The sequence below is a fragment of the Sturnira hondurensis genome, unplaced genomic scaffold (assembly GCF_014824575.4).
Source record: "Sturnira hondurensis isolate 20B ecotype Veracruz unplaced genomic scaffold, ASM1482457v3 Scaffold0009665, whole genome shotgun sequence".
Taxonomy (NCBI): Eukaryota; Metazoa; Chordata; class Mammalia; order Chiroptera; family Phyllostomidae; genus Sturnira; species Sturnira hondurensis.
In genome coordinates, this window is record NW_028082296.1 from 142,759 (window position 1) to 214,847 (window position 72,089).

Sequence of the window (72,089 nt, forward strand, 5' to 3'; positions counted from 1 at the left end):
TTAAATGTTTAGCAAATCAGCCAGGCCATCAAGGGCTATATATTCCTGGCTATTTTCCTGTTTCTAATCTAGAAGGATGCTTTCCACAATCATGTTCATTGCCAAGACTTAAACACATTCCATGTTATAACACCACCCACTTAGTGTCTGTGTCTTCTACTTCCTCTTATCTGTTCTTGCACCATTGCAAATCTTCAAAGAAAGGTGACAATTCAGACAGCTCCTGTTTTCTCTCAATGGCCCCTAACACATAGTTAGTACTCCTTTCCTTGAAATGACTTCAAGTTTCCTCAGGTTAATATTCCAACAAGGTGTGCAAGGTTTTTCATAATTTGCTCCTGTTTAACATATTTGGCTTTACATCTCACTTTGCAATTCTACAGCAGTATGATTACCTTCAGTTTCATAGACTTGTCATTCTCTTTTTCTACTTGGCCTTTGCTTATGATATTTTTTTGACTGAAGTATTCTTTATTAGCTCATCAGCTTTTTTAAATAGCTGTCATTTATGACATAATGCCCATTTTTTGAAAGTACTGTATATCACCTGCTTTTTAATAGTGAAGTTCATTAAAATTAATGTAATTTAGAGAATTTTTGGTATAGCCCTTGAGATAATTGGAAACAAATGAGATGGTTTCAATCTAGAATTCTACATACTAAAAAAATAAAAGAAGGCTAAGTCTACAGATTTCGTCCCCACAAAGAAAAATGAATTTGATATAAAGAACAAAATCATGTGTATAAATAGAAAAGTTTTCCTGAATATACCTTTTATTATATGTTAATTCCAGAAAGAAAGAAATACGTATTTATAAATAACTATGTTCTATTTTCAGCTCTATAATTTGCCATGTGGCATTGAATAAAATTTATATATTGTCTAAAGCAATTGCTATTGATAATTTAACATATTTAACAAAAAACAGCACAATTCTAGGCACATATAACTACTCAGTAAATCTTAGTTAAAGATAGTTTCTTGCCATATTCAGCCTCAAAATAAATGTCCTTACTAAGCTATCCAGTTTATTGTGTAAGTCTTTTTTTTTTAAATTCTCACTCAAGGATATGTTTTTTATTGGTTTTGTGCTTCAACTTGGGACTTAACCCACAGCCTAGTTATGTGCCGTGACCAAGAATTGAACCCATGACCTTTTGGTGTATGGGATAATGCTCCAACCAACTAAAGTACCCTGCCAGGGCTGTAAATGTCCTTTTTAGCAACCGTACTATAAGGTATTTAATAAGCTAAATCCCTGGTTTGTTAAACTATATCATTTGTCTTTCTTCATTTATTTATCTCAATCACTAGCCCAGTGCTTTACACTGAGTGAATGAACAATCAACATTACATTGCATGCATGTAAAATGAATGTCAAGCTCTGGCTGGTATGGCTTAGTGGGTTGAGTGCCTGCCTGCAAACCAAAGGGTCACTGGTTTGATTCCCAGTCAGGGCACATGCCTGTGATTCAGGCCAGGTCTCCCAGTATGGGGCACACAATAAACAAACACATATGGATGTTTCTCTTCCTCTCTTTCTCCCTCTCTTCCCCTCTCTCTAAAAGATAATAAAAAAATAAAAGTTTTAATAAAATAAAATGAATGTTTATCTGGTCATTTTATTAAAGATAAACCTAATGTTTTAATGTAACTTTAAATTTTTACAAGACACGTATATTTTATAAAAATATTAACAGGTACACATTTTACTGCTATTTTATTTCTAATAATTAGTACTATTTATAGATTAAAGTGATAAAAGTCAGATACAATTAAAGTAATATCTGACATGTGAATTAATTTGAAACATATTCGTTTAAACCTATATCCACAGACGAAAACATCTATTGTTATGTAGAGAAGCCTAAGCCATCTAGAAACTTTTGGGTAATTACAAAAATGTTTGCTATATCTTTTCTTTGATGATTTCTTTGCAAAGTACAATAGACCTCTGCATTGCACATTTGTATAACATGTGCATGGAGGATGCTTACTTACCTCTTTCAAAGAGCTCATTCAAGCCCTGGCTGGCATAGCTCAGTGGATTGAGCGCGGGCCTGCGAACCAGACGATCGCGGTTTGATTCCCAGTCAGGGCACATGGATGGGTTGCAGGCTGGTTCCTTGCAGGCTAACTACCAGCAGGGGATGCACAAAAGGCAACCATACATTGATGTTTCTCTCCCTCTCTCCTTCCCCTCTAAAGATAAATAAATAAATAAAATCTTTAAAAAAAAACTGGTAAAAGAGAGTCACTGAAATCATTTAAAAAAAAAAAGCTCATTCATGTAATACACACCAGGAAAGGATAGAGTCACAGGGAGGTCAAGGAAAGGAGACTAGTTATTAAAAGTAAGTTACATGAATTTAATACTTACCAAAAGAAGAAATTAGTTAGAGTTTAAAATGCATTTATAAAAATACTGTTACATTTTCAGCCCTGGCTGGCGTAGCTCAGTGGATTGAGCACGGGCCTGCGAACCACACAATCGCGGTTCAATTCCCAGTCAGGGCACATGCCTGGGTTGCGGGCCAGTTCCCGGCAGGGGACACACCAGAGGCAACCATACATTGATATTTCTCTCTCTCTCTCTCCTTCCTTTCCCCTCTAAAGATAAATAAATAAAATCTAGAAAATATTTTTTAAAAAAGTTAAAAAAAATACTGTTACATTTTCATAGCATTTCAGGTACTGAGAATAATACAAGTAATAATATGCAATAGTAATACAAATTATAATGGAATTTTCCCACAAGTCCTCTATAATTTCTACTTAAAATTAAGTGTGATACTACAAAATGTGTACAGTTGTATTGTATCAATTCTTCTTTTAATATGTACTTAAAAACCATTTGCATCTATTTTTCTGTTACCATTCAGAATGCTCCATAGAATTCAGTTATGATGTTAGACTTTATGGGAAACCATCAAAACTTATTTAGTTAATTCAGAGGATGTTCCAATACAGTAAAAATCCCAAAATGGAGCCACCAATTATTGAACCTATCTCATGCTGCTTGTAATGCATTTGGTACATGCCCTTCATATACTTCTTATGTATATGAAGTCAAGCTTCTTATGTATATATTTGCTCTCTCAAAATTTAAAATACATTTTAATTTCACTATTAGGTAGAAACTGCATTTTCATGGACAGTTATTACAATTTTTAGTTGTTGTCATTATAATTCAATGCTTTGAATCAAGGCATCCCTTCATTACATTTTAAAAATCAGCTCACTGATAGAGAATCAGTAGTAATTATGAACTTAGATTATTGATTTCTTACAGCATTTATATAAGAAATTATCCACGAGTGTATTCAAAGTATAATCGGACATATTTAATCACATAAAATTATATTTCCTTTAATTTCTGCCAAATGAAACATTAATTACTACTGGATCATGAGTAAGTAGACAGTAAACGTGTGAAGGTGGCAAAGGAATCCTACCAAAAGGAGAAGGACAAAGGGAAGCTGGACTAACTGCATTTAGTTGGGCCAATCTCTGACCAATATTTCACTTCAAAAGTCAACTGACGTTTGAAAGAGTAAGAAGGTTGACTTTATTACGAAAACAACAGGCAACTTATCAATTACAGTACCTATAAAAGAGGAAGATTCAAGATCAGAGGCACAGGAACATTTTAGAAAAAAATATTTCTCTTTCAACATTAGTGTGAAAACATTTTTATCTTGTAGCAGAAGGACTTAAGCACTATGCCAGTTCCTGATTTTGTCAAATACATGAATGAATGAGCGAGCTAAGAAAGAGACTCAATAATGTGATTAACATATAGAGAAGAAGAAGACACCAATATCTCAGGATTGGATTCACATTTCGTCTACTTTCATTAACATGAATGTATTATGCTTATGAAATTGGATTCATACTATAAAATTATTAGATCTATGCTATATACACTAAACTATACATCTAATCTAAAGGATATCCTAGAGTTTTTCTGGCTTTGCTTGGAATGAAACGTAAATATCATATTAAAGAAAAAATAAAAGTCAACTAGAGTCTGAATCTCTTGTGGACTGGCCTCTCCCTCTTAGGAAAACTCTCCTTTACTTAGTTAGTTATTAGATTTTTACATTGAATTTACTGGGGTGACATTGGTTAATAAAATTACATAGGTTTCAGGTATACAATTCTACACTATATCATCTGTATATCGTATTGTGTTTACTACATCTCCTCCCATCACCATTTATCCTCCTTTTACTCTTTTATGCTTCCTCCCATTCCCACCTTCCCTCTGGTAATCACCATACTATAGTTTGTGTCCATATGTCTTTTTTTTTCTTTGCTGGATCACTTTGCCCTTCTCACTAAGCCCCCAACTCCTTCCATTCTGACAGCTGTCAATTTCTTGTACCCATGAGTCTGTCTCAACTTTGTTGAGACAAAGACTTGAAAAAATATATTAATAAAAATATTTTGGGGGTCAGAATTTGTTTTTAAATTAATTCCTGACTAATGTGAAGAAAATAACAATATGACATTAGAAATACCTTAAACATAGCTTTGGTAAGAGAGAATACGTTATCTAAGATTTCTTAGTGGAATTCCTTTGCTTATTAATGTACTCAAGTAACAAGAGGGGTAGGCTTACTTCATGACTTTCTAATACTGAAATCATAGACTCTTGAATTTTCTGTATTGTCTTAAAAGACCAGTTGAAAGGCAATATGTGAAGAATGATATAGGGTCAAATTTGAGTTTAAACATGGGCATGTTGGTTCAAATATTCTAGTAGGAAGTTGAATGTTAAAGTCAAACCAGAGACCAAGTATGAGACTACATCTTTGCGTAACTGTTAATTGCATTCCTTGTGTGTCAATATATCTATGTATGCTTTCCCCATTTTCCTGACAATGGGTTCCAGTGAATATATTTGCTTAAGCTATTCAGGGTTTATTATTAATTACATTCTTAGGCCCCAGAGCTTTCTGAAATTTCCTAAAATCATAATGTGACATCTGAATTATGTGAAGATTCAATCTTTGCATGTGCCAGTGAGAATGAAATAGCGAAAAGTGTTCTTCTCTATTCTTAATACTAGTCAGTGACTAGAACCTTTTAAGTTCTTGGGTACCTTTCCCAGTGACACTCTTCACATCATGAATATTTTAAGATAAATATGAAATGACTAGAAAGAGTGCCTCTGAGAAAACAGAGGACTCAAAGACAAAATTATTACTCTGATTTATAAGGCCCTAAAAGAGCCGGCCCTCCATTATTTTTCTGTTTCTTTTATTCTTTCTGTTTGAGGCACAGTTGTCACTATGATTTTTGCCTGTGTTTATGTGTACATGTGAGCATTTTTCTGAGAAGGCAAGGCATGGTAACAAATCAGATTCTTTGTGATTGTCGTGCCTTCAGCTTCGGATGCCCGTTTCTCAGAGATCTTCAGAGTTCCCTCTCTCACGTCATTAGAAGTGCACAATAACACTACCTCAGCAGGAGGCTTTGTTGTCACCCTGCATAGAATTTCAGTGCCTTTTGCCCCAAATTTTATAGACTCTTCCCTGCTATATATTTTCTGGTTAGCACTTAATACCACCCAGAATGGGCAAAAGTAGATTCACAATTGTTTGTATGAAAAATAAGGCAATAATTAACAAATAATAGTAGAAGAATACACTCTGTATTTTGTGTACTCACAGCTGTAAAGCTAAATTTGTTCCACCCTACACACATATCACATAAAATCATTATGTGATTATTCGATAGTGTATGGAGTCTGTTTAAATCTTTTGTCTTTTTAAATAATTTTTATTGTTATGTTTTAAAATCATTCTTTATTGTTCCATGACAGTTGATATACAACGTTATATTAGTTTCAGGTGTACACCTCAGAGATTAAACATTATATAATTTACTAAGTGATCATCCCTATAAATCTCATGCCCATCTGACACCATACACAGTTACTAGAATATGATTGACTATATTCTCTATGCTCTACTTTATATTCCACAGGACTGTTTTGTAACTACCGATTTGTACTTCTTCATCCTTTCACCCATTTCACCCATCCCCCAAACTCCATCCCATCTGGCAGCTGTCAAATGTTCTCTGCATCTATCGTTCTATTTTTTTCTGCTTACTCATTATTTTGTTTGTTTTTATTTTAGATTCAATTGTTCATTTCTGTGCTGAATATGGAAAGAAACTATCTTTAACTAAGATTTACTGAGTAATTATGTGTATTTATTGCTATTTTGTTCATATTTTAATTTCTTCTTTTTCTGCCCCTTCTCTTTTTTTCTTTTTCTATTCCTTCTTCTTTTTCTCCTCCTTCTCTTTCTTGTCCTTCCTTCTCTTTCTTCTCCTCCTCCTCCTTGTTCTTGTCTTTCTCATTCTCCTCCTTCTTCTTCTTTCTTCTCCTTCAAGATGACCCTTTAACATGTCATATAATACTAGTTTGGTCATGGTGAATTCCTTTAGCTTTTTCTTTTCTGGGAAGCCCTTTGAATCTAAATGATAACCCCTCATCCTTCGAAACTAAATGATAACTTTGCTAGGTAGGGTAATTTGGTTGTAGGTCCTTGTTTTTTATTGCTCTGAATATTTTTTTGCCAGTCTCTTCTGGCCTGCAGTTTCCATTGAGAAATCAACTGGTAATCTTACGGGAATTCCCTTATAGTTAACTAACTTTTTTTAAATTGTGCTCCTCTTAAGAGTCTGTCTTTGTCTTTAACCTTCTGCATTTTAATTATGATGTGTCTTTGTGTGGGCATCTTTGAGTTCACTTTGTTCATCTTATGGGAACTCTCTGCATTTCCTGGATTTATATGTCTATTTCCTTTACCAGATTAGGAAAGTTTTCTGTCATTATTTTTTAAACAGGTTTTCAGTTTCTTAATCTCTCTCTTATCCTTCCAGAATTACAAGTTGTGAATCTTGATATACTTGCATTTATGTCTGTGGCTACTTACACTATTCTAATTTTTTGGACTACTCTTCTTTCTGCTGTTGTGATTGGGCATTTTTTGTTTCCAAATGCTTTTTGATTCTTGGCTTCATCTACTCTAGTGTTGATTTCCTTTTAATTATTATTAATTTCAGTTACTGTATCTTTTATTTTTGACTGGTTCTTTTTTATGGCTTCCACGTGCTAGTTTATGCTCTTGAAGCTCTCTCTAAGTTCATCCACTTTTTCTGTAAGTCCATTGAACATCCTTATAACCAGCGTTTTGCACTGCGTCACTGGTAGATTTCTTTGTCTCCATTTTGTTTAGTTCTTTTTCTGGAGTTTTCTTCTATTCTTTTATCTGGGGCATGTTTCTCTATCTCCTAATTTTGGCCACCTCCCTGTGCTCATTTCTGTGCACTAGGTTGAGTTGCTATGTTTGCCAGGCTTAGTTGAGTGGCCTAATGTAGTGTCCTGTAGGGTCACATTCATCTGAGCTGGGCATTCCAGGTGCACCCCACCCTATGTGGGCTGTGTGTAGCCTGTTTTAGTTGAGCCTTGATTGCTGTTGGCTTATCAGTTGAAAGGATTAACTCCCAGGCCAACCAGCTGCAACCTTGAAGGAGAATCAGATATGCAGAGGCACACACACAGAGCAGAACTTACTTCAGTGGGGCTTTGGTGCCTGCTGAGTCCTTCCAGTGAGTGTGTCACTTGTGGAGGTGGTTGAGTGGTGTTCCAATGTGGTCTGAAGCTGTCCACTGGGTGTGTTGACTCTGGGGCCTCCCAGAAGGTACAGGCCAAAGGTATATAGCAGCTATGTGCTGCCTGGGGCCACCCAACATGAACTACAAAGAAATCTGAAGATGCCTACTGCTTGTGTTGGGCCCAAGAGAGACCAAGCTGTGAACCAAGGCTGGCTGCCAATGGTGATGGGACTGAGGCCACTTAGTGAGAGGTATGGGGCATTCTGAGACCAGATGCTGCTTGTTTGAGAGATTTTAGGGAAATCTGAAATGTGATCCGAAACAGGGCATTTATATGGAGAAGCCACTAGAAATAGCTTGGGTGGGCCTGCAAGTTAGTGGGGTAAGGATCTAAGGGAATCGTCACAGTGGGATGAACAGTGATAGCCACATTGATGGAGACCAAATATGGTGCCATCCTGTCACCTCTGTGGGGGAAGGGCTCATTGAATGGACAATGGCCTCTGCCAGCATTTCTGTGTGAGAGAAACCTGCCCCTCCAGCTCTCACCCTGATGCCAGACGATTATTCAGTTCCTCCATACCTGTTCCTAGTGCCTTTAGAGCTGTTGCCCCAGGACTGGATCTTAGAAGGAGTGAGTCAAAGTAAGTACATGTGTGGGCCCTTTAAGAGTAAATTTCTTGGACTTCAGTAGCCTTCCATCTCATTCAGCCACAATCCCTGCTGATTTTTACATGCAGAAGTTATGGGGCTTTTTTTCCTAGCACTGGAAGCTTTGGCTAGGGGCCATGGATCCTCAGGGGGGCCTCTGCAGCCAAGGTAGCTCTCCTAGTTCTGATCTTTCACACATGGATGTAGAACCACCTTGTTCTGCATTCCTGCCCTTCCTAATATTCTTGATATTTTTTAAATCCATAGTAGTAGTATTTTGGTTCAGCTAGATTTCAGGTGGTTATGAATGATAGTTGTTCTATAGTTTTTGTATTTTTATGTGGTTATGGGAGGATGCATGCACCAAATGCATGACCTATACTGCAATCTTGACCCTTCTGTTACTATTATTATTACATTTTAATTACCTTATCTTAGTAACTCAAAAATATTCTAAATTGTAAGCTAAATTTATTTTGTGATACTTTGTAGAAATTCTGCCGACCAATGTCACATCACTGATGAAGTGTATATTCTGGTTTCAGAGATATTAACACGTACTATTTTTTTAGAAATTTAAAAAACATTTTTTATTTTTTTATTGTTGTTCAGGCACAGTTGTCTCTTTTTCCCCCACAACTCCCCCATACCCCACACATCCCCACCTCCCATCCTTGATCCTACCCCTGTTTAGCTTTATCCATGTGTCCTTTATACATGTTCCTTGGCAAATAGAATGAGGGTCCATGAAATGGAGTATTTATCATATCTTTTTTTCTCACTATAGTGAATGTTTTATAAGGTCAGAAAAATTTTAATACTTTTTTCACTGTTATCTACATTTATAGTACTTATTATCCCTGTGACATAACAGTAGGTATTCAATAAATATATTTTTAAAGATATTTTTTTTATTTATTTTTAGGAAGAGGGGAAGTGAGGGAGAAAGAGAAGGAGAGAAACATCAGTGTGTGGTTGCCTCTCACGTGCCCTCAACTGGAGACCTGGCCCACAACTCAGACATGTGCCCTGACTGAGAATTGAACCAATGACTCTTTGATTCTCAGGCCAGCACTCCATCCACTGAGCCACACCAGCCAGGGTTCAATAAATATTTCTGACTTAATAAATACTTGAATAGATTTTAGTAGTTTTTTAGTTAGTTATCCTATAACTAACTATAAATATTTGAAATGACTTAAAATTGTTGTAGCTCAATGTTTTATCTCTCTCTCTTGCAGTACTGGGAAAGCACGTAAGATATTTAAAAAGTATGTATTCATTGATTTGTATCAAATTGAGGACAAATCAATTTGATACATTGGAATTCATGGAGGTGGTGTGTGTGTATGTGTCTTTATGCATGCAACAATTTCAGAAGACATGGATTTTTGTGATTAATTAGGGTTAAATTTGTCTGCGAGTGACAAAATAGAGTAATTTAAAAGTAGAAGTAGGATGGGGAATTCTTGAGCTATTGTGGCACCTGATGGTGCCCGGGACACAAGTTTCATCTAACTTGTTGCCCTACCCTGCACAGCCTGCAGGTCAAAGATCAATTTATAGTCTAAGAGGACACTCCCAAGCTCCAGCGCTTTGTTCTCCAGCCAGCAGGAGGTAGAAGTACAAATGAGAAGGATGTATAGCCCTGCCACTTAAAGGAACTACCTGGAAATTGCTCCTAGCTTTTCTTCTTATGTCTTGTTAGCCAACGATGCCACGTGACCACGTATAGTTAAAAGAGAAAATGCAAAATTTCAAATCATTGGTCTGAATGGGCAATGTCCTATTACTTAGAAAGAAGTAATGAATCTTATGGAATAGTTATTCTTCACACTAAAATGTCTATGAAGATCTTTCTTACCACATTTAAAATATAGTATAGCTCCCCATGGAAGGCATCCCAGAGTCCTATTCAAGTTTTCTTCCAGCTCACAGGCCAAGGCTTTTCAGGGATATGCTGGATATAGGTCCTCATATTCTAATGGCCTATAAACTATGCCACAATTTAAAATCTTCTGAATATTCCCATTCCTATGACTCAAGTGTAGAGACAGAACAAATGCAATGAAACAAAAAATGAAAGGTGGAAAAAAATCACAGCAGTCACATCCTAAAGGGAAAGACTTGAAAAGATTTCCTTCTATGACAGAAGATCATTTCCTATAGGCTCCATCATCTGAGCTTTGCAGTGGTGAGTGCAACCCACATGATGGTGTCTGCTTCCCTTCTGGGTTTCCTGCTTGCCTGTGATTGGGCTTGCTGCTTCTTAATGGTGTAGGTAATTATAGGCATTTTCAGACAAGGCTTGTAGTTTTGACAGTATAATTTCCCTCAAAATTTAATAGTTTTTCCACTGATTTTTTTTGTGCTAGGACTCTGTGTGCAAAAATTGCAGCCAAATATATCATTAATATATATTAATTTAACTACTTTGAGAAAATTTGCAACATACATTTGGGTGGCAAAAGAAGCAACTGAGTTTTGTTTTTGCTAGAGAGAAAAAAATGAGTTTGAAATTGGCTTGGGGAGACAGTCTTACCATGTCAAAGTCTACGTTTGAGAGCCGCCATCAGTAACAGCTTTGGTTTGGTGTAACAACACATTTGTTTCTTCAGTCCTTGGAGTCCCCAAGTAATTGGATTTTCAGTCAATGAAAATTGCCCCCTGCGGGTCCAGAATGCTTTCATAAGAAAGATAGTAATCTTTTTCAACTCTAGTTTTTGGCTGGTAAATCTAGTCTCAGTTACACTCTCTATTAAGCATGTAGAAATAGCTAATGAATACCTACCTACATTTTGAAAAAGTTTTATTTAGTACTATGGCTTTCTTTAGCTTAGGTTCTGTTATTTTTAACATGATAATCCAGGTACCAAACTCTTCATTAGTTCAGTTTAGGTTTGGCTGGTGTAGAATACCCACACTAAAACTTATTGAAACAAAATTCTAATAGGAAGTCCTGGACTCCCCACTATGTTGTACCTATGGGTTCTTCTATCAGAAGGCAGTAGAATGTGACAGTTAAGAAGATGGTATCTGGGGTGATACTGCTTATGTTCAATTCTTACTTCACCACTTACTATCTGGATGACCCAGGACATGTAACTCCATCTCCATCCTTCATTTTTACAACTGTACAATCAAGATAATATTAAATGTCTCCGAGAGTTGTGAGAATTACGCATGTTAATACACATAGCTATTCAAAAGCTATCCCAAAACTAGTGTTTTAAAATATTAACTATTTCCATTGTTCATAATTCTTCAGATTAGCAGTTTGGACTACTTTGGGATGTGTGGCTAGTTTCTAGGTGGTGCTTCCCCATAAGTCTGTGGTCTGCTGGTAGGCCCACCAGACCCTGGGGCTGACTTGTTCATCACAAACTCATTGAGGAAGCCAGGAGTTGACTGGGCCTTCTATTGATGTATTTTGTCATCCTGCAGTGAGCCAGCTGGAGATTCTTCTGGTGGCAGTGGTGGCATGGATACTAAGAGTAACAAGAAAGGGTGAGTTCTAGTGTACAAACTTTTGTCTAAACCTAGGACTATATCCTGTTTGCTGTTGCCACACTGGCCAAAAGAAAGAGCTAGTTCATTCCATGTTCAAGGAGTGGAGACTCCATCTCTTGATGGGAGGAATTGTAAAGTCATACTACAAGGTGAGTATATTTATAGCATTATTTGCAATTGACTACCACTGTGATTATTCTCACTATTGTATTGAGCTTTGCCATAATGTCTTCATTCCCAAATTAACATCATAGTCTAGTTCTAAACATCAACATTTGCATTCTAAATATGAAGCAAAAATATCCACTTCCTTTAAAGGACATAATGGTGAAATGCGTCTCTTGTAGGCAGAGTAATAGACTACAAAGATGCCACTGGAAATTGAATTTGTTGTTTTATAACAAAGGAGAATTAAATTTACAATAGAATGTAGGTTGCTAATCCGCAAACCCTGATATGAAGAAGTCATCCTGATTGTCTATACAGGTCCAGTATAATCACAAGAGTCCCTAGAAGTGAAAAAAGGAAGCAGAAGGTTCAATGCCAGAGTCAGAAAGATGTTTGAAGATTTTACGGTGCTGGCTTTGAAGATGAAGAAAGAAGCCATGAACCAAGGAACGCAGGAGACCCCTATGAGTTAAGAAAGGCAAGGGATCAGATTTTTTTCTCAGAGCTTCTAGAAGGAATATGGCCCTATAGATACCTTGATTTTACCCCAGAGAGACCGGTTTTAGACTTCTGACCTCTAGAACTGCAAAATATTAAAGTCCTATAGTTTTAAGCCGCTAAAATTGTGGTAGTTCATTACAGCAGCAATAGTTCCACACTCTACTTTTGCTTAACTGCTAAAACTTGGTAGTATGGCCATGTATAACTGTAGAAAAAGTTAGGAAATATAGGACTTTTTCCCAGTGACTATGTGCTTAGATAATTTTATAAGTTTTATTTCTGTGGAAAAAAAGAGAGAACATACAGGCTCTTCACGGGTGTGGCCAGTAGGGTGATAATATGAGTGTCATAATGTATAGTTTTAATTTGAACATTTTGCCTAAAATATCACATGGTGTGCTTGAGTGTAATATCGTTGTGTTACAGAATAACATGCTTATGGTTTTATAATAAAAGATTTTGTAATAAAACAGGGGCATATTTGTGCCTGACCCTGTGTATGTGAGACAAACTATAATACCTGCCACAGTGGCCTTACTAATTTTATCAGTATAGAACTCATCCAATTTTAAGCATTTTAAAAGTATGTGTTCCAATAATTGAGAACCTGATTACTGGTATAAAATAAGAGACAAAGAACTGCCTGCAAACCTACAATGCTAATGGTACAAATGTGAGCAGAAATAAACATATATTTAGGGTTTTTAAATGAGTTAATATGTGTAAAAGCCACATAGCAGCGCCTGACATATAATGAATACTATATAATTTCTAGCTAGCATGATTTTTGTTTTTATTACTGTGGCTCTGCAAATAATACACACATAATCTGCTTCCTTCAGTTTAGTTGTTTTTATTTTGGGAGAAACTAGTTCCCATACATTTTGATTCGGGGTAAACAGTACTCCTGAAGCTAATATTTGAACCTAGACTATTATTCCTTTTTAGAAAGCAGAGAATCCAACTGCATATTATGTTCCACTTCGGTCTTGATTTAAGCAGTTTTATCTCTGCAGGTACTAATGATCATTACAGCAAATTAAGCACTGTGTCTGTGATTATAATTGGTGATAGGGATAAATAATGTATAGACCCAGGGTAAGTGGGGAAAAAAACGTGCAGTCAAAGACAAACTAAATTAAAGAATATTATAAAAATTAATAGCAAAGTATCTATAAAACTAATTTTAGGGAACTCAAAAATAGGTATTGTTTCATTTGCATATGTTTAGACTATATTAAACTCCAGTGAGAAAAACAAGCTGTGTTTTATGAACATCTAATCTGTTTCCAATATGTGCTAGTAAAAGCATTGCCTGTAAAAGGAAATAAAGAATATGTACTACATATGTAGTTCTTATAATAGAGACTTATCCAAAACAAAGTATCATATTTAGCAAGCACTTCAACTATAATTCTATTATGATAATTGTTCTTTGGATTTTACAGATGCAATAATTAAGGCTCAGAAGAGTTAATTAATTTACATACTCACATGCCTAGCAAGTCATACTAGATTTGCCCATCTTTTAAGTTCCTCTTGGCTATTTATACCTTTTTTTATTTGAGAAATGTAGATTTGAGTTCCTTCCTCATTTCCTAAATTGGAATGTTTGTCTTATTATTGCTGAGTAGTAGTCATTGTTTATTTTCTGGATACAAGTCCCTTATCAGATGTATGATTTGCTCCGATTGTATGGGCTGTCTTTTTTTAAAAAAATTAAGACTTTTTAAGTGTTATTAATTCATAGCAAAATGGATGGGAAGACACAGAAATCCTCTATGTACCTTGGGATTTAGACAAACATATCATAAAATGTATTCATTATTATGATATCCTACAGAGTATTTTCAGTTCCCCAAATATCCCCTCTGTTCTGTCTACTCATTCCGTCACCAACCCCAAACCATGGCAACCACTGATTGTTTTCTATCTCTGTTGTTTAACCTTGAGAATGGAATATGGTTGTAACCTCATGTAGCATTTTCTTTTCTTTTTCATTTTTGTCTTTTGGTTACTTTTAATCTTTATTATATTTTTACATTATGTTTACTACCATTATACACCCCTCCCCCCAGCAAATTCTTGTCCATGGCTATGAGTCCTTGCCGCTGCCCGCAGCAGCAAGGGTGGTCTCGAGGTGAGGCGAGGGACTTAAAAGAATGGAGAGGACCAAGTGCTCTGCTGGCAAATGGCAAATTTATTCAAGGAACTGCTGGCTTATATGCAGAACTGCAGTGGCCTGAGAACAATGTTGTTTTACAAAAGTTTGTACACTCCTGAAAGCTATCAAGAGGGCAAGATGTTCTCATATCCTGAGAACATTAGCCCAAAGATAACAGTGTCCTCATGACTATCACTTTCTTGGAACATGACGCATATGCCAAGATCTTGTTCTTTCCTTCAAGGCTGAGAAGGAGAAGGTCCGGAAGATGTCAAGATACCCGCCGGCTCCATGGACCAGAAACCAAGTCCCTCCACCATTTTCACAGTGGGGGCTCTGTCCTTGGTCCCCTGCCGCCTGGCGGGCTCCCACAAGTCCTTTTTCCTTTTTGCTCAATCTCTCCGCCACCCAACTTCCCCCACACTGCCCAAGCTGTCATCCTGCTCTATCTCTGTTCATTAGATTCCACGTGAGTGAAATGATATGGTATTTGCTTTTCTCCGACTGCCTTATTTCACTTAGCATAATGCTCTCCAGGTCCATCCATGCTGTCACAAAGGGTAAAACTTTCTTCATTTTTATGGCAGGGTAGTATCCCACTGTGTAAATGTTCCATAGTTGTTTTGTCCACTCATCTATTGATGGACACTTGGGCTGCTTCCACATCCTGGTGATTGTAGATAATACTGCAATGAATATAGGGGTGCTTATGTAATTTTGAATTAGTGTTTCGGATTCCTTTGGATATATTCCCAGAAGTGGGACTGCTGGGTCAAAAGGCAGATCCATTTTTAATTTTTTGAGGTATCCCCATACTGCTTTCCACAATGACAGCCGCAATCTTCATTTCCACAGACAATACAAAAAGGATCTCTTTTCTCCACATCCCGACCAGCACTTATTGTTTATTGATTTTTGACGAGAACCATCCTGACAAATGTGAGATGGTATCTTATTGTAGTTTTAATTTTCATCTTTCTGATGAGAAGTGACGTTGAACATCTTTTCACATGTCTACTGATCATGTGTAGGTCCTCTTTAGAGAAGTGTCTACTAGGGTCCTTTGCCTATTTTTGATGGGGTATTTTGTTGTTGTTTTTGAGGGGTGTTGAGTTTTGTAAGTACTTTTTAAGTTTTGGATATTAACCCTTTATCAAGTATTGCCTGGGCTCATGTGGCTCAGATGTATTGGTGGAGATGTTCTCCCCATTCTGTAGGTTGTCTTTTTATTTTGTTGATGATTTCCTTCGCTGTGAAAAACTTTTTAGTTTGATGTAGTCCCATTTGTTTATTTGTTCTTATGTTTCCCTTGCCTGGGGAGGTATATCTGGTAAGAAATTATACTAAGCAATGTCCAAGATTTTGCTACCTAAGTTTTCTTCTAGGACTTTTATTGTTTTGGGTCTAACATTTAAGTTTTCAATACATTTTGAATTTATTCTTGTGTGTGGAGTAAGGAGATGGTCTAGTTTCATTTTTCTGTATATATTTTTTCATTTTCCCCAACACCATTTATTGAATAAACTACCTCTCGCCCATTGTCTGTGCTTGCTTCCTTTGTCGGATATTAATCGACTGTAAATGTGTGGGCTTATTTCTGATTCTCTATTCTGTTCCATTGAATAATGTTCTTTTTTATGCCAGTACCATAATGTTTTGATTACCATGGCTTTATAGTACAATTTGATAATTGACTTCTTTCACCTAGTAGTATGTATTTAAGTTTCCTTCATGTCTTTTCATGACTTGATGGTGCATGTCTTTTTAGCACTGGATAAAATGTCTTTGTCTAAGAGGATGACTGTTTGTTTTCCTTCATCCACTGAAGGAAAACTTGGTTACTTCCAAATTTTGGAAATAATGAATAAAGCATCTATAAATATAAGTGTACAGGGTTTTGTATAGGTACATTTCCATCTCCTTTAGGGAATACCATTGCTAAATTGTATGGAAACAGCATCTTTAGTCTCTTAATAATTGTTAAACTGTCTTCAGAGTGGCTGTGCCATTTTACATCTGTAACAATATATGAGTGTTTCTATTGCCTCATGTGCTCACCAGCATTTGGTGTTGTCAGTTCAGGTCCAATGTAATAATACATGCATAGTGGTACCTCATTGTGGTTTTAGTTTGTACTTCCCTGATGACATATGATATAGAGCATTTTTTATACACTTATTTTCTGTCTGCATATCTTTTTCTTTTTTTTGGTGAGGTTCATTTCAAGGTGTTTGTCCCAGTTTTTATTCAGATTTTTTTTAATTTCTGAGTTTTTCATTCTTTCATTCTTACTATAGTCCTTTATAAAATCTATTTTTTGCAAATGCTTTCTCCCAGTCTGTGGCTTGTCTTTTCATTCTCTTGATAATGCCTTTCATAGAACAGAATTATTTAATTTTAATGAAGTCCAGCATAGTAATTATATTTTTATGGATCATATCTTTGGTGGTATATTTAATTTGTCATTTTCATGCCCAGGTCATCTAAGCTTTCTCCTATGTTGTCCTCTAAAAGTTTTAGTTTTGCATCCTATGTTGAGATCTATGATCCATTTTGAGTTATTTGTTGTGGAGGGTGTAAGGCCTATAATTTTTTTGCATGTGGATGTCCAGTTGTTCCAGTATCAGTGAAAGAGAATCTCTTCACTCCATTGTATTGTCTGGACTCCTTGGTCTAAGATCAGTTTACTACATGTATAGTAGCTACCATCCTCTACAGTTAGATTGCCAGAACTTACTCATCTGATAACTGGCAAATTGTGCCCTTTGACAATTTTCACTCACTTCCTTCATCTTTCCAACCCCCTCCATCCCTGACAATCAGCAGTTCATTCTCTGTTTCTGTTTGCTTGTTTGTTTGTATTTTTTAGGTTCTACATAAAAGCCAGATTATGCAGTATTTGTGTTTCTCTCTTACTTATTTCACTCAGCATAATGCCATCAAGGATCATCCATGTTGTTGCAAAAGGCAGGATTTATTTCTTTTATTACTAAATTATATTCCCATTATGCATATTTCATACCTTTTGTAGATCTTTCACAGTCCTTGAATATTGTTGTTGTTGTTGTTTTCTTTTTGTGGATTTTATTGCTATATTCTCTGCTTAGAGATTTCTCGGCTGTGTCTGGTCTACTAATAAGCCCATCAAAGGCACTCTTATTTTCTGTTACAGTTTTTTTTTATATCTCTAACATCCCCCACCCCTCTCAGGCTTTCCATCTCTCTGCTTACAGTGTCCATCTGTTCTTGCATTCAGCTCACTTTATTCACTAGCATATTAATCATAGTAGTTTTAAATTCCTGAGTTTATATAATTCCTCCATCCCTCTGTTGCTACTTCTGATGCTTTCTCTCTCTTCAAATTGTGGTTTTTCCTTTTTGTTATGCCATGTAACTTTTTTTTGGTAGTAAGACATGATGTGCCAGGTCAGTGATTTGTAAGTTGTGTGCTGCAGAACACCGGTGTGCTGCAAGAATTTTTAGAACATGCAATACCTGACTCTTTAGTCAGGGACACTGATGTCTTTTCCCTTAGATTGTCAAATTTAAAAAAATGACAAACTCCATCACAACAATAGCCTTTGGTATGAATGGATCAAAATTATACCTATTTTTTGTCAGATTGACAAAAATAATATAGTTTTATTGTGCCTCAGAATTTTAGTATTAGTTTATGTGTGCTATAAGATGAAAAAAGTTGAAAAACCACTATTCAAAGTAAAAAGAACTTCTGTAATAATGTAATGGTGAGTTGTGATGGGGGAGAAAGCATTCTATGGTCTTATAATTAGGTTTCAGACTTTTAATGAGTGTATACCTCTTCGCTGTGAACTTCACAAGAGTTTCCTAGTTTTTTCTCTTTCCCCTTAGGTGGAACAGTTTGGCTAGAGTGGATTTGAATTGTGGATTTCTCTTTCTCAAGTCAGTTAAGCTCTGACAATAAGCCAATAGATTCAGCTTTAGTTAACTAGTTTCCCCTGAGGAAAAAAATATGAGGATTGGTGGAAAGAAGGGGAAGGGATAGTTAAAGAACATGTATAAATGACCCATGGGCATGGACAAGGGTGTGGAAGCTTGGAGCAGGGTTGTGGGGGGTGGGCTGGATGAAGGAGGACAAAGGGAGAAAATTGGAACAACTATAATAGAATAAACAAGAATAAAAACGAAAATCCTAAAGAGAAAAAATAGAACAGTGTTCTGGGATATTTCAAAATGGCTTCTTTCCCTTCCTGTACATGAAGCAGGAGAGGATTTTTACCTGGAGGAAAATTTCAGTGTTGTGGGGACAATTTATGACTGACTGATTGGTTTCCTTGGAGCTTTTACAAAGCCTTCAGCAATTTGTCAATTACGTTGCAGGTTTTCTTACTCCTCTTCTATTGGTTCCCATTGGTATTTCTGCTCCTTGGTAATCTGTGACTCAATTCATTTTCCTGTCTCTCCCTCTCTGATATACAGGGGCAGCAGTTTGCCCTGTGTCCCTCCTGTCCTGTGGATCCAAGAACAGTTATCGATTTTTTTCGGCTTGCTCAGTTTTTTGCTTATTATTGGGATAAAGTGGTGACTTGTAAATTCATTAGGTGTAGAACTGGAAATCTTAATTGCTCTGATTGTCTTTTCATTTTTTTGTGTTGGAGTCCTTTGAAGCACAAAATTTTTTTAATTTTGATAAAGCTCAATTTATTCATGTTTTTATTCTTGTTGTTGCTTAAGTTTAGGTGTCATATCTAAGAAACTATGTCCAGACTCAAAATAATTGTGATTTATTGCTGTATTTCCTTCTAAGAGTTTCATGTTTTAGCCCCTACATTTAAGTCTATGATCCATTCTTTATCAATTTTTGCATGTGCTATGACATTGGTACACAACTTTATTCTTTTGTATGTAGTCATCTTGTCGCTCTAGGACCATTTTTTTAATGTATTGTTATTTTTATATACTTTTTCAGCTTATCCCATAAGGCAAACATACTTACTTAGAAATATCCCAACAAAATGTTTTAAGTGAGATGGAGAATACAAATTTATTGTAGGTATTATATTAAACACATATATAGCCTGCTTTTTATTGAAGTAAGTGCTATAAGAGCTGAAATTCAGTTAAGGTTTTATGGCCTGTTTTGTTTGTAAATCAATTAGGCTGTAGTTAGATATAGACAAAAGCTGTCCTTGTGAAATTTGGCATTAAGCCACAACTACCAATAAAGAATCATTTTCTTCCCTTTTTCTAGGCATACATTTTGATCAGCAACATTAAAGGAGTGGGTATGCATAGGTAGTCAAAGGTAGGGTTTAGACATTTTTGGATTCCAAAACCCATAAAAAAGACATTTTATGTTTTTTAGGTCAAATCCCCATTGTTCTGCTTGTAATGAAAACATACATTTTTTATGGATGTAAAGCATGTAGAAAGAGTATTACCAAAATCCCCCAAACAATTCCAGAAACAAAAAGTAGGATAGATTACAATTAGGGCACTATTGCATACACGATAGCTGGAGTTAGAAAAAGGAAAGATCAGTGTAAGCAAGTCATCACAAATGTATTTTTTAGAACACGCTGGTTGCTTCTCCATATTGAGCACAATATGAACTACCATGCAAATGTCGTGTGGAATTCGAGAAAGCACAGTCTTTCTTGATTGAAAAGCACAGATCTTTTCATGAGTCTTGGCTCCTCTCCTATTTTGAATGATTAGAAAGATATTAATGTCTGTACCTCAGTTTCATTGAAATATAATGCCTATATTTCAAACTTAAAATATAATACTTAGACTTTGAAATACACATATATTTTATCAATATTTTATAAATTTATTTTATAAGCACTGTGAGAGTTCAGTATAACTCTGTATTCATGTAACACTTATCAATCATCACCTAAATATATGTTATATATTTGAAATTTATGTTTTCACAGTCTTTCTCCCTCTTAGTTATAGGAACCATGTATGACATCAAGAGACTTGTCAGTTTTGTTCGTTTCCATGACTCAGCATTTAGAATCCTGTCTAGAGTATATGAGTAATGCAATAAATGTTTGTCGAGTATACAGACTAATAATCATTATTAGTACTAAGCACTATTACTTTTTAATTTAAGTACTTTGGAGTCTGGGATGACACTTGCATGTGACCCTCTATTTACTCACTGTGCTTTGTCAGCAAGAGTTAAATGCTTGCACCTAGGTGATTAAAAATAGCATTTATCTTATTTTAAAAATCAAGTCGTTAGAATGCAACAGTGCTAGAATTGCCCCTACATAAATTCAGCATTGTAAGCGTAGTAACGACTCAGTAAAAATGAATATAATTACTATTGTTAATAATGACCGTGATGTTATAGGTCGAATTGTGCCCCCTCATCACAATAAAAAAAGATACGTTGAAATTCTAAATCAAAATATGGGGACCTAGTAGAGACCGGAATCTTAGCCATGGGCCACCAATTTACCATGCAAACTGAGTTGTTCATCATGAACTGGGTGCTATGCAACCTTCCTGCCATAAAATCGGGCAGACAGGGCAGCACTCCATCATCAAACACAAGTGGTGTGTGTATGCAACCAGGCTTAAGCAGGCCCTGAAGCCACAAGTAAGTTACATAAAGAAGTGGCTCAAAAGCCCATGGTCACCACTCCCACTATATTATTTTATTTCTCTCAACCCTTATGTATAGACTCATGGAGAGTTCTCCACAGTAGAGCAGACAACTTTTTTTGACAAGAACTGTAAGGTGCTGGGATTTTGCCTTGCTTATAAGCTAAGCAGTTACCCTCTTACTCTTTCATGGAACTGGACAGAAGACACAGGAGTCCTGGTTGGAAGACAAAGGGCTTTATTACTCACAGCAAGAGTAGTAGTCAGAAATTCACATTGGTTTGTGTTGGTTCCCATGCTCTGTTCTAACCCACAGGGGTTCGAAACATGTCCGTTATAGATGTCTGTACTCCCGGTAGGCTGTATTACCTGTGGGAACTTTTGAACTGGAAGGATTTATTGCTTTTATAATGAGCAAAAACAAGGCTGTTCTTTGAGGGGAGAGAAGGAATATTTCCTCATCCCTTAAAGTTTGTTTGCTGAGAAATGACTTAGGTAAAAGGCAGTCAGGGCCTTGCATTCCTGGCAAACCTTGCAAAAACTTGTAGGGGCATTCAAGGCTCACAGCAGATCCCCTTTTCCATCACAGCTACCTCTCTGCCCTACACCTTCTTGGTAACTCAAATTTTCCACATGAGTGTGCCACTGTCAATCACTCTGATTAATTTAACTGACGAGAGTGGTCCAAAATCTGTTTTATTTGTCTCATAGGGTATTTTGGCTATTATCAAAAGACACCAAGCTTCAGGGCAAACTTCAGTGCTGATTAACAGTTATACTCCATAGGGCACTGAATCAGCAGCCTGTGAATAAGTTTCAGGGTGCAATAGTAGGTTTTAGACCTTGAGGATATTGTATGAGGACATACTACTCTTCTTTAGGACCTAGGCAAGGCAGTTTAGACTGACCCTTTAATCTTTGGTGTTATAGACAACACTTATGTGTCCCTAAAATTCACATATAATAATCTATCCTCATCGAACTGGTATTTGGAGATGGGGCCTTTCAGAAATTAGTAGAGCATACGGATGGAGTTCACATGATGGGATTAGCACCCTTAATGAAGAGAGACACCAGAGAATTCTCACGGCCCTTTTTCCATGTGAGGGCACAGAATGAAGAAGGCCTCTGTGAACCATGAAATGATCCCTCATGAGACACCTAATCTGGCAGCACCTTGATCTTGGACTTCCCATTTTTCAGAACTGTGAGAAATAAATATTTGTTGTTTGAGCTACCCAGGTTATGATTCTCTTCTTACAGTAAGCCTGAAAACTACAAAGGGTACTAGCTGAGCCAAGTAGCAACCTCTATCCTTAATGAAAGGGCATTTTATGGTCAAATTTTACACACATACAAACATATAAACTGCCCTGGCTGGCGTAGCTCAGTGGATTGAGTGCGGGCCTGCAAACCAGACAATCGTGGTTCGATTCCCAGTCAGGGTATGTGCCTGGGTTGCAGGCCGGTTCCTTGCAGGCTAACTACCAGCAGGGGATGCACAAAAGGCAACCATACATTGATGTTTCTCTCCCTCTCTCCTTCCCCTCTAAAAATAAATAAATAAATAAAATCTTTTAAAAAACATATAAACTGAAGATAAGTAGATCACTAGAATCAGAATTGTACTGTCACAGTTACATTGGTTTGATTAAGTCACATGGGCAGTGACATTGAACACCTTCAATGTCATATATGGCACAACCCAAGGCTACTCAGATACCAGAAATATGTGAATCTACATTATTTATATAAAAGCAAGGTTGTGGTGGTCTTAACCTGAACAGACCATCCTTGGCATTGATGGCAGCCCCCCAGCAGAAGAGGTCAGGTCCGGATGTGTCTGCACAAGTTTTTCTGTCTTTATGGCATGGGAACAGAGATGACAAACTCAGTGGTAGGATTGACTGCCATCCTCAGCTGCTACCTGATCCCGATGGTGGCTCTAGATCTAAGGGACAAAGGGAGACTTAATTGTCCTCCTCCAATTTCCAACATTTCTAAGTCTAAGATGTTCACTTCTCAGATGCTGGAGTTTTTTATGTCTCTTGTCAACATAAATGACTTTATCTCAGTTGAATAATTTTAAAGTTGAATAATTTTAAATGTACTCCCCCTCCTCCATAATCTGCTCCTGTTGTCACCAGACCTTACATCTGGAAAAATCAAAGTAGAATCTCTAATTTAAAAAATAAGCCTATATGACCTCATTCTGTCCTCATTATTAGCTAGTTATCATCAGTCAAGGGACATGATCCATTTCTGGAGACAGCCGTTTTAGTAACCTAACTGTGATGTGAGTGACGTCAAGAGAATAGAAAATGTTTTCAACAACATTTAGTGATGTGCAGGGCCCATGGTGAATTACCTTTCTAAGACTTTTCTCAAATACCCATTAAATATAAGCAAGGAAAATAGAAATTACATTTGACACAACTCATTTTTTCTAAGAACATTGAGTAGAACAAAAGGGAAAAATTGTATGAAAAAAGTGTAAATATTAGCAAGCAAAACAGCATAGTAACTTAACTTTTAAAAAGCCAGCTTATCAAGGTGTGAGGTAGAAACAAGGACATGCACTACATTATATGATGGACATGTAGGTCGCTTTCATGTGTTGGCATTGCAAAATGCTGTACAGACTTAATGTGTACAAATTAGATGGGTCTGGAGATAACTACGTGCCTGTGCATTCATCACAATTGTGTTATAAACATAGCCATCACCACCAAAAGTTTTCTCTTACCTTATTTATTGTTACTATTATTATTTTAATTATTTGTGATAAGAACAGTGAACATAAGATCTACCCTCTTAAAAATGTGTAAGTACACCATACAGTATTACTATATTATATAGTAGCTCTATGAAATACAATAGATTTCTAGGACTTATTTATCTTGCACACCTGAAACTTTCTATTTGACTGTTACCTTTCCATTAACCCCTCATCCGAGTCCCTGCCAACCACCATTCTGTTCTCTTCTTCTATGAGTTTCACTATTTTAGATTATTCATAAAAGTTGTATCATGTAGTTTTGTCCTTATCTCTGGCTTATTTCACTTAGCATAATGTCCTCTGGATTCATTTTTGTATGATGTCACAAATGATGGGATTTCTTTCTTTTTTTAAAGGTGAATCGTATTTCATTATATGCATATAGCAAGTTTTTATTTAGCCATTGGTGTATATGTAGGTTGCTTTCTGCCTTGGCTACTGTAAATAGTTTTGCAGTGAACATGGTGGTACAGCTACGTCTTCTAGATGCTGATTCAATTCTTTTGGATATATAACCAAAAGAAGGATTGCTAGAAAATATGGTTGTTCTACTTTTAATGGTTTAGGAAACCTCCATACTGTTTTTCCATAGTGGTTATACCAATTTACCTACCACAGTATAGGACTTCTTTATCTCCATATCCTTGCCAACTATTGTTATTATTTTAAAACAAAGAAATAAAAATAATAGCTATCCTAACAGGTATGAGGTAACAGCTTATTGTCATTTTTAATTTGCATTTTCTGATAATTAGTAATGTTAAGCACCTTTTCATATATCCATTTGCCATTTGTCTGTCTTTTGGGGGAAAATGTTTATTCTGTATCTTTGTCCATTTTGTAATAAGCTTATTTATATATTTTTTTATATTGAGAGTAGAAGTTTCTTACACATTTTTTAAAACTGACTCCTTCTTTATCAAATATATGGCTTACAAATCCTTCGTCCCATCCCATAGGTTATCTTTTTATCTTGTTGATTGTTTCCCTTGCTGTGTCAAAGCTTTTTAGTTTGATGCAGCTAAGCATCTATTTTTTGTTTTGTTGCTTGTGCTTTTGGTGTTATATCAAATATATCACTGTCAAAGCCAAGGTCATGTATGTTGGTTTTGTGTCCAGAATCTTTACTGAATTTGTTTATCAGTTCTAATAGTTTTAAATGCATGTGTGTGGAGTCATTTGGGTTTTCAATGTATTATCCTGTTTCTCTAATTTTTCCCACTGTAGCTAATTATCCATTAACTATGAGGCTTCTACTGGTAAATCTTTGACTTGAGAATTTTTTACCTAAATACTTCTTCTTAGGACTAATCTGCCTCTTCACCTTTATTCTTAGATCCTATATTAAACTTCTCAAATTCTCATTTTAATCTTGACTTTCAATAATTCTTACTCTATGAAAACTCTTTTTAGTTATAGTGTTTCTCCATGACAGATCTCACATCACACCCACCCCAAAATCTGAGTTGTCATTAACTTTAATTTTTCTCCTACTCAGTTCTTTTCCTCTGTTTTTTCTGTATCGTATAATGACAATGACAGCTATTCAATGTTCTAGACACAAAATCAAGAAGTTAGTCATAAGTTTTTATATCATTCACTATAATTGATTCAATATGGCCAATAGATCCAACAAGCCCAGTCAAGTCCAGTCTCAAAATGATTTCTTTGACCTTTTTGTTACAGTCTGTCCCCATTGTCTGCATCACAGTGCAAATCATCACTACCTCACTTCTGCACATTCATAACTTCAACAGCTACCTAAACACAATAACTGTCTTAAAACTATTTCATTGCATTACCATCCTACTTAAAAATATCCAATGACTCTCCATTATCTATTGAATCAGGTCCAAATTTTTAGTTGGTTTTATCCAAATGTATTTCTATTAACAAATGTGCCATTTATATTCAAGCTGGTCTATTTTTTTATTCTGTGGGTCAGGATTTTTGCTTTATAATTGAGAGAACTGAATTACAAAAAATGATCTGTTATGGTATCTTTTGTATTAGGCTTCTAATTTTAAGTACACACATGGATATACACATTTATTTTTATTGTCTTTGTTAGGTAATTGTAAAAGATATGGTGCATATGGGCTGGAACAAGGCTTATTTATGCACTTTGTCAGAAATATGCCTTTTACATATACTATGGATTGTCTAACAAAGATAATTCTGACTTCTGTCTTTGTATAATATTAATTTCATGTTTTCCAATGAGGCCACCAATGAGTTTGAAAACTACCTTTTTATATCAGAGATGACACATTATTTGTAGAGACTCTCATATGACATGTCTATTATTTGTTGAAGTTCAACTGATGTAGAAATATATTTATCAACAAACTATATAGTGCACCTACCATTGTTTTTAATTACTCAATATGTAGAGTTTAATAAGTCTAAAACTTGCATTAAAATTACATTTCAAATTTAACTTCATTAGCTTTTAGTCATGCAGAAATGGTTATCCTTCCTAGAGGATAACTTCCTATCCTCTAGGAAGGATAACCATTTCCTGGTTGTGATTCTAGAAAGGAAGAGAATTTTCAAGTTTCCTTCCCCAGACTGTAGTGCCACTGTCTTCAGCCAAGACCCCTACCCAGTGAAGCACATATTTATTAACTAGAGTCACAAGGATTCCAGCATCTTGTGTTTACTTCTGGTCATAAATTCTTATTCGTGTGACTCACTACTGAGGATTCTGCCTCCAGTTTTAAGCCTGCGCATGCCTCTCTGATTTTAATCTGACACAACCTTTCTGACTTTGATAATTGCCATCATACTTTACCTTTGTAATTCAGCCAAGCTTGACTCAACCATCTTTGGCTCCATGCTAAAATGAGGTATGGAATATGGATTGAATAGCTTATTAAAATGTATCTCACTACAAAGAAATCACTTAACTTTATACTTTTTCTTTTGTTCAGGTTTCATGTTTATATAGCTACTCTCATAATAGCAACCTTAAATTTTATTTTAACCATTGTTTCTTGATAAATGAAGACAAGTGATATTACTAAGTCTGTTAATTTAACTAAAGCAATTTCCCTTCTCTGTCCTTTTCATATCCATCAACTTCCCAAATAACTCCAGGCCATGTTGACTTCTCTGTCTTACCCTTACAAATCACTTGCTATTTTTGCCATAAATGTTGACACTTTATTATCTTCAATTTAACACTGTGCATAATCTTACCACTATTTCCTGAATTTGTAGCCTGAGGGAGGGAGGGGAAGAAACTGAGCTAATAAATTTCTTGGGAAGAAAAATAAGTAAACAAATAATGTTGATGCTGATTATAGACACTCACCTTAACCCAGTACACTGAACAATGACTGAGAAACCCAATACGTATTAGACATTGAATAAAAATGTGGACAGTGAGACACTGACGAATGAAGTACAGTTGTATAAATGATTAAATTCTCAAACTGTGTTTACCTTATCTTCCTAATGGCATGGGTTAAAATGCAATGTATAGTCTTACGAGAAGATGCTCAACCTCACTAGCTATTTGGAAGATATAAATCAAAACCATAGTGAGATACCACCTCACAGCTATTAGAATGGCTATTATCAATGAGACAGGTAAAAACAAGTGTTGCAGGTTGTGGAAAAAAAGGAACCCTCGTTCAATACTAGTGGAAATGTGCACTGGAACAGCCACTAAGGAAAACAGTATGGAAACGCCTCAAAAAATTAAGGATAGAGTTACTCTATGACCTAGCAACCCCGCTTCTGGGTATCTACCTTAAAAATTTGAAAACATTTATTTTAAAAAATGTGTGCATCCCTATGTTCATTGCAGTGTTATTCACAGTGGTCAAGACATGGAAAAAACTGGCATGTCCTTATCTAGATAATTGGATAAAGAAGACACGTATATACCTATGGTGGAATACTACTCAGCCATTAGTAAGGAGAAAATACTGCCATTCACAATATGGATGGATCTTGAGACTATTATGCTAAGCAAAATAAGTCAAAAAAAGTTAACAGCCATATGATTTCTTTCATATGTGTGATATAAAGCTGAAAGCAACAACTAAGAAAAACAGAAACTCATAGACACAGACAACAGTATGGTGGTGCCCGGAGGGGAGGGGAGTGGGGCAGCACTGCAATAAAGGGTGAAAGGGTCAAATATATGGTCACAGAAGATTTATGTGGTGGGCTCATAATGCAATATACAGATCATGTATCTTAGAAATGTACATGTGAAGCCTATGTAATATTGTTAGCCAATGCCGTCCCAATACATTTAATCAAAAACACCTGTATGTTCTTTTTCTCTTTGATTACTATGCAAAGAAGGTGAGGAATCTACCACATAGGTTTAATTATAGATTTTTATCTTGAAAAAAGCATTGGTGATTTTCTATTGAATTTCTGATTCTTAAAGTATTTACAAATGTATTATGTCATCTCTAATTAGATGCAGGAAAAGGTAAATATTGATTTAGGTTTTTCTTTTGAAATAACATGTGAATATTTGTGCTTTTCTGTATTTTAAACACAGAAATACTGTGTAACACCAATGCCCAGGTGTATGTAAGTCTCCTCATTATGTGATTACTGTTAGAATTGGGACAGCCATTCCCAAAAGTCCAGCGGCCTTGTCAGTACATCATGACCATAATCAGGTTTCATTTTGAAAACCCTGTTTCCATGGAAACATTGAATATCATATTATTTATTCCAGTGTGATTTCAGTAAAGAAAATTAACCACAAATATACTAAAAATCACTGTTGAGAATAAATTCTGATTGTCATTAACAGTTATAAGTAGACAAATCAAATCACTGGAGATGGTTCTGGTTTTGGATGAAGCTACGAGACTGAAGATAAAAGATCAATGGTATCTGGCATGTGTTAAGAAAATGAGAGAAGTGTATTCCCAGGTCTTAGGCAATTTTCTTTTCTGTAAAAAATGTTCTGTCCTAATCTTTACTCAAAGGGAGATCATTAGTTTCAGTATTTGTTTCTATAGAAAGGATGAGAGAGAAGTTCTCCAGGAGAAGAATCCTCCAGTTTCTCGAGAGGTGCTTTCTTTCAAGGGCTGTTTCACTGCTATCTGCACAAAGTTGCAGATGTTGAGGTGGGCTTAAATCCCACCGAGGGCCAAGAGAATGACCTTATCCAGACAACATGTGAGGCTTGTGGAGGCAGCCTGGGGTGCTGCACACGCCACATATAGCTTGGAAGTTTTTGTGAGGTGACACTAATTGAGACTATTAGATACAATCTCAGTATCCAGTCTCCTCTTCATGTTTAAAGACAACATACTGTATTCATGAGAAGTGATATACTGGCTGAAAAGGTATACTTACAAGCCTTCCTCTGAGACAGAGGTAGCCGTGTGACTAACGTTTTGGCTCAAGTTATGTGATCAGTAGTCATTCAATGATTTTCCAGCAAAGCTTCTTAATTTGGGTTGATTCAACCAGCAATTTTTTTTTTGCTTGTGTTCCTTTTATCTTCCTCTGCTTGAAATGAAAATATGATGGACTGGAGTTTGATCTAATGCAAACATGAGGCAGCTGTGCAAAGATGCACGTGCTTTATGTAGAGAGGCAGAGAGGTGGGAGAACTTGGGGACTCCTTTGAGATTATAGAACCACAGGAGCTGCTATGATCTGACCACATAATGTCATCATTTTACATAACAGAAAAACAAACACCAATATTTTAATCAATTGCTAATTTAGATCCCTGCCACCAGCAAATAAACAGAATTTGTACTGATTTTTATATTAGAAAACAGTTTACAAATCTCATTATGCTATTCTATATTTCTTTTGCCTTCTGAAGTTGGTTTATGACCTAGCATATAGCCTGTCATATTTTTATGTGCTCAATATTATTTGAATTGGATATCAAAATGAATATCTCTGCTCTTTTTCATGATACTTTCCAGAAATAAAATATATATCACGGGGTGTGGGGGAGGAGGAAGAGAGAGAGAGAGAGGTTTTGAGTAAGAGAGGCTATGAATCCTCTATTAAAAATTCAACATGGAGTAAAACAAATTGCTATTGGTTTCAGGAGAGCAGGATTTGTATAGTATTGTCTAGTGACTATACAAGTCACTTCCTCGTATTCCTGCTTTGTAAATAAACTTGGAATGGGCTATCCCAGAGACAAATGTAGATCAGGAAACATGGTGGTTTTAGAATTTATTATTCTAGATAATATACTGCTTATGATTTCACAGCTGGGTATTTATGTAAAGTTCTAACAAACTTTTTATTTCAGATAATATCAGTAATATGTCAAGTTCTGATAAAGAACTTGAAATATTAGAAAGATGAAGAAATAAAGAAAGATGAAGAAAATGTCTGGTAAGCAAACAGAGAGGAAAGGAACTTTACACAAAGAAGACAACAAAAAAATATAACAGGAACTCTGCAAGGTGTCAGACAAAGGAGGACATTTTGAAAGTATTGAGAAAACATATGCAATCCAAAGATCAGTATCCCCTGAAAACATGTTTCAAAAATGTCTGAAGTTGTCCCACTGATTTTTGGATTGTTTTTAATTTTCTATTTCATTTTTTCTGCTCTGATATTTGTCATTTCTGCTACTTTCTTTGAATTTTATTTGCATCATTACTATAGTTTTCAGGGTTTGTTTTTTTTTTTTTTTTACAGAAGACACTGAATAGCTGATTCAAGACATTTTTATCTTTTCTAGTATAAACAATGAGGGCTATAAATTATCCTCTGAGTACTGCTTTGGTGACACCTCAAAATTTTATTGTATTTTGGTTTCATTTTTATGTAGTAGAAACATTTTCTGACTACTCATTTAATTTATTTGACCTGTGTTTTATTTAGAAGTGTGTTATTTCATTTCCATATATTTGGGGATATTCCAGAGATTTTTCTCTTATCTTCTATTACTGAGTTCTATTTTAATACCATGTGTTAGAGAACGTACTTGGCATAACTTGAATATTTTCAACTTTATTTGAAATCTACTATCGCAAAAAGTATTTAATTTCAAAGTGCTGAGAGATTTTCCTGTTATCCTCTTTTACAGATTCCCAACTTGATTCAACTGTGGTCAAACACCACTTGTACTATGACTTCAATTCTTTTAAATTTGTTGGGGTTTATTGTATGACCAGAATATGGCTCATTTTGGTATGTTTTCTATGAGTGTTTGAAAATAATGTGTATTCTGCAACTGTTGGGGGAGGTATTCTGTAATTGAAGATCAGATACTAGTTGTTGATGGTGTTATTGAATTCTTTTATATCCTTGTTTATTTTCTGTCTACTTGTTTTAATAATTAATAACAAAGTTTGGAAGTCTCTAATTATAATTGTGTATATTTCTTTCATCTGTCAGTTATATCAGCTTTTGCTTAATATATTTTGAAGCTCTGTTTTTTAGTGTAACAACATAGAGGCTTGTTCTGTCTTCTGGTTGATTGACACATTTTATAATAGCCCTCTTTGTCTTTTTATACAGTTGATGCTTGAACAATGAGGTTTGAAATGTGTTGGTCCACTTCTATATGGATTTATTTTAGTACATGCCTATAATGCCTGTGATCTGTGGTTTGGCATCCATGAATGTGGAGGGCTGACTCTGTGCACTGATAGATGCCATTTTAAATATGGAACTTGCATTTCCACTGATTTTGGTAACCACAGGGGTCGTGGTACCAATACTCCACAGATACAAAGAGAAAACTCAGCTTTTGGAGTGTCAAAAGTTATACATGATTTTTGACTCTGCAGGGTCAGCACTCCTAAGCCCTATTATTGTCCAAGGGTCAACTGTAATTGCATTGCTCTTAAATCTACTTCATCTGATATTAATAAAGCTATGCTTGCTTTCCTTTAGTTGATATTTGCATGAAAATATCCTTTCCCATCCTCTCACTTTCAACTTGTTAGCATCATTATATTTGGATTGAATCTCTTTTATAACATATAGTTGGATTTTACCTTTATTTTGTCCACTTTGCTAATCTGTTTTGATTAATGTTTTTACATAATTTACATTGAATATGATACTATTGTATTTGGGCCTAACTGCCATTTAATTTTTCATTATCTACTTTTCTTTCATTTATGTCTTCCTAGTTTCTTTTTAGTTCTATTCTTTTTCAGGGTTACTTAAATAATTGGGGAGAATTTTATAATATTTAAATAAATAAGCAAAAATCTTACATAGCCACTTATAATAAGTACCAGCTCTGTTCTCATCATTACTTTGTATAGATCCATATTTCCATCTTATGTAATTTTTTTCTGCCTGAAGAACACTTCTTAAAAATTTTTGTAGTATGGATTCTATGGTGATACATTCTTATTTTACATGTTTAAAAATCTTTATCCCTTTTGACCTGGCTGGTGTAGCTCAGTGGATTGAGCGCGGGCCTGCGAACCACACGATCGCAGTTTGATTCCCAGTCAGGGCACATGCCTGGGTTGCAGGCCGGTTCTCAGCAGGGAACGCATGAGAAGCAACCATACATTGATATTTCTCTCCCTTTCTCCTTCCCTTCCCTTCTAAAAATAAATAAATAAAATATTTTAAAAAAATCTTCATCCCTTTTTTATTGAAAGAAAATTGTGGGTGAGTAAATAGTTGTTTTGACAAGGTTTTTAGAAAATAACTTTAAAACTTGGCTGCTGTGGCTCAGTGGACTGTGTGCCAGACTGCAAAGCAAAAGGTCGCCAGTTCCATTCCTAGTCAGGGCACGTGCCTGGGGTGTGTGGGCCCGGTTCCCAGTAAGGAGCATGAGAGAGGAAACCACACACTGATGTTTTTCCCCCTTTCTTTTTCCCTCTTTTTAAAAATAAATAAGTAGAATATTTTAAACAACAACTTTAAAGATGTTTTTCTACTCCCTTCTCACTTGCCATTATTTTCATTTTTGTCCTTTGGTTCATAGTGTACCTTTTTCTCTAACTACCCATGAGGTTTTCTCTTTTCTTTGGTTTTAAGCAATTGGATTATGATATGCCTTGGTGTGGTTTGTTTTTCATCTTTTTTTCTTTGTTTGGGGCAAACTGATATCACTTTATCTATGGATTTAATTTTGATACAATTTGAAAAAAATTCAGTCATTATGTCAAAAAATATTTCTCAGTCTCCTTCCTTGCTCTACTTTAGGAACTACAAATACATATAAATTGACACTTAAAATTTTCCCACTGTTAACTGATATTATTTCCCATAATTTTACTTTGGTTTTTCTCTTTTTATTTAGTAAGATTTCTATTACAAAGTCTTTAACTTCACTAACTCCTCTGTAATTTCTAATCTGCCATTAATCCCATTTTGTAGTAGTATTTTTATCCTAGGTATTTTAGTTTTTAATCTCTAGAAATGTGATTTAAAAACATCTTTCAAGCCTCTAGTTAAATTTTTGAACATATGAAATACAGTTATAACTATTTTAATTTCTAGTTAAAGCCAACAACTCTGCCCTATATGGGTCTGTTTCTATTGATTGCTTTTTCATGTGCATAGTGATTTTTTATTAGATTCTATTGATTACTACTTCACACCTATTAATTTTTATTGGATACCATGTATTTTATTTTTAAGGTGGTAGATATTGTATATTTCTATAAATATTTTAAGATTTTTACTTTTTATAGTGGTGAATATTTTATTTTTGGCATATGGAGGATATTCTTTATTCACATAAATAAAGTTATGTTCTGGGATGAAGTTGGGTTCCTGCAAATGATCCTTGCATTCCAGCTCTTAAGACTTGTTTGAAGGGACTGGAACAGTGCTCAAATTGCTGCTGCTGATCACCCTCTACTGAGAGATTACTCTTGTATGCACCTTATTCAATTTTCCCCAAATTGTGAAGCTTTCCAATATTCCTGGCAGGACTGAGCTCTATGTCCTTTAAGAGCATCAGAGAGAGTTACTTGTAATTGCTTTGCGTGTTTCATTCCCAAGCCTCAGGTAGTTTCTTCACATAGATAAATATGATCAATACCAGGTGGAACTGTTGAGGAGGAACCTTCTGTGGATCTCTGTAATTCTCTATGCAGCTTCTTTCTGGATTGTACTGCTTTCTGAACTTGAACCACCTTTGTTTCCCTGGATTCCCAGCTCCTTTGTCTCAAACTATTTTTCAGGCTCTGCCTTAGTTCCCCCTCTCTGGATTGTGGCCTGAAAACACTCTCAATGAAGTAAAGCTCAGACAACCACTGTCCTTCATCAATTGACATCTTAAAAACTATTGTTTTATTTTATTTTATTTTATTTTTCTGTTTCAAGGGTAAATCTCGCCTCTATTGTTTATTTTGTGGAAGCAAAAGTTAGTAAGTTTTTAAATCTGGACGAAGTATGTGCTTCATTGTTGTACTTTAACGATATTTTTTCTGTTATTTTTGTGAAATACATGTTATTTTAGAATGTCTTTCAAATAATAAATTGACTTTATTTAAAAGATAGATCTTTGATGCTCAAGTCCACATTAAAACACTTGGTAAAAGTAATAAAACAAGAATCATCAAAACAACAACTTTGATGTGTTGTTTTGTCATTGTGTTGTCACTGCTTAATAACTGATGGGATCATGACAGCATCTCAGACATGGAAAACATGAATATTCATTAAGATTACTTTGAATTACATTGTGACATCAGAATGAAGCTTCAAGGGTATGCTCTTTCCAGTCTTTTAATTTCAGGGCAGACACCAGTGTCAAAACATTACCATATTTTGATAGGAAGCTCACCTGCTTCTTTCTCCCTTTGAAATTATCATGAGGTTTGGGAGTGGCCTGTAGTCAACACACTTAAGCTTTGGATATTGAACATCTGAACAGAATATTAGAGAACAAAGTAAATCAATAAGCAGTCGACAAGTTCAGAAACTGTTATATTGCACTTCTTTAAGGTCAACTACTGTTTTATTAACATTTTTTTAATTAGAATATTTTAAAATGTTGAGGGAGTTCCCCTTTTCAGTGGATTGGCAGTTCACCTTCATGAGAGTATATGAGAAAACACAGATTTCTCTCTGTTTCTGTCTCTGTTTCTCTCCTACTCATACACTTTGTGCATGGTCCAGTTTAGTTATAAGAGCATTTTTTTGGTGGTGATTAATATACAAATAATTTCCCTACATTAGCTGTAAGAATAATAAATAAATTTTCATCAGCAAACTAAGTATATAATTAAAATTATATATGTTTTACTCTTTTTCCAGTTTGTATTGTATTTATTTATACTTGTTTACGTTTCTTGCCCATGATTTTTCTTATAATTAGCCATTTTATTTTACTATTTTTCTATTAATTTTGTTTTATATTTTCTTTTTTCCACATTTTTTATTGTTGTTCAAGTGCAGTTGTCTCCATTTTCTCCCCCCCACCATTCTCCCCTACACCAGCCATCCCCACCTCCCCCCACTGACCCTACTCCTCTTTGGTTTTGTCCATGTGTCCTTTAGGTGTTTTATTCTCAATGCTTACAAAATTTTCTCCCTCTTGGCATTAGGTAGAATAATGGTCCATCAAATAAATGGATATATTAATCCCCATAACCAATGAATATATTACCCCATATGGTAAAAGGGACTTGGCTAATGTGATTAAGTGAAGACACTTAAGATGGAGAGAGTTTCCTGGATTGTTTGTTGTAGCCTAATGTAATCAGAAGGGTCCATGTAAGGCAACTGATGGAGGCCAGAGAGCTTGTCGGAGAAGATGTGATGAATGAAGCAGGTCATAAGTCAAGTAAGAACTAGCTAGTCCTAGATATTAGCTTTCCAGCATTTTCTGAGCTTATCTTTCTAACTTTTGGCTTTGGATCGAACCTACTACTGTCTTAGCAAAACATTAAAATTTATTTTTTTAAATTAAATGTTGCATATTTGCTAGAATATTACTATTTAGATGGCTTTGTTGGAAAGATGTAAATATTAGAGTTTTTCCTCCATAATTTTGCAGCATTAGAGTCATAAATGAAAATAAATTTACAGAGGTTGGTAGATTTAGGCCTACCAGTTTTAAAGAAGAATTCTCTTAAAATTCTGGTTTGTGTTTAAGGGTCTTCAATTTCTACAGTAAAAGTGTATTATATGGGGATGTGGTATATAGATTTTCTTATATTTTTGCTAAAGTTGTAATAATGACGAGAACTCTAAGGGGAGAAGAAACCAGAGAGAGCTTCACTTCAGTAACTACAGTCTGCAAACTTATCTTAAAAGGAGAGAAATTAAGCTGCTTATTGCAAACTGAGGACTGCATGGGAACTAAAGTGCAAGCCATAATTACCCAGCCTCAGGCTGTACAACTGTGGTTCGTCTTTTCCCTGGGGACCTACACTGTGTGGACTAGCAGCTGTAATATTCAGGGACCCTAGTGAGGAAATAATGAGAAATCTTTATACCTATCTTTGAGAAAGAAGCAAAAATGAACAAGTTACATTGGAAATGGAATGGGATCGTGAGAGCCCTGTGATTGTATCTTGTAAAATATCCAATTAAAATGAAAAATTCATTGTTGGGAGAATTCTCCACAGACCTGTCATGTTTCTTCAAGTCTTGTAAGCTAAGACAATGAAAGCTTTTGTTCCAGACTAATTTTTCAAGGACATTTACAAAGGCAACAGCCTTGAAAGATGGGGACAGTGTCTCTCTCGAGACAAGAATAAAAGGCAGGTTTATTTGACATTGGGCAGGTTAACGAGGAAGCCCTTCTGTAAAAGGTTGGGGTTTCCCACGGGTGCAGCATCTACTCATGTGTTCCTTGTTCCCCCCATGAGATCTGGTATGGACAAGAAGAACAACGCGAACATGAAGCTAACGGCGCCTGCTGTGTAGTGATTAACAAAGTGCTTTGTTTGTCTCTGACCCAAGAGATCAGGACTTCTTCCAGCATCCACAAAACAATTGCAGACTAATTTGTTAGCTTACAAACAGGAAAAATCTCAGATCCTGCACACAGTTAACCGAGGTTCTAGCATTTGACTCAGTCGTTGTTTCATTGGTAAATAAAGGATTCTCATACTCATGAATTTCATTTAGAGATGTAACTTCGTGCCATTTACTATGACACAAATTGAATAAACATGTGGACTTAGTGACTCTCAAAATGCAAATCCCTAGATCATTTGAATGAGAATCTCTAGATGTATCTATTAGGTATATACTTCCCTAGGTCACAGAGCATGCTTATTGTAATAGAATCTTTGAGAGTGAGATATAGGAATCTACATTTAAAAATACCCTCTAGCAATCGTAAAGCACTCTAATATGTGCATGGTTTATTGTAAATCATTTCTTAGACAAATAGATTTGTTCAGAAAAAATGGATTAGTGAGAAGAAATTATCAGCTCTCTGTCTTTGCCAAAACAAACACTCAGCTTCAGAGTTAAGAGAATTCTTTCCAGTTTCTAAGCAATCTGTGGTAACATTTTCACTACTTTATAGTTTTAGATTTGCAAGTTTAGCTCTTAAAAGGCTGATATTAGGGTTTGGAAGTTTGAAAAACAAAATGAAATGGTGTCTATTCTATTTGCAGTGGGCATGGGTTTCTACCAGCTCAGTGTACTTTTGTCTACTTGACTTAGAGGCCCAAACAATAGTATTTAAGAAGTAGAGATATGTAAATAAGGAATATCAGTATTCTTTGTAAATCAAACTCTAAATTACCTTTTCTACTTGCTAACAATATTAAAAGTATAAAGTTATTGCAAAAGGATGGAAAGAGTATGGCGATAGATCATATCCTGGCTCTTTTCTCTTCTTTGTTCTGATATCCTAAACAAATAACAAAATCTTTAAGTCTGGAATTACATAAAATAATTACAATTAAATGATATGACATATATAGCTTACCTGATACAAAGACCTTAATAAATATCAATTTCTTATTTTAATAGACTATATACTATTAAACATGATGACATAAAAATTACTAAATCATCACAAAACTATCTCTCCAACAAGATATTAAAGACACATACACCTAAGCATATTTATATAATTAAAACCTTCATTATGAATATCAATTCATGTCACTATATCATAAATGGAATACACACCCTCACACATAGATGGACACACATTCCAGGACTGAGTATATTTTTTTTATCTAATTTCTTCCCAAGGCTAATTTCAAATTAAAAGTTATCCAGGAATGTGTACACGTATATAAAGCTTCAACCAATCCAGGAATACTCCTTCTCCTTGAGCATTTGACAATCAATTGCTTTTAAGTTTCAGAACAGGAATTACTTTTTACTGCATTCCTTTTTCTTATATTGACTTAGGCAAATGGCGCTTAGATTTTTTTGCAACTATTTGCAATGTCTCTATTTCTATAGATATCAAACAGAAAATCTTAAGGGAAAGAATACACCTAAATAATCTATTTCTAAGTGTTTTGAAGAGTTTAAAAGAGTAGATTGTGTATGATAATTCCACAGTGGATTTATAATCTTTCCTAACTGTAACCATCTTAATGTAACAAAACATGTGTATACTTATGTAAATGAACTTTGCAACAAATTTGCACAAAATGACTATAATTTTCTAAAAAGAGCATACTGTGTTACAAATTTTAAATCAATCCATGGGCTAGGGAATTAAGGTAATCAGACAAGGTCACTTTCACATGCAAAGCTCTGTCTCAGATATCCAGGAGATGTACTTTCTGTGCTCCACAGATATAATACAGGCACTACATCAATTATAATTAGGTGTGGGCTATAAATATAAAAAAAATTAAAAACCCTGGCAAATATTTAAACAAGAGACCAATTTATTTAATCTCTTACATTAAAGAGATCCAGAAATTTATAGCTCATGGTTGGTGTGGGTCTTCCATATGTTCTGGCTTAACATTTTTTATGCCTTTATTCTGCCCTCTTCAGCCTGTGTGTTCTACCACATATTAGTAGACTGCATCATTATATCATGTAACAGAAAGGAAAAGAGCTCTTCCTTTCTTTCAAGGAAATAAGAAACAATGGTGACGACAAAATTAACTTCCCTTAATGCCACATCACATTTCTGTTCACATTATATTGAAAGAACTTAGTCTCAAGGTCAAATTTAGTTGCAAAGCAGTGAGAGAGCAGAATAGTGACTTTTAGCTCAGATGATAATGTGACCAGTGGCCAGCTAATAATAGAGAATTCACTACTACCAAGAAAAGAAATAATTGGTAAATAGGGAGTCGATTAAAATCTGTCCTACAAATGTTAAATGAAATTATTGGGAGGAGCCAGAAAAGGAAGTAGTTGATTTATATGTGTTTTCTTGTTAAGGAACTATTATATTGTGAGAAATTTCTTCAACAAATATCTAACTACAAATTTTATTTACCTGCTGAAAGAGTACCTTACCTCAGTTAAAAATGAAACAAACAAATAACAACAAAAATCCTTGGGAATAGTCTCAAATCTGTCATTTCTTGGAAATGGAAATACAGGTTATATTTGTCTTTCACCACCTGGCTTATTTCACTCAGCATAATGCTTTCCAGTTCCATCCATGCTGTTGCAAAGGGTAGAAGCTCCTTCTTTCTTTCTATGGCATAGAATTCCATTGTGTAAATGTACCATAGTTTTTTAATCCAATCACTTACTGGTGGGCACCTAGGTTGCTTCCAGCACTTGGCTATTGTAAATTGGGCTGCTTTGAACATTGGAGTGCATAGGTTCTTTTGGACTGGTGATTCAGTGTTCTGAGGATATAATCCTAGCAGTGAAATTTCTGGGTCAAAAGGCAGGTCCATTTTTAGTTTTCTGAGAAAATCCCATACTGTTTTCCATAGTGTTTGTACCAGTCTGCAATCCCACCAACAGTGAACTAGGGTCTCCTTTTCCCCCGCAGCCTCTCCAACATTTGTTGTTTGTTGCTTTGTTTATGATGGCCATTCTGACAGGTGTGAAGTGGTATCTCTTTGTGGTTTTAATTTGCATCTCTCTGATAGCTAGTGATATTGAGCATCTTTTCATATGTCTATAGATCTTCTGTATGTCCTCCTTGGAGAAGTGTCTGTTCAAGTCCTTTGCCCATATTTAATTGGTTTGCTTATCTTCTTAGAGTGGAGTCCTGTAAGTTCTTTGTATATTTTGGAGATTAAACCCTTGTCTGAGGTATCATTGGCAAATGTGTTTTCCCATATGTTTGATTCACTTTTTATTTTAGTACTGTTTTCCTTAGCCATGCAGAAGCTTTTGAATTTGATGAGATCCCATTTGTTTATCCTTTCCTTTCTGTCCCTTGCTCTATGGGACATATTAGTAAAAATGTTGCTGCATGAAATATCTGAGATTAAGATTTTATAAAAGTATCAACTGATTTTATGTTACCCACATTTATGGCAATCACCTCTTTTTCCTATACATTAAAAATGATATATTTCTTCTTTCCATGGAGGGGATTTTAAAATACAGGGTTTCTAATTTTCCTTCTCTTAGGGGCTCAAGAATAAGTATTATTTTGTAGATTATTTTTTCTCATTTTTATATTAGGTATGACATTCTCATAACTTTCTACATCCTACGTAGAATCAGAACTCTTTTTTAATATTTATTTATGAATTTTACAAATTGTCAACAGTCTATGCATAGAAGCAGGATCTTTCCATATAGTATTGACCAGAAATTAGACCCTAATATTATACAAAACTAAGACACACATTAGACATCTGGTGAAAAAATAGAGTGAGGTGTTGTTTTGGAGGTAACACATTCTGAATGAAGATCATACTGTAGTGTATTTGTAGTAGAATTTGTAATCATCTTATGCTTCAATGTTTTCTGAGCATTGCTTAAGTGGAAATGATCCCTAAAACCAATTAAAGTCACATTAAATGGAATCAAAACTTGCTTCAGCCCTTTTTCTAATTACACACAACTCCAATTGGCAATAATTTTATAAGTAGTAGCTCTTGGCTGCCAAGCTTTTACCTTATGTAATGGACAATGGTAAAAATATTGTTCATTTATTTACAGAAAATAGCTCAACCTTGGAATTCTTAGGAGCCTTTATAAATAGATGTAACTAAGTAGCCTCAGTTGTTGTTTAGGTATCAATCTATTTTTATCATCCAGGAGTCAAAAAGCATTTTCCTACCAAGAAAGCACCTGTCTGAATACTCTTAGCAAGCCCATCTTAGTCTTACCACTACAGCAAAAAATAGTTTAACTATCTTTTCCAGCAATAGGTAGTTTGGTGCATTTAAAGTAATTCTGAGAGAATATCTTAAGGAAGGTACAGGTCAAGTTTATTATTAAAATCAAAATGTGTATATTATTTGTTATCATCTCTTTAGTTTGTTCAGTCTTTTAACTAATATTTATTCATTATCCATACTAGGTGCAAAAGTCATATTAGGTACAAGGGACAAACTGACATGGACAAGTAGATATGGTTGCTGTTTACTTTTGCATATAGTCCAGTGGAAGAAAAATGTGTATACAGAAAATTACACACTGTAATATGTTACCATATGGAACCTATGTGATTATACGACTATTAATTAGGCAGGGAAACAGAAAATATGTCTCTTTTGCTGGGTTATTCACTGTGGAAAAATGCACTAGACACTACAGTCATTGTGTGTCATGCTGCCAACATCCAAAGAGATTTGAGCTTCTTAAAATGGAAGGGAGGTTCTACTTGAAATTTAAAATGTAGCTGCCAGTTTCCTAGTAAAATACATGTGGCAAAGTTTGCTAATTCATGTGGAATAGGATACCTTCTTTTTCCTGAATGGGGAATATAGTTGATACACTGAAAGCAAATCTCAATCTCAAAAAGCAATCAATATACAAGTAAGGGTGGCAGATATGCATAACAAAATAACTTGATCTCAAATGCAATCACATATATCAGAGGGTTATTTACTTTTATTTCCAATAACTTAGAAGCTGTGTGATAAATAAGTCCACTTGAAGAAAGGCAAACTGAACAGGGGCTTTCTCTCCAGGCTGGAAACCACAAGTTTCCATGTCAGCTTCTCAAGTAAGTAATGTATGATGGGATTAATACCAGTGCATAAACAAAATTATGGTTTCCTAATTTATCAACTCATTATGATGAGTGAATTCACAGCAAATTACAAAGCATATCACCTTGCATCTTCAAATAATTAGCTTCTAAATACAAGGGAGGTTCTTTTTGGATAACACTGCTTACAGGATAAAGTGGATGTATCTCATGGTACTCACATTCTTATATGTAGAAGAAGGACAACAAATGATGAGAAGAATAAATTTTAGGTAGTGAGAAGTGTTATAAGGAAAATAAAACAAGATATTGAGAGAGAAATTTGTCCAAAAGTCCAGCCATTACTAATATAGCAAGAACAGTTTGTGCGGCCTCCATGTAACCTGGCAAACAAGGAGAGCGGACTGGAATGAGCATGCGTGAACAGTGACAATCGCACTGTGCTAATCAATGGGGGTGGGAGATGCCATTGAGTGAGCATGTGTACTGTGTGGCCATCATGTCAAAAATGACTGAGTAGAGCAGAAAATCTGCATCCGATTTTGCATTAAGCTTGAACATTCTTCTGTGGAAACTAGATGGAATCATTTTCAGATGATTCAGGAGGCCACAGCTATGGGCAACCGGTGATTGGTAGCTTCATCACAACAATGCATCCACTCATTCATCACATCTCCTGCACAGTTTTTTGGCAAAACATCAAATCACCCAAGTGACTCCTCCCCTGTAAAGCCCAGATTTGGTGCCCTGTGACTTCTAGCTTTTCCCAAAACTAAAATCCCCTTTGAAAGGGAAAAAGAGATTTCAGACCATCTGCGAGATTCAGGAAAATACGGTGGGGCAGCTGATGGTGACTGGGAGAATTGTGTGAGGTCCTAAAGTGGCTACTTTGAAGGGAACTGAGGTATCATTGTCCTATCTACAATGTTTCTTGTATCTCCTTCAATAAATATCTCTATTTTTATATTATATACCTGGATACCTTCTGGCCAGACTCTCTCTCTCTGTCCATATATAAAAGTATATAAGCATATAAATACATATAAGCATATATGTATAGTGCAGGAGCTGAGAATGTATTTTAAATAAATTGGCCAGAAAAGATGACTCTAAAGAGATAAAATTTGAATGGCATTTGAACTAGGCAATGAATGATAATTGAAACTAGCCTGCCTCCTGGAGGAGTATCATGGGTACAGGCAAATAAATATATACAATCTCTGAACAAAAATATATCTAACTCTTTTAATTCACATTAGAAAGCACAATTCAGTCCAAGTGAAGAGAATAAGAAAGAAAATGTTAAGATATTAAGGTGCAGAAATAATTAGAACTGATTTTGTATGGCCTTTGAGCATTCTAAGGAGTTTAACTCCTAATTACTAAAGGAAATCATTGGATACTTTTGTATAGAGAAGTCAGGTACTCTGAATTATAATTCAATCAGCTTTCTTTTAACCAACTTCTACTTGGGGTCATGTATTTTTTGTGAAGCGATATGACTTGGATCCTCTCATCAAGTAAGTAATTGACTCTATTGTTTTTTTACTTTCAAGTAGACCAGTGAAGCTAGGGCCCACACCTGTCACTACACCAATGTGTTTGGTTTCCCAGGCAGGGACTTAGAGTCATGGTATTGAAGACTAATGTGTTTTAGACTTCTTAACAACAGTAATTTCTCTCTATCACTGCCTCTGTTATCATACAACCTATAATTTGAATAGGTGTTATTATTGATTGTTGAGTAATATAAGTTCCAGTGTTTTCTGGTTTATTTATTCTAGTTTAAAAAGAGCTGAATTTTTAAAAAAAAACTAGAGTTATTTGCTAATGTTCTAAATAATTTTTAGTGTGTAGGTAATTTCTGATGCATCTACTTAAATGCTATGAAAATACCCTTCCCTTCTCTGTCTTTAGTTTAAAAAATATTTATAAATGACTAGCAATTTTTATAAAAGTCTCAGCAAGAAAAGACAAAGAAAGCAAATGCTGTATTAATATGCTTCCTTTTTTGGTTCTTAGGGCTTTTTTTAGACAAAAATTTGCTTCACTACAAGAATATAAAATATTCTGCAAAGTACCAATATAATTCAAATTATGTTACTGCTTGTGTTTGTATTTTAATAATCAAGGAAGAGAATGAAAAAGATTCAGAAAAACTTCTTGAAGATAATAACTGGATGTTTTCCCTGAAGGCACAGAATAACTAATATAGTGGAGTGAATAAGAGATATTCATCATTTTCTCCCATTTGTAATTTTACATCAAGGAGAATGTTTATGGAACTTCAAAAGTAGCAGGTATAAAGTTTAAGAAAATAATGTTAAATTTAGTTTTCCTTTCTTCCTCATCATCACATATTATCACAAGTCTGTTTAATAATTTAGCTCCCAGGGATAACTCTTTCAAAAATGTATATTTGTTTTCTAAGGGTTAAACAAAAAGCAAGGGAAGCACACTATACACTTCTAAAACTGTCATGCTAAAAGACACGAAGCTGTGTTTAATGCAACAGTACTGGTACGTCAAATACAACATGCTAACATTGATTATAATTTTAAATATAAACACTTGCATAGTACAGTGGTCATGCTAATGTGCTTTTAGACTTTCCACTGCACACAGACTAACTGACCGAGGCCCGCGGCTGCTGGGTTCTGAGGTCCGTTGCTGCATGCACACCGAGGACACTTCCCCTGGGCGTAGCCCAGCCTGGGCCTGAGCAGTGCAGTGATTCTAAGACAGACCGCCCTTTGGCATGCATAATACTCCTCGGAAGGCAAACTGAGTCAAGGATTTCTAGCAATTCCTCCAAAACTTTCTCAATCTTCACAGCCCTTGGAACCACCATCCACCTTCCTTCACGCAGGCTCTCACTTGAACTGCAGTCTGAGGGCTGCTCCAGCCTCCCCCAGTTTCCTCCTCATTTTTTTTCTCACCAGCATTTCTTCTCATAAAGTCCTTGCATGTTTCACCCTCTCTTTGTGTCTACAAAGAAAAGCATTCAGGCTAAAATAAGTAGTTACTTTTATTCAGAATAATTCCATGTATATGTCCAGTACGATCATAAGAGCTATGTGAGAAAGGTAAAAGAAGTATTATCGTCATTTGACAGAGACAAACAAGAGATGACTCAGTGGCATTCTGGAGTACTTGTGATTCAAACATGCCAGACCATAGCTAAAAAGCCAGTCTCAACAAAAACAGACATTCTTCAGGTATTGAGTCTATTCGGCATGAATCAAATACAAAATTTAGCATTTAAATAAAAGTGAATTAATAAATTCACTGGTCCCAATTTCCTTTATGTGAAAAATAATTTAAAAGAATAGTCGACAGGCATTAGATTTACAAAGTGGAGCAATGATAATAATACAAAGAGAAATACTAAAAGAGTGAGCAACAGTGTGACATTGCACTAAATTTTAAATCAGAATCAGTATTTTTCTGGTCAAGTCTATTCTATGTTTCAGTAATTTCAATCACCTTAACTTATCAGTTGAATGACCAGTTATATCAGTGAGTACAATGATCTTCTTTAGCAGAACTTGGTAGACCTGTCACTACTGGTGGTCAGACTGGGCAATCCTGGGGACCTGGCTTCACGGGATTAGTGACCTCAGACAGGGTTTAGAAGGATTAGCAGAATCCACGTGGTGGGCAAGGGGAAAATATCACACAAGCAAATATGTATGTGTACACATTTTATGTCTCAAAAATATATTTAGTTTCTGCACTCTGCTTTCTTTTTAAATGTAATATTTAAGTATTTTCCTATAACTTTAAATGTTCTTTGAAAATATGTTATTTTAATCCTGTGAGAGCACACACTCAGAGAAGTTGGGCAACTTGATCAGATCACACTGTTGACTTACTGGGGATATAAATGGTACCTTCCTCATAGTGCTCTTGTGATGATCAAGTTAATTCATGAACTGCATTTAGAATGAAGACAAATGTGTTGGAAGCATTCAACCAATAGCAGTAATTATCATTAGTATTATAATAGTTGAGCCCAGTCTCTGCTCCTATACTTTTCTACTACATAATATTCTTTTAGTTATGTAGTTTATTTATTCCAAATAAAATATGTGTAGGTATTTTGAAGAATAATATATGATTTTTCACAATGACTTCTTCAAAAGAAAATAGTAATGTGAAAGTAATGAATGTAATGTGAATATATAATATATAAATACATAAAATATATAATAATTATATATATAATTAGCTTTAGATGCCACTGCATTTATGCTGTTCCTCACAGTGTTCAAGACACCTCAGACAGAGCAAATGAAGGATGAACACAGTTAGTTGGGCTATTCAGCCTCTTGGGCAAGATTTGTGGATATGCCCCTGTTTGTTGTAATCGGTTTTGAGAAAAACATATTAGGATTAATCATAGTGCTTCTTTAGTTCTATTATGCCTCTTTTAGAAGATGCTACAATAGGTTCGCTAATAAGAAATTATTCTTCTTTTCTATTTAATTAGCAATTTTTAATATTATTTTATGACAAATATTACTTGAATCATAAGCATGGGGAGTAATAACTGTCTCAGTGAATTCATGAGGGACCAAATTAGAAATTTGAAGAAACTGAAAATTCTATATTTGTCTCCAATACTTCTTAAGGACTATATTTTTAAAAGATGAAGAAAAAGTATGATAGGGAAATGTATACAACTTTCTAAGTCTGCTTTAGTTACTATGTTTTGTCTGAGTTTTACCCACAGGGTGACTGTCATCCATCAATTTATAAACATGCTTCTATGACACAGAAACTCCATGAGTTTACCTAGTTTTTTCAATAGCTTATTTACTTATCAAGGTTCCCATTATACTTTCTGGCCTTCTGCACAGCAGATATGAGTTGTTGCACTGTGAAGGTTACTGAAATGATCAGTGAGAGGTCTTTCTCAGGATTAGGCAAGCGGCGGCTTGTGAGAAACAGGCAAGACCTGGTATTGTGGTAAGAAGGAAGGCAGACAAGGTACTGGAAATAGTAACGCACAGGGAGGTGGAGGAGGCAGTGGGAGAGAAAGGGGAGAGTAATTGTCCCACATCTCATATCCCATTGCTTACAGGGTCTGCTTCGATGAGTATCTGTCCTCAAAACACAGATCATAAAAAGAGTTGGGGAGTTTTCCCTCCTTTTGGATTTTGTGGAATAGTCTGTGAAGAATAGGGGTTAGCTCTTCCTTAAAAGCTTTGTAGAATTCTCCTGTGAAACCATCTGATCCAGGGCTTTTGTGTGACGGGAGTTTTTTGATTACTGCTTCAATTTCATCTGCTGTTATTGGTCTGTTTAGGCTTTCTGCTTCTTCTTCACTGAGTTTTGGAAGATTATATTTTTCTAGAAATTTGTCCATTTCACCTAGGTTTTCAAATTTCTTGGCATACAGTTCTGCATAGTAATTTCTTACAACCCTTTCTATTTCTGTGGTATCAGTTGTAATCGCTCCTCTTTCATTTCTGATTGTGTTTATTTGGGTCCTCTCTCTTCTTTTCTTGATGAGCCCACTTAAAGGTTTGTCTATTTTGTTTATCTTTGCAAAAAACCAACTCCTGGATCCATTGATCCTTAGAATTGTGCTTTTAGTCTCTATGTCATTTAATTCCACACAGCAATATTTTTACTGATACGTCCCCTAGAGCAAGGGACATAAAGGAAAGAATAAACAAATGGGATCTCATCAAAATTAAAAGCTTCTGCATGGCTAAGAAAAACAATATCAAGATAAAAAGAGAAGCAACTGTTTGGGAAAACATATTTGCCAATGATACCTCAGACAAAGGTTTCACCTCTAAAATATACAAAGAACTCACTCAACTCCACTCAAAGAAGAGGAGCAATCCAATTAAAAAATGGGCAAAGGACTTGAACAGACATTTCGCCAAGGAGGACATACAGAGGATCCAGAGACACATGAAAAGATGCTCAATATCACTAGCTATCAGAGAGATGCAAATTAAAACCACAATGAGATACCACTTTACACCAGTCAGAATGGCTATCATAAACAAAGAAATAAACAACAAATGTTGGAGAGGGTGTGGGGAAAAGGGGACTCTGGTCCACTGTTGGTGGGATTGCAGACTGGTACAACCATTATGGAAAACAGTATGGAATTTTCTCAGAAAACTAAAATTGGACTTGCCTTTTGACCCAGCAATTCCACTGCTGGGATTGTATCCTAAGAACCCTAAAACACCAATCCCAAAGAACCTATGCACCCCAATGTTCATAGCAGCACAATTTACAATAGCCAAGAGTTGGAAGCAACCTAGGTGCCCATCAGTAAATGAATGGATCAAAAAACTATGGTACATATACACAATGGAATTTTATGCTGCAGAAAGAAAGAAGGAGCTCCTACCTTTTGCAACAACATGGATGGAACTGGAAAGCATTATGCTGAGTGAAATAAGCCAGGTGTTGAAGGACAAATACCATATGATCTCACCTCTAACAGGAAGCTAAACAACAAAGCAAACAAGCAAGCAAAATATGACCAATGACACTCAATTACGGAACAGGCTGACAGGGTCCAGAGGGGAGAGGGGAGAGAATCATAGGGGGAAAGGGGAGGGACTCACATGAACAAGTAAAAAGGACATACGGATAATAACTAAGGGTGGGGGGCGGAAATGGGAGGGAAGTGGGAGCACTGGGTGGGGGGGGCAGGCAGGGCTGGGAATATAAGACAGAAAACTGTACTTGAACAAGAATTAAATTTTAAAAATGGTAAATAAATAAATAAAATTTTTAAAAAAGGAAACAGATCAAATTACTGTGCCAGTCTGTTCCCTTCCTTGTCAAATGTTTTACTGATTCTGAATTCTGTGAATGGTGTAAAGCTGGCCTACAGGAAGTTAGTTCAGGCTTGTCTTCTTCTGATTAATGAGGAGGAAATGGTTAGAATATTCTTTGAATGATAGTGTATGAACTCACTGTAATCACTCCTGCCTTGATATATTCTCTTTTCTCCAACCTCCTTTTTCAGGTTAGAATCTGTACAACAATTAACAATATTTGTATGCCCATATTTGTAATGTGACCACAGAGCTGAGATAGACATTTAGTTTTAGATGATGACAAAGTTTAGGATAACCTAATTTATAGCAACTCTTTTTTCTTATAAATTGAGACTTTTTTCATTAAGTTCGTTAATGAAATGTCTTAGTTGTTTCTCTAGTTTTCCTTTACATCATTTTCTGAATAATAATTCCTCTGACACAGTAGAAGGAGTCGGAAGCTAAGAAATGTGAGTCTGGTCACCAATAGTGGTGACCAGTAATATGCCTTCAGTTCAGTTCTTACTCTCTGAGCTATAACTCTTTGCAGTTAGACTAACTCATTTCTACAGTCCTTTTCAGGTGTTAAATTTGAATATTATAAAATGTCCTCTCTTGTTCTTGTTCTCTAAAAGCATAGGCTATTACTAGGTTGTAATACAAAAAGCAGACAGAAGCATAATATGTTAAACGGGATATGGAATAAGAATTAGAGTGATTTTAGGTTTGATGATATTACCAGTTGGCTGCAGGAGTGATTTAAAATTTTCATCCTGATCTATAAAATGTAGATAACATCAATTTCAGAGTATTGGTGCTAAGGAGTAAATAAGATATTTTAGAAAAAATAAACAAATCACTCTATGAAGCAAAACCTGTAGAATGGAAGATAATGATTAGTTATCCAGTGAAGGACTTTTCATGTGTCTTAAATCTCACACTTGAATCCTCATAAATCACATCTGCAAGTGCACATTTCTCTTGTGGAGTTACATTTTATGTTTATTTTAATGTAGGATGGCTTTTGCCTTTGTGTTTTTGGTTTCCAGAGATGAAATCTTTTTGTTCAACTTTTACATGTTCTGGCCTAATAATTTGTGTTAATGTCCCTAAGTATGTCCTCCTCTTACCAACCTCCAGATTGCCTTCAAGGTACTTTTTCTATCTCCAATGCCCTTTTTTATCCTCGGCTTATTCCATCAGTTTTCATATTACAGAATTATATTAAGTTTTGAATTAACCCCTAATTTTTCTATGTCATTAATCACTAGCCCAGTTAATTGCAATATGTCTGTTAGGACTCCAGTAACTATGAGGAATACAATATTTTGCAGCATATCAATCATATGTTTGTTGTATTTATTAGATTTTTTAAAAAATTGTATGTACAATCTTATACTGTCACACTTTTTGATTTATGAACCATGCTTTTTAATTTTTTTATTTCAGAGTTTCAGTAAAGTTTTTTAAATATTACAGATAATTCCAGATACCATTCACCCATTTTTTCTAATGTTCATATTATGCACAATCATAGCACAATTATCCAACTAAGATATTGAGCTTTGGGTTTTTTTAACTATTTATTATTTATTTTAGAGAGAGAGGAAGGGAGGTAGAAAAAAAGGGAGAGAAACATCAATGTGTGGTTGCCTTTCACGGCTCCCCTACTGGGGGCCTGGTCTGTAACCCAGGCAGGTGCCCTGACTGAGAATTGAACCAGTGACTCTTTGGTTCACAGACTGGCTCTCAATCCACTGAGCCATCCAACTCAGCAAGGCTGAGTTGGTTTTAAGCAAGCTAGAGTTTACTCCTATTGTGCATTTTTCTGTTATCAATGAAATATTTTTTCTTCTAGGATCCAGGATACTGCACTGCATTGAGTCATTGTGTCTCTCCATTTATTCAGTTATTTACCTACATGAATATATAATTATAAATATTTTATTCTATGAATTATTATGTAATACCATTTTTTCAAGCTTAGCCATTGGAAAATCTTTCCTGTTATTTCCTATGACCTTTGGATATGTCCCAATTCTTTTTTGAGTTTTTCCTTATTTCCTCAAAGATAAGGAAGTATCATCTTGTATTTTTACCTACCCCATCCCTGGAATCAATTTTTTTTCTCTAAGGAGCCCTAATTTTTATTATAGGATATTATAGGATATTGAGAAACCAAGATCTGAATGCTAGGGGCACTAATTGCCTCTGGAATATCAATGTTTCTTTGCCCTTTCAGTGAACAGAGTTAGGAAACACAGGGATGTTGCTAATATTTGTAAACACACACATATACACATTTAAATTTTTATTTTGAATCTTTCCCATTTATTGTATGGTAGAAAGACAGGCTTTTTAAACACTTTGTACAAAGATTTCAGGAATTGCTTCTCCTATATCAGAGAAATCCATAGTCAGCTTTCTTGGAGACAGCCTTTGAATCAGACAGTCGAATCACCACCCTGGAAATAACAACTGCTATAGCTAACCTTCTGGAAGGTGTCTCAGCAAAGGCGTGTTGAAGCCTCTTTAAAACCTGTAACATTTTAAAAGATTCACCTTTTTACCTAATGCCTATGAATGATTTAAAAAAAGGAGTCCAAGAGATGTGTCATTGACTTGATTTCATTTGAGGCTAAGGTTAATGATTTCAAACTCCAACCTGAAATCACTCTGCAGGGATTCAGAGAAATGGCTGCATTCTCCTCTCCACCTGGCATTCTCAGGTACAGAAGCACGGACCTGTTGTCTTTCTGGGACCTCGGTAGCAACTGCCCTAACAGTCATTTGTCTACATATATGCATGTATCTATTTGAATGTATATATTTAAAAGTCTCAAGTTCTTAATAACATCTGTGATTCCAGTTCAGTGCCACCGGAGAGCTCATTTTAGCCTGCCCCTTTTTTGTAACTTCTTTCTGCAGTGGGAGTGAGCTCACATTTCCCACAATGTACCTTCTTATTTGTTCAACCCTACCATATATATAAAATATTTAAAATTGTCGATCCATAGCTTCATAAAAACAAATTTTCTGACTAGAATACACTATTTGTGTAGTTATTTTAATCTTTGGCCTTATAGTGAAATACTGTTGATTCTTTTTTTATGGTGGTAACTGTTATTTTTATGTATGTATGTATTTATTTATTTATTTTATTATTGTTCAAGGACAGTTGTCTCAGTCTTCATCCCACCACACCCTCCCCTGCCCCACTCATCCCTGCTTCCCACCTATTGGGAACCGTCCTGCCTGGTTACTGAAGTTTTAACAACCCCCCCACCCCAATACCCCCACCATGGCTAAGGCTGAGTGAGTGACCTTCAGACCATAAGCCACTAAGGAGACAAAGCTTATCTCACTGGCAGGGGCACTGCCTCTGCCCCTTTTACTTCACCCTGCCTGGCCCCCAGTGCATGATCAGTTAGCCAATGACGGGTAAGATTCCTCAAGGGAGGGACAACCTAAGACAGGCAGAATCACAGGGACCCCCAGGGAAGGACTTGGGGGGCTATAGCAAAAGGGGGTGATGGACCCTCACCCCTCAGCTTTGACCTAGCCTGAGTCCTCATTCTGTCTGCAAGAAATCTCCTAATCTCTTGGCTGCCTTACCTCCCCTGCCTGACTTAAGCCTGAAACAACAGAGGGTGGTAGAGCCCTGTGCTGGAAAGGATGGGTTCCTCGGGTGATCAGGCCTAAGAAAGAATACATAAAATCTTGTGAAACCTGCTTTGCTAAGAATGTTCTCAATTAAATGATAAGTGTCCAAGCAGGAAATGAGTTTGTTTCCCAAAGTTTTGTAGTGGTTTAGCTAACAGACCCTGACTCAGAATACAAAGCCCTTGTAGTTCTTTATATGTTATCTATTGTTTGATCCTTACTGCCTGACAATGATGAATGAGCTTTACCTGTATTCCTGTGCAAGATGAACCCAATAAAGGCCCATTGAGAAAAAGGGTCTTGGCCCTTCTCCTTCCAGAGATCGGCCACTTTTCATCCCCAAGAAGATTATATCTTGGTAGACTTATTTTCATCTGCAGCAGCCAGGAGGAGCCCTGTGGGTGGAGCCCCCCATGCCCACCTTCAAACCTACCCCCTTTGGCTTTATCCATATGTCCATTACACATGTTTCTCGGTGGCCCTTCCCCTATAATCTCCTGTTATCCCTCTCCCCCTTCCGTCTGGTTACTGTCAGTGTGTTCTTTATTTCAGTGCCTGTGGTTGTATTCTGCTTGCTTGTTTGTTTTCTAAGTTATGTAGGTTAGCTCTTTTACTCCCTGTCCCCTTTGGTTTTGCTATTCTTGATTGGCAATACACTTAGGCTTCATTGTTATAGTTGGTAATCAGTTCCCCTCTTATCATAGTTGATTTTTAAATGCCACATTATACAATTCACTAATTGTGTAGTAGACAATTTGTGGGCTTTGCATAAGCATAGAGTTCTACATTCGTGACCACAGTCACAATAAAGAACAGTTTCAAATGTCAAAAATTCCCTTACGAGTCAATTATGAACATTAACAAGATGAAGCCTCAGGCACTACCTACTAAGTAAGTCCTAATAGCCTATTTCTCCTCTGTCCTGAACCTTCAACTCTGAATGCAAAAGTGAGTTAGGAAAATAAAACAAGACCCAATCAATCTTAACCCTTTACCCATGAGCAGACAGGGCACAAACAGCCTTCCCAGGATCTATAATAACTTTATATTAAGTGAGAAAAGATGGTTATGACATGGGACTGAAGGTTGAAGTGTCAAACCATCTCTGTGCTTTTTTCTTCTGTAAGTTGACATAGAAATGTTTGCAACTTTGCATTATTAGCAAATTAAAGAAACCATCCAAGGTTCAAGCAAGGAAAGGAGAGTAAATGAGTAGATTTTAGAGACAGTGGGAAGCAAAATGAAATGTTTTGTGAATATACATCATGATTCCTGTATGTGTAGCATATTAGTATAATTTCTGTAACAAGAACCACATTTCTCCTTATGTGTTTCTTTGTAAACATGTACCATAACTGATTTTAGTCCTTCTCTATGGACATGTAGATTATTTATTTATTTGTTGCAAATAAACAATCTTTATTTGTTACAAATACTTCTAAATTAATAACCTCTTATGTATGTCATTTTGAAATAGCCTCTATCTGTGAGAAGTATTCAGAGGCATGAAATTACAGAAGTAGGCCTTGCCAAAATGCCCTCTGAAGGGTTGTGGCAATTGGTACTTTCCTCACCAGTGTGCCCAGATCTTACAGTGAACTATTGAAATGTTAATTTTAGTCATTCTAATGGGTTTTTAAAAGATACTTTTGTAGGGAATTGAAATCTTTTTATATGATTTGGAGCAATTATACAAATTTTCTTATGAAGTGTCATTCTACATTTTCTCTTTGCATGTCCTCCTTGTGGTCTTGTTACTAATTTCAAGGAGTTCTTTTACATATTAGAAAGCAATACTTTGAAGAATTTCCCACTGTGATGCTTGTAATTTAATTTTGATTATGATAGGCTTTATTTTTATTAGTTTTTGCATAATTAAATTTGTTAGTATATTATATATACTAATTATTTTGAAAATATATATTGATATAAAGATATAAATTAATGTATTTATATTGATATATTTATAAGCATAAATATATAAATTTGATTTTATATATTACTCTTTGATTTTACATATTACTATTACTTTTCAGAATTTTGCATTCTTGCTTCATTTTTAAAAAAGATTTTATTTATTTATTTTTAGAGAGAGGGGAGGAAGGGAGAAAGAAAAGGAGAGTAACCTCAACTGGCTGCCTCTTGTGCTTCCCCAATCCCAGACCTGGTCTGCAGCCCAGATATGCGCTCTGACCAGAAATCGAACTAGCGAACTTTTGGTTCTCAGGCTGATGCTCAGTTCACCAAGCCACACCAGCCAGGGCTCTTCCTTTTTTGTTTCTTAACATTAGATTTTGAGCTATTGAAGTCAGACACTGAGACTTAAAATATTTATATTTAACACAATGCCTAACATGATGCCTAATGCCTACAGCACTGTAAGTAAATCATGGACTGTTTATCAAATTGAATTGTAATTACTTGTTTTAAAATCATAGCACCACGACACTGGTCCTTCATCTAGAAGACTAGATAGAAGATAACAATCTGAACTTTGGGGGCTAGGTACCTGCCAGACAAAAAAGCATTGAAGATTTGCGATAACAGAAGCTCACAGAACTTGTGTGATTTTGATGATAACAGAGGCACGTACATTTCTGGAGAAATATGTTAGTTGAATGAATGTAAAAATTTGAAACACACAGCTCCTTACTAGTAAACTAACAATAAACATTTGCATTTAATTACATTACTTGTCAAGGATATACTCTAAAATAATATCCATTGTTTTTGCTGAACTTGCATTCATTTCCCTTTTGCTGAAAAAGGGTTCTCATTTATCTTCAGGATCCCCTTTTCCATTATCAGTTTACATGGTTCTTTTTGATATGATTTGAACTTTTGCTCCAAAGTTATATATAAAATCCAGGCTTTGTTAACCAAGTCCCAATGCCTGTTTCCACCTAATAGTTGTTACTATAAGACACACCTAGGTTTTAGAGGAGGAAAATAGGTAAAATATTTTGAAGCAAAAAATGTGGTAGAATATTTAATAACATAGGCCATCCCCTCTAACCCCCAGTGAGCCAGGTAAGCTACATTTAGACTATAAGATGCACTCCCATTTTCCCCCAAAATTTGGGGAAATTTGAGGAAATTGCATCTTATATTCCCAAAAATATGATATATATTTGACTAGAGGAAGGACAGTTAGAAATATTCAATTCAAGTACTTCTATTGAAATTAAAGAATAGGGAAATATTTGCTTTCTTACACATATACTGTGAAAATGTAGGCTTGGACTGCTGAGGGCTCACCATTGGATGAGACTATATGAAAATGAAAACTAAGTACAAAGAAGACTAAATCAGCCCCGAGTTGGGGTATTGCTTCAGGTGGCATCACGGAAACCCCTGGATCCAGCTGTAAGTTAAGTTTTCATTTAGGTATGTCAATAATTACAAATATCAACTTTGTATGACTTGATTTTTTCTCACTTGATTCTGAACACTTTGACTAATATACACTATTCCTAGGAACATATTTGAAAAAGTTGTCAAGTTATTTTGTTCATGTAGGCTTGTGTGCTTGTGTGCATACTTTTGTGTATATTTTTCTCTGCAAAACAGATTGTATTTTTTCCTAACTACTCCATGGAGTTCTCTGAACAACCTGGCAATGTTACATAAGTTACTTGCCTGCATAATTTTTAAACAGTATGTGTAGATTTTCTTCTTCCTTTCTTTCTTTCAGGAATTTACATAAAACCTTTCTTGTCCTCTACAGGAATTTGAAGCAATATAAAACTGACAATTCACACCTTAAAATTCAGCCCTGTGAAGCATTCTTTTTTTAAGTTAATTTTTCATTTGAACACACAGAATAATCCTAAAATATCTAGATATTTTTTGAAGTCTCCAACAAATATATGTATAGCAACAGCATTTTGTAAAGTACGGTATATGGAGAATTAGATAATTTTTCAATCTTTCATATAGAAACTGTTCCTACTACTGTTAGTCACTTAATCTTTTATGTATGACAGCATGAGGAAGGTCTAGGGTAATAAAAAAGCTGAAATCAAAATGAAACTATGCCAGAGATGCTGATAAAAGAGCAGTGTTTAGAGTCTTGATAGCAGTTTAGAACAATATCATATGATTTATGATGGTGTAAGTTTTACATGTGCTCCTGGTCAGAAATTTACCAAATTGGTTTTACTTTATTTAACACTGAGTACCAGTTCAGCCAGACTATGTGACTGCAATGTTCAGGAAACTTTTTCTGTTCTGTTCTTTCTTTTCTTTCTTTCTTTCTTTCTTTCTTTCTTTCTTTCTTTCTTTCTTTCTTTCTTTCTTTCTTTCTTTCTTTCTTTCTTTCTTTCTTTCTTTGTTTCTTACATTCTTGCTTTCTTGTTTTCTTGCTTTCTTGTTTTCTTTCTTTCTTTCTTTCTTTCTTTCTTTTTGTAGGCTGCATAAAAGGAATGAAAAAAATATTTGAGCACTTATTTATTTCCAAAAATGCACACAAGATACCCAATTGGGGATGTATGTTAAAGCGCCATATTTGTTTTTATTTCTCCATCGTAAGATAACGGTTTCCCATAACTCTGCCATGGTGCTTGTGCCCGCAGGTCACCGCAGGTCAGCTCCTATGACTGAGGCACAGTCAACCTCTGCCACGTGCTTTGAGCCAGTAAAAAAAAATATTTAAAGAAAAAAGAGAATGAATAATGATGATTGTGGTCTCCATTATCTTTGGTTTTAAAATTTGTTTTCCTGTGATCTTAGGAAGGTTGTTTGCACTGTGAAGTTATCCCAATATTATGCCGTAAAATGATGAAGGAGCACCCGCCAGCCATCACAGGGAAGATCCACACCACATCAGTTGTTCTCTGACAAACACAGCACAGATGCATTCTTTTATCTCAGACCTACTCCACCAGAGAAGCAGTAATTGTGTGGTTTTCTTTGCGAAAAGTATGAGTTTGTGTGCTTTAGGATTTTTGTATATGCTGTTGTCCCCTGAAAGCTTACATAAGACCCATTCATATGTTGAAGGTCCCTAAAAGACTATTTTTACAGGGTGCTCTATAGGGTATATATTAATTTTTATTCTTTAATATATTGTATTGTACTTGTAGAGATTTAAAGAATAAAAATATCAGAAGTTAGGAGTTACGACGTTGAAAATAGGATACTTTTGCAATTATCAGTGTAGGTGTTTTACTGTTTCAGTTTCTTATGTGATCCAATATGGGAGTGCTATAATAAAGGCACATAACCCGGGCTGCTGTGGCTCAGTGGGTTGAGCTCCAGACTTTGAGGCAGAGGGTTGTCTTGTGGTTTTACTCCCAGTCAGGGCACTTGTGACAGGTTCCCAATAGGGGTTACATGAGAAGCAACCAAACATGACATTTTCCTTTCTCCCTCCCTTCCCCTCTCTGAAAATAAATAAATAAAATCTTTAAAAAAAGAATTCCACTCAAAAAATTTTAAAAAGTCATGTAGGCATAAATTATAATTATCTGGGAAAAACAAATAGAAGAAGAGCTCCCATCTGTCTCGAGCATTTAAGTATCTGTCTGATTTGTATTGATATGGCCCTAAGAATGTCCCCGGAAAAAGTGTCCCTGTCTGAACGAACAAGAAGTTCTCCTTGTTTACATATGTGCTCACACACTTCTTTGTCTCCCTTCCTCAGCTTACCTTATTTTCTTTCAAACTCATAAACAGGTTTATGAACACTTTCTAAATATTCTAGCTTTGGTGATAAATAATATGACTAAAGTATTTGGAGATTTACTTTTCATGAATAATTTCTGTTTTGAAAAATATTTATTTATTTTTAGAGGAAGAGGAAAGGAGGGAGAAAGAGAGGGAGAGAAACATCAATGTTTGGTTGCATCTCACATGCCCCCCACCAGGGACCTGGCCTACAACCCAGACATGTGCCCTGACTGGGAATCAAGCCAGTGACCCTTTGGTTCAGAGGCCAGCACTGAATCTACTGAGCCACACCCGCCAGGGCTGAATAACTTCTTTAATTAAGTCTTTTTATTCTGCTAGAAAAATGGCTACTATAATATCACAGATTCATCTGTTTGCTTAATCAGATGGGGACAGATACAAGGATATAATAGAAACAAACTTTTTCTCTCCTGAGGAGATTGTTTTTCTAGTCTGCTATTAGAAAGCAAAGGAGAGAATTAGATGAGTCACGATCATTTTGGAAGCTTCAAACAAAAGACAACAAGAATACAAAAACCAAAGCAACTATAAATATTTTTAGAGGTGCACAGAATAATTTACAGGTTATAGAAAAAGTTTCTTCTTAGCAAAAAATAAAATGAAAAACTATTAAAGGATTATGCTTATCTTATGTAATTATAGAAGAAAATGGGCACAAGTTATGCAGAGAGACATTTTTGGCTCAGAGAGCATTACCTAAAGATTTTTTGCATGATTGCTCAAGGTAAACAGTAAGTTTCCTGATAGCAGAATTTTTCAAATGCTAGCTGGATCAGCCTTCAAGGAGGAGGAATATGTTGTTTCTTTCTTTAGTAAGAATGCACATTTTAATATTTACTGAGTGTGTACCATGTGCAAAAACATTGGTTGATCATTTTTTATGTTATCTCATTTGATTCTCACAACTTCTGCCTGTTGAAATGAATGTACTGAAAGAGAAGAGATGGAATAAAGACTGGTCAAAGGAAAATGCGAGGATCTGAATAGTCCCTGCAAGGCCTGAGCTGACACTGTGGACTGAAGCCAAGATGGCCCTGGGGACATCCTGATTTGAAGCAGTGGTGCAGGTGTTTATACCCCGAAGTGAATCAGCCACTGGAAGAGGGCTGTCACAGCGATGAGCCATGGCTTTTGTGGAGGAAGCTTCCTGTAGTTCAGGCAACTCCCAAAGGAGTGGGACAACTGGCACCTGAGAGAATACATCCTTCAATTCTGAAAGGGGCATCTGAGGAGGGCCCACTGCATCCATGGCACCAAGACAGTAGCGGAATATTGTACTGAAATATTGCCAATTACATCCTTTCCACTGGCTAACACAAAGTAAATTTCTTCAGTGCCCCTCAGTTAAAAGGAATCTGTTCCAGTGAATACTGTATACTATTGATGACTCATTATGATGACATTTTAGACTGTCTGGATAAGTGTCATGGGCTAAGGAGATTTGGTTAAATTTTATCATTTAAACAACACCTCTGTCACTCTTTCACATAATAAAAATCTGTCAGCTTTAAGTGCTAGGTCTTATTCTAGGCACTGGAGATAGATAGAGTAAAAACTAAGTCACACCATGAATATTGATAGGTATTTATTTGTTAAGGGAATGAGTGACAGGACGGGGAAGTAAAAAATTAACACTTTTACTTTTTTCATACTTGCTCTGAATCAAGCAAAGTTCTAAATTTTTGGCATATGTAAATGTATTAAACTCTTGCAACATGGTTATGAGACAGGCACTACCGAAAGTTAGGGCACTCTGGCACAAGGAGGTTGTAGAACTAACTATAACTGCCTAGATACTATGGGTTGTGGGAAGCTGGCATTTCAGCTCTGTCCGCCTGCAGAGTCTGTGCTCCCATCCACCCACAGCCAAGTGTAAGCACTAGTAACCGCTTGCATCACAGTGTTCGTAAAGGTTTTCCAAAGATGGCTGGCACTACTTTCCCTAATCCAGTGGTGAAGAGTATGTGAGATATCAGAAATTATGCACTAGTTATTTAAAAGTGAGAATGAGAAGGTTTTCTTTTTTTCCTCACAGAATCTAAACATCTTTATGGAGTTTAATCCATTTATATTAATCATTCAGCCCTAAAAACATTTGGGTCTGATGTTTCTGAAGATTTTCTGATTACCTCACCTGACATGTATGATCTTTCTGTGTTGGGATCTAGAACGCAACGGTCACCCAATCCTTTTGCGATATGGTGTTGCATTAGGGTGACAAACTCTTCTTGGTTTGTCAGGAAATAGCTGGGACTTCCTCAGATTTAGCGTTGAAGATCCCCATCTTGACGACTTCCTCAGTCCTAAGCAAATTGCAGGGGTTTCTGACTCTGTATTTTACCTTTATTCTTGTTGCTTATATTACTGCACCCTATGTCATAGGGAAAATATTTGATTGAAAAAGTCCAGTTAATTGGCTTCCAGCACAAAAAAATGGAGGGGCAAAGGGATAAGTTGAGAATTGCGCCTTTGGACCTCTTTCAGGAGAGGACTTGAGGGTGAGGAGAGATTTAGGGATCTTAGAGCCTCACACTGCCCCCTGAGCTCCCTGCAGTGCACTGCGGCCTGGCTGAGTATAGCTTCCACAGCTAGGGATTCTCAGGACTGCCTCATAGTACTTTCCTGCTTCCTCTGGGTCCCCATTCCTCAGTCCTCTAGATTAAAAGACCCCCCCCAAAAAGAAACTTATATTATTTTTTTCTGGGTTTACCATTTGTGACTAATTTCTAAGCATCAGTAGTTAGGATTATTCTTGCCCAAAATTCTAAGCAGAGGCTTTCATAAAAATAGTTCAGGTAGGCCCTGGCTGGTGTGGCTCAGTGGATTGAGCACAGGCCTTCGAACCAGGGGATTGTGGTTGGATTCCCAGTCAGGGCACATGCCTGGTTGCAGGCCAGTTCCCAGCAGGGGACGCAGGACAGACAACAATACACTGATGTTTCTCTCCCTCTCTCCTTCCCTTCCCCTCTAAAGATAAATAAATTAAAAAATAAAAAAAGTTCAGGTAATGAGTTTTATAAGCCCTGTTTCATTTTAACATGCTATATTCAAAATAAAGCAAAAAACCCCTCAACATTATGTATTTATTTAAGCTGCATGATATCAGAAATGATTTAATGATTTTAATGCCCTATTATTAGAAAAAATAAAACAACTTATTAGGCAACACTTGTCAACAAAATAAGAATTCTGGTTAAAGAATGTTGATAGGAGTGTTTCAAGCCAAAAATCAATAAAACATAGAAAGACATGAAAGATGACTAATGAGAAAATCAATCCCATCATATTTTGATGAATGACATCAGAATGTGTCAAAACTCACCATGTATTACCAGATGAAAAAAATAAGAAACACGAAGAGAAACTAATGGGGGGGGGGAACAAATGACACCAAAGGAAACTTGAAAATGGCTGATGAGACAATTACACTGAATAATCAAAGGTCTGAAGTTATTGATACTTGTTTCATCAGTTACATTGGGGAATCAAATATCAGAATTTAGTACACCAGTTGAATATATGTTGGGATGACTTTAAGTTATGTTGAAAGAGTGATATAAGTTCTGCTGTATCGATAATTTCTCAATAAGCTTTTACCCAGGGTTATATGTATTAGCTCTTGACTTGAAAATTTTAGAGGATAAATGAATTCAGCTTTATGTAGTTAGCATTGTGTCTCCTTGAGTTTTCATTATGTTTATAGACCAATTACAATTTAATGCAAAATTGATGAAAGAGGATTTGTAGGAAGTATTGCTTTTCTTTTCTTATAGGTGGTTATTATTATTATTATTACTTTGGTCCCACATACCAACTGGAAATTGCATCATGTTATTTCCCTCTCTTATTGCTTCCAAAATGACATAGACTCGGGCATGTATATAGTATACCAGACTGTCAGGAAAGTCTGTGATACTATGTTTAAGCCTGGGCTACTAGGTGTCTCCTCTGTGTCTTAGTAGCCTATTTTTTTGTGTGTCTGGTCAGAGGTAGTGGTCAAGTTCCTTGTGCCAGTGATGTTTCAATCCCAATCTTTTCTAAGCAAACTATTGAGAGTGTGGTCTGATTTTTTATTGCTGCCTACAGTAAAATGTGAGAGGAAGGAGGTATATTGAAGGGCAAATTGTTCAGCAAGAAGGAACTAGGACATAGTAATTGCAGAATTCTCAGGCTATCTCAATTGCAAAGCATACTAAAATTAATTTATTACCATGATAAGATGCTTTGGGAAGAGAGTCAAGGGTGTGGCTAGATAATAATTTTTTAATGTCTCAGAAGGATTAAAAGGTCTGAGTATTCAGTCACACAGAGGCTTTGCAAGGTAATTAAATGTATGACATATAAATCGCCTTGGACAGCTCAGCAGAAGCTAGGAATAGCTATGAGATTATCTAGCAAAGATCCGTGGAAGAACCTTTGTCTAACTGAATGAATCCAAGTGGTACATATGGGAGATACACAAGGCACTTGAGAATTTTCTACCAGCAGAAACATTAACTTGTATTGAAAGGCACAGAGAGCCCTGGCCTGTGTATTGCCGTTGATTGCTGTGCCATCCTGTAACTGATGTGTTGGGTGTTTGACTGCCAGCCAGGGCACGTGAGGAGGTTTCGGGTTCAGTCGCTGGTCCAGGCACTTCCAATCCCTTGTCTGGGTGCATACCACAGGCAACCAGTTGATGTTTCTGTCTCCCACTGATGTTTCCATCTTTCCCTTCCTCTCTTCTTGCCTCTCTCGCTCTCTCTCGAGGCAATGAAAAAATGTCCCTGGGTGAGGACAATAAATAAATAAAAGGTACAGAGAGGAGAAGTGAAAGGGGATTGTCAAATTCTCAAAATTCTCTGGGCATGAAACAGAATGATAAAATCGCTGAGCTCCAAATACAGGCCACCCTTCATGAAAAGGATGGATAACCTCTATAACAGAGCTGTGAGCCCAGTGAGTGAAACTTTCAAACAGCGAGTATTATTCCCAAGGTTTGAAATGTAATATTGTTTCCACGCTGGGTTTTGAAATTGCTTGGGACAGGCAATACCTTTTTTCCCCCCCCTTTTGTTTTCTTCTTTTTTGACAGGGAATCTCTGTAACTGCTCATCTATTTTATACCACTATTTTATTTTTGCAGCAGATAACATGTTTATTAGTTTTACGGGTCCATAGATAAAGAAAAATTTTGCTTTGGGTTGGATTATACTCACAGTCTTAACTATACCTCACTTAGTTGAGTTAGATAAGATCTAGGACTTTCATATAAAATTTTGGATGAGTTGATGCTCTAAATGGTTGAAACTTTTGATGACCTTGGGACAGTAAATGTATTTGCATGTGAGATGAATGTGAATCTTTTGGTGTCAGAATCTGGACTGTGGTAGGCATAATAATAGCCCCAAACAACATTTATGCTTTAATCCCTTGCATCTGTCAATAAATTATACCAAATGGCAAGGGGAAGTTCAGTTTGCAAATGTTGTTAAGATGGCTAATATGTTTACATTAAGATAGGGAAGGTTATTGTGGATTTTTCTGGTGGGGAAATTACACCGTTGTAATTACAGCTCTGCTTAGATGTGAACAGGGGAGAGAGGCAGGAGAGTTGGTCAGAGTGACGCAATGTAAGAAAGACACCGCCATTTTTGGTGATGGAAAGAGACCGTGCAGGTAGCCACTAGAAGCTGGAAAAGGCAAGGAAGTGGATTCTTCCCAAGTCATCAGGACAAATGCACATTTGCTTATACCTCAATTTTAGGTGGGCTATGTCTGTTTTAGATTTGTGAAATTCAGAACTGTAAGATGATAAATTTATGTTGTTTTAAGTCATTAGGTTTGTGGTAATATTTTACAATGAGAGAAAACTATTGCATGCTCCTAGGACACTGGATAGTTTTTGTTTGTCTATAACAATTTTCATCAGTTAAATAGTCATTTTGACAGAATCCTTATAGTTCTTCTCTCTATTGTTTCAGAAAATCTTTCCAGAAATTGTCTCTCTTCTTCATGTGTAAAAGTCACTATTCGTTGGTACAGAATTCTGGGTAGACAGTTATTTCTCTCCAGTATTACAAAATGTTATTGCAGTATCTTCTACTTTGTGTATTTTTTCCTGTTGCACCTAGCAGTCTGTTGCAATTCTGATTTTCATTCTCTGGCAGTTTCCAAAGTATATTCTTTATTTTTCACTTTCATCAGTTTGTCAATAATGTACTTATATAGGTGTGCTTCTTTTTCATTTATACCTTCAGTGTTTGTTGAATATCTGGGATTTGTAGCTTGTAGTCTTGACCCTTCTCTCTTCAAATACTTTTTATGCTTTATTCTATTTTGTTTTTACTCCTGGGATTTTATTTTTGACATATTAGATATTATCCTAGAACTTTGGGATACTATTTTCTCACTTTTTTCCTCCTTGTCTTTTTGTTGGCATTCTATCTACTGACCTATTTTCATGTTCAATGATTTTTTTCTTTCCTGTGTTGAATTTATTAATGAGCTCATCAAAGGCAGAATTCACTTCTTTTACCAATCTTTTCTATTCGATTATTTCTTCCAGTTTCTATCTCTTTGCTCCATATGTTCATGCAGGTTATTAATCTTTTTCTCTATAGACTTTAACATATTAGTCAACTCACAGTGAAATTATATGTGTGTGTGTATATGTATATTTTTTATTTTAAATTTTCTGTCTGATAGTTCCAACATCTGAGTGATGTCTGAGTCTGTTCTGTTGGTTACTTTGTCACTGAGCAGTGTGCTGTTTTTCTTATTTGTGAGTCTTGTGACCATTAGTTGACAGCTAGAGCACAGAGACTGACTTGTATAATATTCATGCCCAGAAATGTGAGACTTCTTTTTCAAAGATTTTAGTTTGGCAAGTTGAGCTAGGCTAGTGAGAAGATAAGCTACAATTATTATTGTTATCATTATTATTATTGCTATTGTTATTGCTATCATTATAAGCCCCTTTATTGTGCCCCCAACTTTAAATTGTTCTAATTTTGCTGTTTGTTTATTGCAAGGGCTGATTTGCTAGAGAATCCTTGTCTGCTCCATTCTTTGCTTTAGATTTTATTTTTGCACTTTTATTTTTTTCAGAGATGTTTCTTCACCATTCTGCCCTTCCCCTCACAGTAGACTGTTGTTACTTATCAGGCAACAGTTGATAACCTGGAAGGTGTGAGTGGAGGGCAAGGACACCCTGTGGTTTCTGGTTAGCTCTTAGTTCTGATTCTCAAGGGTGTGCAGATCTCTCTGGTGACCCTGCCCCTTCCCCAGTGGATAATCTCGGTGATCTGAGTCCTGAATGTTTTTCTGCCCTTCCTCGTGAAGAAAGGTTTCTTTTTAAATTCCTTTCATCTAGGTGCAAAGTCTCTTTATCTGTACCCTGAGGGCAATGTGTTTTACTCCAATGTATTTATGCCCGTGGCTCAGGTTTTCAAAAGTTTCAAAGGGCCAGTGGGGGAGGTTTAGAGTGGAAGGAAGTTTCTGCCTTTCCTGCATGAAAGTCCTCTTCCCTGGGCCCCAACAGGGGCTGCTCTCCTGTCTCTGACTTTGACTGCAGTGCCTCTCATGATTACCTCTTGAGGCTTGTGGAAAAAATGTTGCAAACAAGCGTGAATTATCTTTGTGCTTTTCAGTTCCTAGGTATCCTGTACCTTTTCATCTGTTCATACTCATTATTTGGCAATTTGTTGAAATGTTGGCTGAATTCTTTCTTTTTTGCTTGTTGGCTTACTCATCAGCCCAGATCAGCTGTGGGCTATCTCTCTTTGACACACTTGTCTTTCGACTGATTTTTGGTTAGTTTGTTGCCTTGTGACCTCAGTTCTCTAATGAGTTTAAGAAAATGTTGATTTATGTACTATCTTGCTTTTCATGTTGCTATCGTGTGGGTGAGACACTGTGCTCTTGCCAGCATTATATACTTAAGTAGAAGCTTGAACTCTTTCCCCTTGTCTGGAAGGTTCTCAGTTTTGGTATAGAGACATATTGAAGACAACAGCAAATCAAAACAGGCTGGAAATATTAGAATTTTCTTCTAGTTAAAATGATTAACTTAGCCCTCCGTAGTAGTCATAACTGCACTGGAATGTAGTCATGTTCTGGAGCCAGTAGACCTGTCTGGACAGCAACTTTCAGAAGACACATTCTGCTTAAGATAATAGAAGAATGTAGCCTGTTAAGCAAGAAATATATAGTTCTGTTCTTTTCCTTCTAATCTTAAGATAATGTCACTGACTCACAACCCCAAGATGTCTTACAGACGTGTCCTTCTGTTTAAGCATACCTGGCCAAAGTCGCATAAACCCAGACAGAATGGGGCCAGGAGCTGATTAAAGCAGATTTTTGGAGCTTGCATAGGAACTGGCCAAGCAACACAGCCCAGGACCCTGAACCACTTACTTCTAATTACTCATGAGTTTTGCTCTGTAAACCCCCTTGTCTATAAACTGTAGGAGAGCTTGAGTTTTTCCAGCACAAGCTGCTTGTTCTCCATGGTGTAGTGCTGTACGATAAATGCCACTTTCTCTCACTGTAAACTGGTGTCAGCATAATTGGCTATTGCAGCACTAGGGGAACAAACTCTTTCTCTGCTTACAATATTTGATTCTTATAGAAAGCTTGTCATTATGAAACTAAGCTTAAAGCAAACTGTAAGGATCATTCTTGAAATTCACTGTCTTATTTCCAGATAAACTCAGAGCAATATAAGTAGTGGCTTAATGTCAAAGTGAGATGCCAAGCTCTGCAAAATAGACACTGAGTTCAAGGTGAGGGCAAAATAAGCTAGTTACTCCTGAAATCCTCTCTGTCTTCGCTTCCAGACTGACTTAGTAAAAATATGCTTCTTCCTTCCTTGAGAAAGCCTCACTCTATAAATTTGTTTGCCCACCTTAATGCTAATCTTTCTTAAGAGAGAAGGAAGGAAGGAAAGAAGGAAGGAAGGAAGGAAGGAAGGAAGGAAGGAAGGAAGGAAGGAAGGAAGGAAGGAAGGAAGGAAGGAAGAAAGGACGGGGAAGGAAAGAAAGAGAGAAAGTTAGGGAGTTAAAAAGGAATGAAGAAAAAAAAGAAATCTGGTATTTGGCAAGCATTTTTCCAGAGACAGAATTTTAGCCCCGGTTGAGGAGGAAGATTTTTGACCTTGGGGGACCTACAGGCTGAAGGTGTACTTTATAATATATTAGCTTAAAGTAGATAGAATGAGGTGGCCTATTAATGTACTCCCCTTAGCTTTGCAGGTCAACAAGGAAAGTTTTCCATAAAACTTATTTTATGTTTTCATCAGTAGTTTATTATAAGGATGTATTTTATTATAAGCTGCATAAGTGAAGTTACCAGCTTCATTCATTCTTTTCTAATCTCATGCCATACATATTCAGATTCATTAGACTGTGGGTATAAGCAGTATCCCTACACAGACATGGGTGTTGTTCATTACATATGATATTATTAGTCCATTCATAAGGTTAATTGCCAAAGTTGAAAGTTTATGAATAGATATTAGTTGTGGTGATGTTCTCTTCATTTCACTTTATATGTTAAATTACAGTCATTGAACAATGTGCACCTCATGAATTTCTAATGGGTAGCAGCTAAATTAATATGCTTGAAATCATTCATTTTCCAGTTCAATCAAGAATTTCAGTGCCTATCTTCAACTCACCCCGACAGCATTGTTCAAACAGGGAGGTAAACCCAAGGTTTGCATCTGCAGCGGTTCATTCGATGATGTAAAGCACCGATGACTACGTTGTTGTCCCCTGTGCTATGCCTGTTACTGATTTCAGGGGCGTGTTGCTACTGCTTTTAGCTTGTGGAGTTCTTTACATCATATCTAAAGTTTGATGAAATCTATTAAAGAATATGTCTCTGTTTCTACATGATCGACTTGATCACAAGTCAAAATTAAGTGTATCTGAGATGCCTCAGATTTTACTCTTCTAAGAGAAGAACTTCTTAATATAGTGATTTCATTATCTTACTAGAAGAAATCAGTGTAGATAACTCTATATTATTAATGTTTTAAGTGGAAACAAACAAATTGATGGCAGTAGACTTTTCTAGCCAGGATAAAATAGAAATGTTTAGCTTCAACTTCCTTCCTTCAGTGTCTTCCAGGGTCTCTCTCATTGTTGAAAATGGGTGGTGTCTATCAGTTTGCCTATCCTTCTCACTTCTCTAGGCCTATTGATTCTCACCTACCACAGGAAAGATGGGTCACTTTTTTCTATTTGCTTGTTTATTATAAATAGTAGTCTTTCCCAGCTCCTGGAGTTTTATAACAAAGACCCTGTTCTTGTCACAGAATATTAATAGGAACTTTAAAATATAAATTAAAAGAGTACTGACAATTTGCAGAAACAAAATGGTAATTAATGAAATTCCAATTAAAATACCAAAGCCTTCTTGAATGTATTTATTATTTTTAGTTTTTAAATTATATTTTAATCAGTAAGCAACTACAGTTGTCCCAATTTTTCCCACTTTCCCCCTTCCATACAACACCCCCTACTCCCCCAGGCAATCCCCACACCATTGTTCATGTCCATGGGTCATGTGTATTAAGTTCTTTGGCTGCTCCATTTTCTATACTGTACTTTACATCCCCATGGCTATTCTGTAACTACCTATTCATACTTCTTAATCCCTTCACCTCTTCCCCCATTCCTCTAAACACCCCTCCTATGTGTCAACTATCCAGACCCTCTCCTTATCTTGTCTCTGTTCTTCTTGTTTGCTTAGTTTGTTTTTAAGATTCATTTGTTGATAAATATATACTTATTGCTATTTTATTGTTCTTGGTTTTGATCTTCTTCTTTATCTTAAATAAGCCCCTTAACATTTCATATAATAATGGTTTTGGTGATGATGAACTCCTTTGTTTTTTCTTGTCTGGGAAGCTCTTTATTTGCCCCTCCATTCTAAATGACAGCTTTGCTGAGTAGAGCAATCTTGGCTGGAGGTCCCTGCTTTAAATGACTTTAAATATTTCTTGTCATTTCCTCCTAGCCTGCAAAGTCTCTTTTGAGAAATCAGCTGACAGTGTTGTGGGAACTCCCCTGTAAATAACTAACTGCTTTTTTCTTGCTGATTTTAATAATCTCTCTTTATCTTTAACCCTTGGCATTTTAGTTATGATGTGTCTTTGAGTGGGCCTTTTTGGGTCCATCCTGTTTGGGGACTCTCTGTGCTTCCTGGGATTGCATGTCTATTTCCTTCACCAAATTAGGAAACTTTTCTCTCATTATTTTTTCAAATAGATATCCAGTTTCTTGCTCTTTCTCTTCTCCTTAAGGCACCCCTATGATATGAATGTTTGTATGTTTGAAGTTGTCCTTTTAAAATTTTTTTTCCTCTTGCTATTTTGATTGGTTGTGTTTTGCTTCCTTACTTTCCAAATCACCAATCTGATTCTTAACTTCATCTATTCTACTGTTGATTACCTGTAAATTTTTCTTTTTTTCAATTGGTGTACCCTTTGTTTCTGACTGAATTTTTTTATGCTATTAAGGTCTTCACTAAGTTCTTTGAGCATCCTCATAACCAGTGTTTTAAGCTCTGCATCTGATAGATTGCTTATTTCCATTTTGTTTAGTTCTTTTTCTGGAGTTTTGTTCTGGTCTTCCATTTGGGCCACATTTCTTTGTCTCCTCATTTTGGCAGCTTCCCTGTGTTTGTTTCTATGCATAAGGTAGACCTGCTATGACTCTCTGTCTTGATAACATGGCCTAGTAATAAGTGTACTGTAGGGTGCAGTGACACAGCCTCCCTTACCACCCAAGCTGGGCACTCAAGGTGAGCCCTTAGTGTGGGCTGAGTACACCCTCCTCTTGTAGTTGAGCCTTGATTGCTGTTGGCAGGTCAATGGGAAGAATTTACCCAGGCCAGTGAGTTGTAAGAATTGGCTATGACCACTTATCACCAATTTTTACCCTCTGTAGAGGATCAGCAGGGGCAGGGTAATGGTGCTCTGGCCTTGGGGTTTCCTAGGTGTTGCAGGCCAAGATCACCCTTCACCTTCGTTTGCCGAGGGGCCACCCTACCTGAGCTATAATGCAATCTGAGGTAGCTACTACTAGTGCTGGGCTGCAGATTCCCAGGGGAAGCCAAACTGTGAATCTAGGCTGGCTGCTGCTAGTACCTATTCCTGGGGCCACCTAGCAAGAGGTGCATGGGTTGGGTGTTGGCTGTTGCTTATTTGAAAGGATTTAGGAAGTTGTAAAGCACGATCCACAACCATCCATTCATATGGAAAAGTTACAGTTAACAGCTTGGATGGACCTGTAAGTTTGGGTAGAATCCAGTGCCAGATAATTTCCAGGGTGCAGAGCAAACAGTGTTAGCCAAGTTGATAGAGTCTCAGACATGGCGCCCACCTGCTAGGTCTGTGGCTCCTTGTGGGGAGGGTTCAGAAAAGGGACCATAGCCTCTGCCCACCTTTCTGTCTAGGAGAAGGCTGTCCTTCAGCTCTTGACTTGGTGCTAAATATATCACTTTCTCCTTGTATGCCTTCCAAAGCTGCTACCCCAGTGCTGGAAGCTCAGAGGGAGCAAGCCTGAGTAAGTCTGTATGTGGGTTCTTTAAAGGAAACTGCTTGGGTGTCCAGAAATTTCTTCCACTGACTCAATCCCCACTGATTTTTGTAGCCAGAAGTCATAGGGACTCATCTTCCTGGCACTGGAACCGCAGACTTGGTGGGGGGCTGGTGCAAGATTGGGCCTCCTCACTCCCAAGATAGTCTTCCCAAATTTTTATTCACCACATGTGACCAGCCCGTTCCACATCTCTGCCCCTCCTACCAGTCTGGATGGATATGGTTTCTTTAATTTCATAGTTGTCAGATTTCCATTCAACTTCATTTCTGACTCTTTGGAGTGATGGTTGTTCTATATTTTCTTTTATTTATTTATTTTTAATTTTTACTTTTTTATAGTTTTTATTAAAATTTAAATACAGTTGTCTCCATTTCCCCACCACCACTTTCCCTTGCCCCAAAAGGGTTCCTATATTTTAGTTTTAATTTTGATATGGTCGTGTGAGGAGCAAACCATGTTTTCCTATGCCACCATCTTGACCAGAAGTCACACGCATGGTATTTTATAAGTACAGCTGCATGCCCAGTTACAGTCTCCCACCATACACAGGTGGGACATGTTCATTGCCTAGGCAGTTAGGAAAATAGATTTGGCCAATGCCAGCATGGGGTTGTCTCACTACCAACACTTGGAAACTGCTACACAAGGCATTCCACTGACCACATTTGTTGAAAAGCTATGGCTGTTTGCCTTGATACCAGAGCTGAAAAAAGGCCAATATCCACTACTGTTCAGAGCTGCTCTAGACATCAAACCAGGGGAGGGGACACTTGAATGGGGGTTGGCTGGCAAGTTGGACATGATACTTTTTGAAAGAGAGAGTGGACTGTCTGGTGAGCAAAAGTGGTCCCCATTGATCCTGTTGGAATCTGGGCCTGGATCCTCTGTGTATGACTACAGTGGACAAAAGCCAACACTAAAGGGCATTCTAATTGGCTGCTTAGCATGATCTTTTGCCACTGCGCTCCAATAGCAGATGATCCCAGCACCTTTGCCCCTTCTGCTACGTGCCTGGTATGCACCAGCTGTCCAGAATCCACAGGCTACATTCATTTGGACTAAAAAGGATGAAATTACTACTGTTGTCCTAATTACAGGGGAGGGCCACCCCAACCAAATGCCTGCTAGACATTTGTCTTATTGCCCCTGATTTGCTTTTCCTGAGAGAATGTCGGGCAACACCTTCCTCCCCAGGGCTGCCACTTAAGCAGAAATACACAACCAATGTGATGGCTGGGCCTGTGGACTGCTGCCCATATCCAGCAGAGAAGAAATGTCTTGGGCAGTGCTTCCTTCACCCTCTCTTGGAACAAGGAATGGGACAGTAATTCAGTACGAACCTGGGAAGTTTGACTCTGGGGACTAGGGCTAATGGTCCCT